The sequence below is a fragment of the Crotalus tigris genome, unplaced genomic scaffold (assembly GCF_016545835.1).
Source record: "Crotalus tigris isolate CLP2741 ecotype Arizona unplaced genomic scaffold, ASM1654583v1 scf7180000024280.1573445, whole genome shotgun sequence".
Lineage (NCBI taxonomy): Eukaryota > Metazoa > Chordata > Lepidosauria > Squamata > Viperidae > Crotalus > Crotalus tigris.
In genome coordinates this window covers 17,414-89,502 of record NW_024100452.1, presented here as the reverse complement: position 1 = coordinate 89,502, position 72,089 = coordinate 17,414, and the positions used below count along the sequence as shown (strand labels likewise).

At 37.0% G+C, this 72,089-nt stretch overlaps 1 protein-coding gene across 1 annotated transcript; it reads left to right on the top strand.

Moving 5' to 3' along the window:
- Positions 1 to 34,084: 34,084 nt before the first annotated feature.
- Positions 34,085 to 55,490, top strand: RFC3 (replication factor C subunit 3). Its single transcript, XM_039323612.1, has 9 exons — positions 34,085 to 34,352; positions 40,781 to 40,918; positions 43,820 to 43,887; positions 46,587 to 46,684; positions 48,944 to 49,125; positions 50,172 to 50,308; positions 50,391 to 50,489; positions 54,118 to 54,187; positions 55,192 to 55,490. The coding sequence occupies exons 1-9, from the start codon at positions 34,266 to 34,268 to the stop codon at positions 55,381 to 55,383; spliced, it is 1,071 nt and encodes a 356-aa protein (XP_039179546.1). The 5' UTR covers positions 34,085 to 34,265; the 3' UTR covers positions 55,384 to 55,490.
- The last annotated feature ends 16,599 nt before the right edge of the window (positions 55,491 to 72,089 follow it).

Here is a 72,089-nt window from a genome sequence, read left to right as displayed (position 1 = left end):
CTTGTGAGGAGGAGAAATTAGTGCAGCATGTGTAATAAGGATCTGTGTATATAGGAAGAAATCATAATTTACTCTGAACAAAAAGGCTGAAACCTGAGTTAAGTAAAAAAAAAAATGTCAGATTGGCTTCAAGGCTAAATGAGAGGAAAGATAAACAATACAAGAAGCACTTTAATTTATAGGAAAATAGTGTTGAAGGTTTAAGATGGGTGAGGTCAGATGCATCATAGCGAAACTGTGCCCACCCCATTGCAGGCAATGGCAAAAAAGTTGTGATAAGTCATGACACGTCACGTGACATTGCAAGTTTGACACTCCTGGTTTAAGAAGCTTTTCACTTTGACAACTAATAGGGGAACAGTTTGGTAATCTGGTACATTGTATAATAATTCAAAGTATTTTATATAGCTGCAAATTATTTTTTAAATATGTTAGGAGAAAAAACATTAAAGCTTTGCTTCCTATTAGAGAGTATATGGTGTCAAACAAGGTTAAGCAAGCTTTTATGCTAATTGACATATCTGAAACTTTGGGCAGATGTTGAGGGAATTCTCACAAATTATCAGGAAGTAATTCAATGTTGAGTTGTTTGATTTAACTAGAAAGTTAATATATGTATAATAAGAATTTCCTTTCCTCTGTTATTTTGATGGATTTTGTTAGGTTAAGTGCACTGAAACAAGTGTACTGTCACTTATACATAATTGAATTTAAACTGAACTCTACTTTATACTCCAGTACCTATAAGCTACCTATAAATCCTCTGCCTTTCAGGCCATATTCCCCTTGTTCCCGTACTGTACCCAGCCTTTATAATGTTAATCCTGTATTTTTCCTTTTGTAAGATATAGCCTATAGTCATATAACATGCTTAATATGCTCAGTCCTGTTTTCTAGTTTTAAATGTTTTATACTTTTACATTAAAAGTAACCATAAAGATATGCTGCTGGCATTCAAACAACGTTGGGGTGGATTAAAGTATCCTACTTGTAATCAAGTAATGCAAAGTTGGCCCTTTAAAATGGGGTTGTTGTTTTTAGTTAGAAGATAAAAATAGTTAAAGACAGTAGCCATCCTAGGCCATAGGAATCACAACAAATTTGGTTAAATCTATCTTTTTACCATTTTGTGATTAGAAAGATAAAGTAGTATTTCAGATCAAGTATTTTTTCACTTTAATATTCAGAATTTTCTGAAAGTAACAAGATATGAATCTTAACATAAAAACCTCATTTAAATGTAATATGATTCCTTGTTATAGTTTAATTTGATTTCATATTCTCCCCTACTCGTTGTGAGAAAACAACCTTCCTTATTTTTAAATAATAAAACATGATCATTTTTGTTCTTCTAAAACAGGGGTGTCAAACTGCCGGCTCATGGGCTGAATGCGTCATGGCAAAACCATGCTCACCCTATTGCTGGCAATGGAAAAAAAGTCACGATACGTCACAACATATCACGTGACATTGCGAATTTGACACCCCTGTTCTAAAAGTAGTAGATTATTCAACATATGAAAACAACTTTGGATTGCAAGCATAAACATATTTGGATAAGAGTCATGATAACCCATGAATAATGTGTGGCTATTCAGATCTTAAATGGAAAATGTGCTTTGGAAGTAGTAATACTTTTGCTATCCACACAAGCCCAGGAAAATACAAATTTAACTTTAACTACCCAAAGGAATCACTGAGCTCTGTCACCATTTCTTTAATGTTTACTTAAATCCAAAACTAAACATTTTCCTGGGACAGCATGGCTATTTTGTGAGATACATAGATCATATGGACGGACAGACAGACGCACATACATACATAATGGTTTTCTCTATATCTGGATGTTCTCTTCAGTATAATTCCAGATGCCATGAATCTGCCCACTAGGTTTCATATTTAGTGTGAATATCAAACTATTAACCTTCCTTAATACGGTTATATCACACAGCTATCTACTCTGGTACTACGTATTCTAACTGTAAAAACACTGAAATAGTTCTAGTTCTTTGATTTTTGAAATATTTTAACAGGTAACAAAAACTTGATTATTGGAGGACAATTTTGCTCCCCTCTGTACAATTTGATAGGGCTGATATGCTCCAGTTCCATCAGTTAAACAATGGCATGTTACGGGACCAGGAGGCATGCTTTTCCTGTCCCCTCCCAAATTTACTTGGCCTGTTCCTGTCAACCTTTAAAAAGGCCCTAAAGAAATGGGACTTTCAAACCTCTGCCAGGAACTGTGCCAGAAAGTCAGATAAGCCTGCCATATGATACAAGTCATGCATCTGTACTTTGGCAAGGTTTGGCTTATAGTATTATGTTTCATTATTTCATTATTTTGCTTTTTCAGAGGTTTCACATTTTAATCCTTATTAGCCAATCATTTGGGAAATGAGTGATCATCTACAGCATGGGTGTCAAGCTCAATTGCGTCACATGACATATTGTGACTTATCGTGACTTTTTTGCCTTTGTGGAGCCGGGGTGAGCGTGGCCTGTGTAGGATGCATCCGGCTCGCGGGCCACCAGTTTAACACCCCTGATTTACAGGTATTAAATAATACAGTACCAAGGGTTGACATCTGAGAGTTTTTTTAATATGCCAGGTGTGACCTCTAACAGTGACCTACAGTTCTTCCCCAGATGTTTCTTCATCTTTAAGGAATCTCTCTATAAACAGGTTTAGGTTTGTAGTTATATTAACTGGAACACTGAAGAAACTGCTTGGCATTTGAATCATTATCTTCATTTTGTGTCATTCTGATAAATCTGGGGTCTTCTTTTAGAGCAATTAGACAAACTGGTTCCACAGAATGCACAGTTGCTATCTTGTGGATGAGAAATAATATTGAAACATTTAACAGGAATACAATTTTGAATTTTAAATGGGCATTGCTTGGGACCATCTCACCTTCCTTTGTTTATATATTTATTTAACTAGCTATCACTGGTATTTCCAAATTGAAAGTGTGTGGGGTGAGAGTTGAGCAAGCAGTATTATAGATGGCTGGAGGCAGTGGGAAATGGATGATTTGCTTCTCTTTTGGATCAGTTGTTTGAAGTAGATAGTTTATGCTATTGACTAGGAATCCATTTCTGCCTATAATAGAATCTAATTCTTGCTATCTAGGACTATCAGGTTAGGATTCTGAATGAAGGAAAAGAATGAAACAACAAACTGATATATAGGTAGTCCTCACCTTACAACCATTCAGTGACTGTTCAAAGTGAACAGTACTGAAAAAAGTGGGTTATGACTGTTTTTCATACTTACAATTGTTGCAGCATTCCCCTGGTCACGTAATCAAAATTTGGATGCTTGGCAACTGACTCATATTTATGATATTTGTAGTATCCCAGGGTCATGTGATCACTTTTTGTGACCTTTTGACAAGCAAAGTCAATGGGAAAACCACCTTATTACTGACTTAACTGCAGTGATTCACTTAACAACTATGGCAAGAAAGGTTGTAAAATGGGGCAAAACTCACTTAACAAATGTCCTGCTTAGGAATAGAAATTTTGGGCTCAATTGTGGTCGTAAGTCGAGGACTACCTGTATTCATATGTGTACAATGTACAATTATCCTTTCAATATTCTTTGTTTGGCCCATCTTTTCTGTTGCAGATGGTCTTTTCACAAACTTGCAATTGAGCAAGAGGGTGTGTGGACTGTGCACAGTATAATATTGATATAATTTTATTTTGATATTTCTAGCAGAAATAAAATTTAACACTGCACTTGTATCTTTCTTATTGCTGTATCAATGATTGTATAGATTTAAAAATCTAAAACATGCATAGTAACTAAAATGAAATGGAATTGTGGCTCATTTCATCTTACCTGAAGATGCTTTTCTTTCAGTTTTTTCTTACTGGAATCTTTGTCACAAAAGCCTGAGAAGTTATCTGTACTAATGATGCAGCCATAATTAACCTGCTTTCTTTGAGAAATGTACATTTTATGCTGACTTTTTAAAACTGCCACATTCATTGGTGATTCTGGCTTATCATGATGATCTTCTGATGAAGAAATTTCTGGCCTTGTCATCTTATCAATTTGAAATTCAGAGTTAATCCTAGATCTTAAGTCTGAAGAGACAGTAGCCCCTTTTAATATAGTGATTTTACATATTCTGTCTTCTTGCTCATCTGATCTTGGATTTGGATTAATATGAGAAATGCTGGGTGCTGAGTTGTCTCTGTTCTTATACTTTGCAAAAAAAAATAATCCACCATCTTGTTGTTTTGCTTCAGGCTCTTCAGCATACAAGTGGTCAGTAACTGTTGTAAATGCCAAGGCCATCTCATCATGTGTGAAACTAGATATACATGAAGGACTTGAACACATTTTCAAAAAATAGCCATAAATTTCCACATATGTTTTGTCCTTTATCTTCTCAGAAGATTCAAGGAGTTTGTCAGTGTCAACGAGCAAAAAAAGGGCAGTATTTCTATCTGATTGAATTGTTGAGCTTCCATTCTTATAAGATTAACCATTAGGACCACGTTTTATTTCATTTTTAAACGTCCTAGGAATAATAAATTCTTATGTAGTAGAATCTTCTTTTATATATTTGGAATTATGAAAAGCATCCAACACTTGTTATTCCTGAAATTAAAAATAGTGTGTAAAAAAAAACTTTACTGTGTTTATACTTCTAGTGAAAATTTTTATTTTAGTTTATAAATTGGAAGCTTTTAGATAACACTTGGAATCTATTTTTACCAAAAAGATTAAATTCACCTAGATATTTTAAAGCTTTCTTCAGATCAGAACACAATTTGTAATATACATTTGGCTCCCTCAAATGTTGAATTTCTCAAAAAACTCTAAGACTGTTTTTCAGAGTGACTAGATTCATATTATTTTAACTATATTTTTAATTTTTAACATCGCTAGTGTGATTTATTTAAAATTAAACCACATTTTCATGCAGTGTGTAAATTGTGTGGGCCAGGAATAGAAAGCCTGGTACCCTCTGGATATTTTGGACTTCATTTCTTGGAATCACCATAGCTGTAGTGTAGCAGAAAAGTAGACTGACTTCCCTTTGTTCAGGCAATGCCTCATGAAGTATTTAAGTGCAGTAAGATTATTGAATGATAGTTCATATAGATTGAATTTTAATTTAATAATTCCTAAGCCAGTTAAATTGTCAAAGCCTAAGCTTGCATGCTTTTCCTCTTCCCTTCCTTAATTTATATGCATAATTGTAGGACCATGATTTGTTAAATCCTTCTCTCCCTGTGATATTACAACCAGGAAACTACTTTTTGATAGTTTCACTTAAATTATAGTAGTTTAGTTTGAACAAATGGACAGGCAACTTGTGGGGTACCTATTTGCATTTGTCATGGAAGAGAAGGAGGAATGGCTGAATTCATTTCTTTTTCTTATTGTATCAAGCTTTGGGAACAGCCCCCAAATTGGAAATACAATTATTATATATACCACATGCTACAGAATACATACGTCTTCAAAGCCGTTTATACAATTATCTGATTGTCCTGTGGAAAAGTACAGGAAGCCTGATGTTTTATTAGTTAAAACACTTTGGCCTGAGTTTTGAAATGTGAATGCTTCCAAAGCAATTGAAATAACTTATAGGACCGCAGAAAAGTTTGTAGTGCACCTCAATACAGATAAAAATTGCACTGGTTTACACTAGCTATATAAAAATAGTTCAAAATAAAAATAAAACAATTATCTTACTGTGTTAGTTAATTATTTAATTGTGAGATGGATACTGCAGAGAAAGTAGAGTATTACAAATGTAGATATAGTAGACATATTTATAGGTTTTAACTGTTTGCACAATTTACAAAATTCACACAAACAGCTGCAGGACTGCCTAATCATGTGAACATTATATTAATCCCTGATCCTAGCTTGTTACATTTCCCAAATTTCAGTTATAAACTATAAAATGCTGAATAATACCTGAAGATACTAAAACATTTTATCATAAAAATATATTTCAAAAAACTAGTACAGCTGTAATGTTTATTTTTCCACTTTTTCCAAAAATGGGCCAATTATTTTTTTCCCTATTTTTGTAAATGATGTAATTACACAGTAGTTACTATATTTTTTTAAAAAATTAATAATAGAATATTATTTTAATCTGAACTCATTGTTAAATGTATTAATCATATTTGAAACAAAAGACCTTAAAAACAATATATAGAAGAATCACTGTTGTTTTTTAATAAAAAGATTTGATGTGATTATGCTTTCATTCACATTTTCTATAATTACTTACAACATGTCATTGTAAACAAAATAAAATGTATAGCAAAAAATAAGAATATAGAAATGTATTTATTGTGCATAGTTTTTACCTGTTCTGTTCTGCAATTTTTCCTTGAATGCAAGAGCAGGAACTCAGCCAGTAGAATATTTTCTTAACGCTGGGACAGAACAGAATGGGGAGATGAGTAGATCTTTAACAAAAGATCTTGCTTTGTTCCATAGGAACTCTGTCAACAGAAGAGTGTGTGAGAATCCCTGAGGCTAGAACAGCCTTCTGCAGGTATTGGCCAAATTATTATTAGAAAAAAGACAGAAGGAAGGGAAAAGAACAAATATTCTTCAGAGGAAAAATGGCTTCTAAAATATAACTCTTCATACCACACGAGGCTCTTATATCCTCTCTGTTCACTTCTGAAGTCAAATATAACAACAGTTTTGTTTCTATCAGAATTTGAGCAAACTGAATTAAATGGCGTTTTCAGTAGAATTAAAAGGCATTTTGAGCAGACTGAATGAAAAGTCATGTTCAGACTTTCTTTAACATTTAGCAAGCTTTATAAATCATATCAGAAGACATAAATTAGGAGTTATGTAGCATCTGTACCAATATGGTCTTCTATTTCTATCTAGGTAATGGAAAAACTCTCCTAGAGAATTGACTATGCACATTCTGTTACATGGGCTTACAATTAGGAAGAGACATTACAACATACATTGCAAAAAATAGAATATATAACTCTTTAGACAGAGTGGTATTTCAAAACATTTAAATACAAACTGCATTAGGAGATGTTAGACCAGCACTAGCTCTCAGTTAAACCTACTTCACAAGGAGTTTGTTACAGGTAAAATTGAAAGGAGTGTTAGTGCAGTGGTTCTCAACCTTTCTAATGCCGTGACCCCATAATACAGTTCCCCATGTTGTGGTGACCCCCAACCACTTATACATCACCGGGTGCCAGGGGCGTGGCCAAAGGGGGAAAAATGGTGGACAGCCTTGTTTGGCGACCCCCGTGAAATGGTCGTTCGACCCCAAATGGGGTCCCGACCCACAGGTTGAGAACCACTGTGTTAGTGGGTAGCTCTTGGAGAAGATGTAGGACATACATCCAATGAATAAATAACCTAGAATTCTGTATCACATATATTTAATTCAATAGACTTGCTATTGAAAGTGCAGTATATATTTAGAAGGGTAGATAGCAAACATTCATTTATAGGATTTGTTCATTGATTTTAGAAGGAATAGGGTGGTTTGGTTTTTTTTTTTTTAACCAGAAAATTTGTCTTGTATAGCTTTCCATTTTGCTTCTGATATTGCAACATGTTGTTATATTTTTCCCCTACTATTTGCACAGTTTCTTAAAAAATCCTAGAGTTTATACCATAAAAGATCAGGAAACACAGTGGTTCTCAACCTTTTTAATGCCGCGACCCCCAACCGGTCGTAAATCGAGGACTACCGAACCGGTCGTAAGTCGAGGACTACCAAACCGGTCGTAAGTTGAGGACTTTCCCTGCCCGGGAGCGCTACGCATGCGTGGTGCCGCCCCCTGCGCTGGCCGAGGCGTAGCTGGCAAGGGGCAGTGACGGCACAGGGCGACCACCGGCTGGGCCACCAGCTGGCCCAGCCCAAGGGAGGTAAGGCACCCGCCGGGCCCCACACGCACCAGCAACCCTCCCTGCGCCCGCCGGCCTCTCACCTCCCACCCCTGGCCCTCTTTTACTTACATTTTTAGTAGTTGCTCAGCAGGGAGGGGTGGAAACGTCCAGACAGCTCGCCTTCGCTGCAGACAACTTGCAGCACCATTTGCAGAATGGGACTTTTGGCAGGCTCAGCAGGGCAGAGACAGCCTGGACAATTCCTATTGGCTTTTGAAAGCCAATAGAATTAGACTCTATTCAAGAGAGTCTATTGACTTTCAAAAGCCAATAGAATAAAAGGGAGTAGCACAGCTAAGGAAAATGGGAAAAAATGGCAGACTGCGTTGTTTGGCGACCCCTGTGAAATGGTTGTTCGACCCCAAATGGGGTTGCAACCCACAGGTTGAGAACTGCTGAGGAAACATCTAAGGCAGGGATGTCAAACTCGCAACGTCACGTGACATGTCGCAATGTATCATGATTTTTTTTTATTGCCGGCAATGGGGTGGGTGCGATTTTGGCATGACTCATCCAGCTTGTGGGCCGACAGTTTGACACCCCTGACCTAAGGGGTAGGCACTTTTAAAATTCTGATTTGCTTTTTAAATAAAATATTATCTGAACTGCATTTTATTGTTCGTTCTTTATTTGTGTCAGAAGCACCTTCAAATTATAGACATATAACATTAAGCACAGAGCAAGTAAAATATAGATAAAGTTGTATATGATAATGCCATCCAAGGGGTACAGTAAAATGATTTATTATTCTCTATGAAGATGTTCTCAATTTGCATTCAACTGATGCTGAGCTGATTCTTGTCAGAGGCTGCTTTCTTGGGCACCTGCCAAGACCCACAGTAATCTTGTTCATTATCCCTTGCCCTTTCCAAATCTGCAGAGAAAAGAATATATAGAAGAATAGTTGTCTTATCTTCTCGGAAAGCTGTTCACAAATTTACAGCACAGCCAGTGACCTAGCCTTCCTTTACCCAATAAAACTGGTGCAGGAATTAGATTCATTTTCATTGATAATTCTCATTAAGAAGGCAAGGCAAGGCAAGGCAAGATAAGATGATAAGCTTTATTGTCATATTTTATTATGAATACACTGTCCCACATTAAAAATGAAATTCTGTTGCCTGCTCTTAAAAGAAAGTATCTAGCTATACACATACATGACACATATATCATGCTACACACACACACACACACACATATACCTATACTCATACATACTTACATATATACATGCATACACTGTCCGTTTTGAATACATAGCGGAAAGAGGAAATTTGAGAGTTCACAAGGTTGATACTATATTGAACAAAACTAACTGAATCTGGATGTTCTGCTTCAGATACTTGTTATGCTGCTATGAAAGTATTTCCAATACATGTGCACATTTGGACATTCTTCTGCAATAATTAATGACTTTACATTGTCCTATATGATTACTGTATGTGGGGTATTGCTGGCACGGTTCCTTTCCTATCATATACAGGGTGGCCTAGTGAGCTACTTTGGCAATGAGAGGCAAGGAACATAATAATGCAAGACTGTAAGTAAATTCTATGCAGAGTAATACTTTTGCACCCCCTACGCTTCTATTTTTTTTCCCTTTGGATACTCTTAAATCTTGCCAAGCTAAATGTAAGCTGTTCAGGGTGAGGTTTCATACATTTCTTTGTATTTTTCTCCAAGTTTTCCCTTGTCCTGGTTGCAGATTGGTTCATTTTGAGGATAACTTGGTTAGTCTCTGTACATTGTTAGATATAAGAAATGAGGCCTTTTAAAGAGATATTTCAACATTTAAGTCCTTATTAAAGAAACTGTCCTGGATGGTACAGACCTGCCCAGAACCAAACAAAATGGGCTTGCATTAAGTATAGTTTGTAATATCAATAAATGTTTGGAAGAATAGTTCCAAAGGTTATTCCAAAGGTTCACCCTAAAACACGTTCAGTTTGAGTGGAATATTTTAAAGGTATTATACTATTAAGAAAAAAAATTCTTTCATCCTGTCTATATAATTTCTCTGTGTGCTTTATTCATCAGAATTATAGAGCTGCCTGAAATTAATCCAGCACTGATGGTGACATTCGACAGTTTTAATAATATTTTTCTCTGAAATTTGAGAATGATTAATTTCATGTTAATTGTCCATCCTGACAACTAATAAAAATTTAGATGCAGTTCCATTCTTTTAAATGAACAAAAAGCCAGACTTCTCAATTTGATATATATACATATTCAGCCTATTCTGGTGCCCTAGATAGCACGTAGCTCCTTTGGTGCATATACAAAGGTGTGCATTCCCATCTAGCCCAGATGTGATCTAAGCAAATACTAAAGACTCAACAATGTCCAATATCTGTCAAATTGTATATCTTTCTTAATTTCTATATATACAATATACTTCTTCTCTGCATCCCATCAATTTATCATTGGCCTCCAAATTAATATTAGAATTAAGTTATAAAAAAGCTAGCATTTCTGGGTTATAAAATCAGTTATCTGCCAGGGACACTATAGCCAGACTATATAGACTTCTTTTTATCTTTCAAACATGTTTATTGAATTGAGTGGTGGTGATGGTGGTAAAAACAGATTGGCAGAATCAGACCTGATGTATTCTTTAGAAAATATTTTTTTAAGATAGTGGGAATTGCTTTTTTTTAATTCTGTATAATTGTACATACTGTACATTCCATTTTTAGACCATAAACAGTATTTTAGACTTTATGTAGACTTTATTTTCATTGTCCATTCCGTTCATAGTGATCATATGGTAATTCAGTCTCACCTCTTATCTTTGTTCACACATTAAACATGTGTTAGCGGAATGGGACAGTTCGCAGCGGCCACTTGGATGCTTCCATCTGGGCGTGGGACACGTGCTGAAGGAGAGGTCTTCTCGCCAAGCCCAGGTGCATTTGGCAGCTTGCCAGCTGGGAAAAAACTCCCCAAGCTCAGAATGATATGTGTCTGTCTGTCTGTTTGTCTTGTGGCGAGTTGTCCCCCTGGCGAGTTACCCAGGGTGAGGTGTCCCATGTCCAGATGGCGGCACAGAGTTGTCATAGACCCCATGTTGAGCATACAACAAAACTATATATATCACTTATGAAGGCCAAAGAGTGTCCTAATCAGTTCTAATAGGTTCAGATTGGCATTTCTGTCTATGCAACAAAATAAGACTTACAAAAACAGTAAGATATCTTTCATGTTTTGGTTCAGTCTGTAGCTACAAAGCTCTTGTTCCTAGCCTAACATTTATGTTCTGAGAAAAAAAAATGTTCATTATATGCAGCTCAGGTTGTAATAAATATTGATGTTTCTGCTAATGATGATATTTACAAAATGGTTTGTGTTCTCTGAACATTAAGATGATTTCTTAAATATCCTTCCTGAAAATGTCAGGCTTGGAAAATTAATAAAGTGTTTTCTTTCAAATATATAACTTGTTATATATTGACACAGCATAAGCGAAAAGACTTTTGGGATGAATGCAACTGTCTTTTTCATGCTCAGTGAAAATAGCATATTTTTTAAAAAGTAGACTGTATCTATTTATTAGTATTAATTTTAGACTGACCTACATAAGAAATTGTCAATTACAACTCAGGAATAAAATCAATCATTTCAAAAACATAACGAGCAATAAAGTAGAATAAGGCTTACCACAGCTAAATAGACTGAACAAAGCATAAATAATCTTTAACATTTAAAAGTAAAGAAATGTTCTTTCATGTGGCGTGGTCTAGAAAATCTGGCAGTAATCTAATTCTTGAAGATAATATCTTCTTTATAAAAGTGGTGCCTGCCCTCTGGAATAACTTATCCTGAGATAAACTATTTGGATGAGATTTGGATGAGCCTGACCCTGTTGGCTTTATGCAAGGCCTTGAAAACCTGGCTTTTCCCTGGGCATTAATCCAGAACTGTAATGAAAGGATTTTATTGTGCTTATGATTTTAGTATGTTTAAGTTTGACATTAGCATTTATTTTATATATGGTAACCATTTTATATTGATACATATAGTGTTATTTTGTAATCATTATTTTGTAGTTAATTGCTTGATCAGATACTTTATATATATATATATACATACATACATACATACATACATACATATATATATATATGTAGGTCTTTGGTTGTTCGGGTTTTCTCCCGCGTAAAATTGGAAGTGTCTTGGCGACGTTTCGACGAAGTCCCATTCGTCATCTTCAGGCTGGTGCTTTCAGCTTCGTGCTTTGAGCAGCAAATTGCTGCTCAAAGCACGAAGCTGAAAGCACCAGCCTGAAGATGACGAATGGGACTTCGTTGAAATGTCGCCAAGACACTTCCAATTTTACGCGGGAGAAAACCTGAACAACCAAAGACCTACATACAAATACCCGCGAAAACCTCAGAAAACAAATATATATATATATATATATATATATATATATATATATATATATATATATATATATTGGAAAAGTAAGGGCTTCATGCTTTAGGTACAGATGATTGCTTATATGAAAAGAGCACAGTTAGGGGAGGGGGAAAAGGAGTTACGGATCGAGCCTGGGTTGCTGTGTATGAGTCATCATCTAGGAATTGTTTTTTTGTGCCATCTTATGCCTGGTACCAAGACCTGATCTTTTTCTTCTTGAAAGGTATAAAAGGTGGAAGACATCTTTTCTGCTTGCTTGCCTTCATTCCTCTACCAGCCACGAAGAGGAATCAGGCAGCCACTCTCTGTTTTGATCAAAATAAAGTTGTAATCTTTGTTGAAACCTCGGCTCAGGAGTTTCTTTGGCTCTTTTAAATTCCTGAATAATGCTGGGGCAATTGTGAGGTTAAAAGGAAAACCTTACAGTAAAACTTGTTTGTTTTAACAAATTTTAAACCATACAGTGTGTGCTATCTGAGCATGTGTGAAACACATATCTTTGAACATAGGAATGGAACAAGCTAAAGGAATTGTTTCCTTGCTCCTAAATTTGGTTCTTCCTTGTTTCCTTTGTTTAACCCAATGCTGAAAAACTAACAAAGCTCCTTCATATTACTTCTGATAGCTCATAGCAATTTCTGTTGGATTGCTGTACATTGACTGAAGAGGAGAAGGGAGAAATGTTTTATATAGCATCAAACATAGTATTTCCATAGTATTTCTTTTTTTTTTTTTACAAAAGAAAATTCTTGTTACGTATTCCTGGAATTTAAAATATTAGTACTTGGCAGAAGATTATTCTTTTATGTAGTGACATAAGCAGTAGCCTAAGATTAATATTTACTCTTCTACAGTCCACAAATTGTGTATTAGGGATTTTTAGATTTGCAAATGGCTTACACTGAAATATAGATTGTACTTTTCTGCACTTAACTGTTTATAAATAACACTGCATTCAGCATTCAACCCAGCAGCCTTCACAATACTTGCTCTGATTGGTAATTACAGGGAATGAGCAAGTTAAAATGTGCTGATGAAGACTATATCAAAGCATGATTTTCCTAATTTTTGTTTTGAAATCTAGTGAAAATTATCTTGAGTATAGCAATCATAGACCAGTAGATTAGCAAGACAATTAAATTTAAAATGCAAATTCAGGTTCCTAATCAGGATCAAACATTTTCTCTTGTAAGCATTTGTTTTTTGCCTATGTCATTAAAACTAATAGTTCTGAAATGACTAAGATTTATAAATGTTCACAAAAACAATTGCTCTGTATGGCATGTGTTTTGAGTAAATGTAGTCTCTTTCTGCCTCACTAGCTCTTTACATCCTTGGAGCAATATGTTGCTTCTTAAATGTTTGTGGTCTCCTAGTCTCCTTGCACATATAATTTGGGAGACTAAAATGTATATGTAATGCTACAGTCATAGTGACAGGTGCTGTAAGTACAGATGCAATGAGGAAGGGTGAACATATACAGACACACACTGCAGAAAAGTATGCATTGGTTGGCGAGACAGCTAAGCTCCTGGAAATGATCTCATTCTTCAACACTGCAATATTAAGAACCTAATAGCATTTTGGAAAGAGAAATCTGTGAAATAACACTAAAGAGGAATCTCTTTGTGATGAGTCAGAAAATAGTGTAGGCCCCCAAATTCTCAGAAATGTTCATTTCCAAAGCCATGTCGTAAGTCTGATAAAAAGTTACACCTGTATCTATGTCATTAGCTACTATTACTAATTAGCTACCATTACCAATGACTATACAAAGAGTTTAGTTACATATATTCAGGGCCTTTTTTTGTCACAGAATACCCAGAACAGAGTTCCGGCACCTTTTTTGGATGGAACCTTGTAGGGTAGGCAAGGCGGGTTGTATGACATGTCTGAGTTCCGGCATCTATCTATCTATCTATCTATCTATCTATCTATCTATCTATCTATCTATCTATCTATCTATCTATCTATCTATCTATCTTTCTTTCTTTCTTTCTTTCTTTCTTTCTTTTTTACAAAAAAAAACCACTGCATATATTGTTTCCTGCTTGAGCAGGGAGTTGGGCTTAGAAGATCTCTAACATCACTTCCAACTCTGCTATTCTGTTACTCCAAAAGCATTTTCAGAAAGTCATCTAAACATGGCCACCTAATATTCCTATATGTGGGCTTCCAATATGTTTCCAGGCTCATTTGACCAGATTTACTTAGAATTTTCTACTTGAGTGGAAAATAACTTAGCAGGATTCCTAATTCTATCAATATTTAAAAGCATATCAGTCAAAGAAATTAATAAATCTTCTGCAGCACAACAAGGTCCTTCTGCATGGATTTACTAAAGGCACCATGTAACGTATGGTTACATGTAACATTCATACCTCTACAAAAAATTAACTCTCACAATTTCAGGCAGTTGCCTGAAAATTTTTTAGAGCTGCTCTCTGTTTGGTTTGCTGATGAGGGAAATCATTCAGTCCTTCTACTATTGCTAGCCACTGGCCTGCTTGTTTCCAAATGGTGTCCATTTTTAAGACTGAGTAGTTAAATGTCTTAGGCTTGTAAGTTGTTCTTGTTTCATATACTTCTTGGTGTTTATATAGCAATGGTTATCAATGCTTACTCTCTTCTTGCACTTTTAACATGAAGCCCAAAGTATTATACATATTGCAGTAGCTTTGTGGATTGCATCCTGCAATAGGTTTATGGAATTTGTTTTCTATATTTTATTTCAAATTTTATTGAGTTGGGTCACTTATCACCAGAAAGCCATAATTTGGTGATTTTTTTGGCTTAGTTTGTTGGATCAAAACACTGGTATTTTTCAATAATCACAATTTAAAAAAACTTTGGCATATAATTATGTATGAATATAGGCACTGGCCAATATGATAAAGAATATGCAAAGAGTATGTGGATTCACAAAAGAAACATGTTATAATTGCTTCAGAAATAATATTCAACATGTCTACTTCAGCTCCTATTTATGAGAAATGATGATGTATTTCATCGGTAGCCATTCTGAATTTAAGACATGGAAAGGTGGAAAATATTAATAAAATAGGAAGTACAAAAAGAAAATTTATTGTAATTCTGTACTAAGTAATATCAGCAATTCGGTTTGGTGGTGTAGCCTCTACCCCCGTGGTGGCGAACCTATGGCACGTGTGCCACAGGTGGTACATAAAGCCTTCTCTGTGGGCACATGCGCCGTCACCCCAGTCCTATGCCTTCAACTGGGTTTTATAAAAACTTTTTGCTTTAGGCCTCCACCGCTGTATGCAAAAAAAAAAAGTTTAATCAATCAATCAATTTCAACTTCTCGCAGGAAAAAAAAAGATCTCGCAAAGTTGGAATTGATTGATTGAACTTTTTAATCGCACCCAGTCTGCCATTACCACCGCAGCCACTCCCACCTAATGGGCCATGCCCAGCCAATTGGCCACACCCACCTAATGGGCCACGCCCACCCGGCATCTGACAATACGTAAGTAAGTTTTGGGTTGCAGTTTGGGCACTTGGTCTCTAAAAGGTTCGCCATCACTGTCCTACCCCATTCAAAATAGAGAAAAAACATATCCAATGTCTGAAAAAGTACTTTTAAAATAGTACTATATGAGCCACAAAATACAGTAACTGCTCACATTAAAATAGTTAATGTAAAAAAAAATACAAAAAACAGGTCTCTGGTAGAAAAGATCAGTCATACATCTGTATTTTTTCTTTGCATATCAATCCAGCTTTGTTCAAATAGTCACTCCTGCTAAATAGTCCACAATTGCTACAATATGGAAGATCAAACTTAATTGGGTATAAAATTGCACAATAATTAAATTGTCTGTAAATGTGGCACAGTCAAATTAAACCTAACCAAATAATGTTTCAGATGCAAAATGTTAACATAATATTGGCGCCATATGGTTGTCATTTTGTCTTTCACATAACTGTCATTTTTCATCCTTATCTACTGCCCATGTTGACTTGGCAGATCATACTTGCACCACAGCCAAAAATTTCTAACAGCTGTCATAGTGTTCCTATTGATGCAAGGGTGGTTAAGTACCTGGTAAGACTCAAAATTTACTATGCCCCTTATCAAATTAGGAAATAAATAATCAGAGCAGCTGTTAAGAGTTTGTACTTTGTAAATTAACTTCTGAACCACATTCTAATAAGTTTTAAAATTTTCTTACCCTTAGGTACCTCTAAATCAAGAGTTTTTTAAATTTGGCAACTTTAAGATGTGTGGACTTCAACTCTCATGTTGGTTGGGGAATTCTGGGAGTTAAAGGCCACATATTTTTGAAGTTGCCAAGTTTAAAAAACATTTAAGTGGATTAAATGCACTTTAGATACATTCCAAGGTTGTTATATAGAATATCTGTTGTTGACTGAAGTAACAAAGTATATTGTATGTTAAACCAGACAATCCAAAAGTCCCTTTCTTTCTTTAGCCATCTCTTCTGAACAGCTCTCTGTGCCAGAACTAAACATATTTATAGGTAGTCCTAGATTTACTACTGTATTTGAATCCAGAGTTATGGTTGCAAGTTGTTGTAGTGGTTAAGTGGATCACCATGGGATTGGACCTGATTTTACCTAACGGGCAGGATTTTTATGGCATTTCCTTTCGTTAAAAAAATGCAGTGGTTCTTAAGCAAATCCATTTTACCTGATGGACAGTTTTTTGGCAGAAACTGGAAGTGAACACTGGAAACTGGCAAAAAAACTTCACAAATCATGATCACATGGCTGTGGGACACTGCAAAGGGCCATAAAGGTGAGCTGGTTGCCAGGTGCCCAAAATGCAGTCATGTGACTTTGTGTGTGGGTGCTGCTGTTGTTATTTTGAAATTGGATTGTAAGTAGCTTTTGGGGGAATTTGTCATAACTTCGAATGCTCACTAAGTGACCAGTTGAAATTCGACGACTACCTGTATTTGACAGAAACTATTATGTCTAAAAAGTCAGTTAGAATAATCACATTATATATTTTACAATAAAAGTATCTTGGGCTAAGATAGAACTGTAATCTTGAGCACATTTGGTGGGTGATAGTTTGGGTATAAAAGCAAGTAGATAGAGGGTGCTAGAAAGAAATCCTTCCAAAAATGCACTCCCCCCAACTACCTGTGGCTCCATAAAAACAAAATACACATCAAATTTTCATAACAGGGATCTATTTGATGAATTTTGTGGGGACTGATAGTATTTGAGGAATTTCTCTGTCTCTTTTTCCTTTTTTCCTTTTCCATTCCTTTATCAATCTTTTGGGAAGACGGTATTTAAAAAAATAAAAATACGCTAAGACCACGATACAGATTCCATATTATTTCTGTCTCAAAGTGACAGGAAACTAAAATTCAATAGCAAAATTAAAGGCTCCAGATGCTGTGTGGGGAGAAGTGTGTTTGTGTGTGTGGGGGAAATCTGGGGCTACATAATTATTCTTAATGTCATCCATAACCTCCTTCTTGCTGAGGCTAAACAGATAATTCTGAGATTCCTGCAAGCAGTACATGAATTTGTAGCAATATGTTTCCTTGATTGCCCTCAGGCTTTCTATATAACAAATAGATATAACTGATGGCAAGGTAAAAGGCTGGGAGCCTGTTTGCATGCGTCAACACTGGAAGCCCTTCACAAGGAAAACAAGTCACTTTTATGCAGCACATTTTCTACTCCGTGAAAGTATTACTTTATACGCAGAACAGGTAATTTATATTTATGCATGTAATGGAAAAATAGTTTTCTCATTGATATGGAACATCTTTCTAAAGAGATTAATTTATATCAGTTATATAATAAGTAATTTAGAATAATATATGTAACCTGAAACACTTGTTCTGGTAGTTCTGCTTCATGAATAAAAATTGGAAAATGAAAAATAGAGTGGCAGCTATTTATATTCAGTAAATAATGTGTTTTGTTTTGACTGACACCTGCTGTCCTTGCATTCATCTTGGAGCACTTTTAGAAGACATAGAAAGGATAGCTACTGGGACATTGTGTATTTACTTAGCATTTCCAATTACTTGATTCTTAATACAGGTTTTTATACTGGAGTCATTAATGTTGTATCAGCAGTGAATTTATGGGGCAATTTGTAGTATGGAGGAGACATTTGACGGTTTTGGGCAAATACTTTCAGATAATATAGACTAAAGCCATTTAGAATTTTAGTTTAGAATTATAACTTGGTTCTATATTTCATACAAATTTATATGTAATTGTTGGTGAAATAAAAAAAAGATCCAACAAACAGATGAAGTAAGTTGTCTACACACAAATAATAGGAATTGTTTAATAGCTCTGGATTTCAAACATCAAAGCTTTGTAAAAATATATCCTCTTCTGTCCACTTTAGGAAAGATAAGACAATATTAAAATATGAACACATTCTTCCTCTTTACAGTAAGATAAATCCCTGTTATGTTTTTCAAAATCCTCAATGCAGTAATGAAATACTTCTGAAACATGGAGGTTAACAGCAAAGCCATCGGATCTAAATAAAATGGTATGTCTGTAGTAAGAAATGTCTTTCAGTAGTCCATGAAAACTAACATACTATAGTGCTTAAGGTTTCACACTGGGACAGGAGACACCCAAGTTCAAGTTCATACACAATCCAAAAACTCTGTGAATGACTCCGGGCTAGTCAGTATCAATATCAGTATCAGTCAACTTACGTCACAGGGTGGTGGCTACGGAATAAAATCAGGGAGGTTTCTTGTACAGTATATACCATTTTGAGATTTCATAGAAAAGGTAGCATATAAATACAATAATACATGCATTTATTCACCCCTTTTCCCCTGCCAATACGTCATGGGCCAGATAGAGACAGCCTGTGAGCTGGCTGTGGCCCGTAGATCCTTAGAGGCTCAAACTTGCCTTTTACCTAATTTATTTCCAACATTCTTTTGGATTAGAATGAATCAAAAGTGTAACATTGGATTACATTGTTTTTTTTCAATCAACCAAACATAAAAGATGAACCCAAATGCCCACTCAAATTCTGAATGTGACCTATTTGCAATTGCAGACACCCAGTGTAACTGAAGAGAAGCTATAGAATTATCTAGACAAAAACTAGAAAGATGAGTCTGCTTGTAGTGACCAGCCTTCTCCTGCAGGATGATGGCAAAATTAACATCAGTAGATCTCTGCTAATACCTGACTTTGCAGGCCAAAAAACCCTATGAGTTTTGGTTAAATTCTTCTCTAGAAAAGTCTGAAAAGCTTGAAAAATCTTCCGATCAGCAGCAAAGATCAAATTTAATGACGCCTTTAGCTTGATGGTGTGTGTGTGTGTGATCTAAACCTTCCCCCTTCTTTGCATGTATAAGTGTATTTCATGCTATTTATCATATAGCCATGTTTTTGTATGCCATGTTTAGCCTACAGATATTTAAACATACAATTCCATTAAAGGCATATCAATAAAAATAACAGTTTCTACTAGTTGAATTGACCTTCTAAGCTTATATATAATGACTAAACTAATGACAACAGATACACCACTATACCAAATATAATCTCCCTTAAAATAAAGTTTCATTTTTAAAATAAACACTGTAGAAATTGATTGCCTCGATTTCACTCTCTCCCAACATTACTTAACATTAATTTTGCAGTCATCTTCTATTTAGTATACTGTTAGTGAATTTACATATACTATATTCAAATAATTATCCTATCCACTTGTTTTTAGAGATATTAAAGGTCATGAATACTGGTAATTCACTTTTGGATCTATTTTTACCTTGAAAAGTAGGTTAATGTTTTAATATAAAAATAAAAGCCCTTGATTACAATATGACTCATTCACTCAGCCTGCAATTTTGCTTTATTGAACTTTGTAACATCATTGCATTCTGACCATTCCTATTGTAAGTCTGTTTGGTTTTTGTGATAACACTAATCTTTATTTCCATCCATTCTTGCAATGTATTCACAGTCTGGAGATCTGTTGTGATTAAAGAGAGATTAAGGTTAAGGTGAAAGAGTGACAAACTGCACTCTGCTTTACTGCTTTTTGCTCTTTGACCTAAAAAAGTCTAACTAGATCTAATCGATCCATGGAGTGGGGTAGTTGAAAATGACAATGAAATATAGTGTCATTACATGGTGAAATGGGATTAAGAAAAATTTAATATAATACAGTGGAATCATCACGCTTGGAAAATATATTTGCAAAACTAGAAAAGCTTCAACACAGAAGTAGAAGTCCATGTACTTTGATAACATCTTACTTTTTAGAATATTTATAGGGTAAATATATATTTACCCAAAGCTCTATTGGTAAGCTTTAGAAAAGGAACTGGAAGGAAATATAATTTCTGAATGAGGTTATATTTCTAATCTTCTATTTCTTCTCTGTATTTACAATAAACTGCTCTAAAGAGAAATATAGTTAAGTGAAGAAATATTTATATGATTAAATCTCTTTTATCTCCAGGTTGAGAAAGACTGAAATTGAAAATAGTACCAAATTGCTGCCTCTGTATATAAACTATATCGGTGGAGGTGGAACAAGAGCTTTTTCTTACTTGTACTTATCCATGGCACAATCATGAGCTGTGTCCTCATGAAGTTGCCTTCATCCCATCCTCAAAATAGCCTTATGTTGACATGAAAGTTTTGTAGTAGTGTTTGCCATTTAAGCAAATAATGAGCAACTGCAGTAGAGTCTGACATATTTCATTAGTTAGGTGATAACTGCAGAAAAACATCAGCCCAGTTCCTATTGGCCACTTTAGGACATACCATGATACTTCCACGGTCATTCTGCTTTGGTTAGCAAAAAAAATTGAAACTTCAGTTTCTTCTCCTATATCCATCACTTCTCTGAGGGATTCCCTAACTCAGAACATACTTTCTGCCTCAGCCCCAGTCTGTGTTGAGAATTATTAGTGGTTGTTTCCCTGCTGGCTGCTGAAGACAGTTGCTGTCCTTAAAGTGCATGACAGCACCTTTTGGTAGCATTGTGCCTAGTGGTAGAATAGGGTTCACCACTGGGGACAACAATTTTTTATACTGGAATATTTCTTCCTAGCTCAAGGATTAATGGATAGTACTTTAATTCAGCTTTGAAAAAGATGCTGCAATGTAAGGCAGCTTTGTGTTAAAATATTATTTTTCTTGATTAGATATCATATTGTCGCTATATCCAATCTAAGGCACAGGTGAATCCCAATTCATCCAGAGATGGTTGGCAGTCTTTTCTAATAAGCTCTAAGAGATGTTATTTAAGAAAGTGTTGGCCCCTTTTATTAACAATAGCCTAACAATAGATTAAAAGATGCTATATATATCTGCATAATCTGAGATCAGGAATTCCTTTTCAAGCTCTTAAGTTAAAGGCTAACCATGCATTTCTGTTAGTTTCTTGTAGAGATAATTCATAGGCATGCAAACTCGGGGGCCAAAGGTTAAGTTCTTAAAAGTCTTTAGAAGTGGCAGCTGCACATTCTCCAACCATTTAACATCCAAGCATAAGAATATAAGAGGTTTATGTAAAGTACCAAAGCTATTTTTCCTCTCTCTTTCTTCAGAACGAAATTATTCCCATAAGGGTTGCAACCTCAGTGTTTATTAAAATGCTAGGAATATAGCTATTGTTACTAATGAGGCAAGACATAACTGTGACTAGGTTTACAAACTGGCAAACCTGACTTGTTAAAACATTGCTAAACCACAACCATTATTGGGTAAACCAATTATCTGTGTTTGCACAATACAGTTAATTGTAAACCAAGATTTGCAAATGTGGTCAGGTTTACATTTCATCCTAAAGCAAAACTAAACCAAGCACATTATGGCTTAGTGCAATATGTGATCCCACCTACTGAGATAAGTCAATAGATATTTGAATGACGTTTTCCCCCTGTATTGAATCCAGACCTTTCAGCCAACCGTCTTGTCAAGCAGCTTCATCAGTTTTGCCAACTAAAATTTTTACTGAGTGTTAACGTGGAAACAAAATGGTCTTCCATTGAGCTAAGACATTTCTTAATTAGTTCATGGTATTGATATTTAGTTACCTGAATACATAGGATTAGTTTTATCAGGCTCAGTCTGAAAGTTTAGGAATATTTTATAACCAGGGAAGAGGTTAGACATGGATAACACTATGGCTGAGTATAGTAGATTTATATATTTGGTAATATCTTGTGCCAAAGGCAGCCAGGCCGAAGTACGGAGATGAGGGAAAATTCATTTATTTGGATTTTAATTTTAACCAACCCAATTAATCTTGGAGAACCAGTCTAGTGTAGAGGTTAAAGCACCAGACTAAAAAAATGGGATTTCTACCTTATGCATTAAGTCAGCTGGGAATCTGGGACCAATCACATTCTCTCAGTCCTAAGAAGGAGCCAATGGCAAATCACTTCTGAGAAGCTTGCTGAGAAAATTGCAGAGAATAGTCCAGACAGTTGCCAGGAGAAAAAAATCAACTTAAAAACCATCTTCACAAACTAATATACTAGCTGGAATACAAGTACGCTGGTTATCAGATGTAGTTCCTTAAAAATTCCAGTATTTGAGAGGCTGCCACAAAGAAGAGGGGTCAAATTATTCTCCAAAGCACCAGAAGGCAGGACAAGAAACAGTGGTTGGAAACTGATCAAAGAGAGAAGGAACCTGGCATTAAGGAGAAAGTTCCTAACAGTGAGGACAATTAACCAGTGGAACAGCTTGCCTTCAGAAATTGTGGGCGCTCCATCACTGGAGGTTTTTAAGAAGAGACTGGACAGTCACTTATCTGAGATGGTATAGGTTCCCCTGCTTGAGCGGAGGGCTGAACTAGCAGACCTCCAAGGTCCCTTCCCTTCTATTCTAAAAAAATATCTACATCTATTATAGAAAGCATATTATAGACCAAATACATATAGAGAACTATAGGCTAGATGAGTGAATAGCCTGCTGCCTACTGCTATTGCAGAGGTCCCCAATCTTTTGGGCACCAGGGACCGGTTTTGTGGAGAGAGATTTTTCCACAGACCGGAGTGCATGGTTTTGTGTGCTGCCTGCATCTCACAGATGGGCTTTGCTTGTTTGTGCAGACTGGTTGCTGGCATGTTGCGGCCCGGTACTGGTCCACGGACCAGGGGTTGGAGACCCCTGCGCTATTGTCTTCCCTGGCCTAGTGAGAGGCCAGGGGAAAGAAAAGATCGGGGTTTGGATTTCTTTGTGTCTCCACTGTGTCTGGCAGGCTAGGAAATCCTGAATGCATCTCAGGGCTGTAGAATAACACAACTAGTCAGGAAAATGTGACAGGCTGATATGGAAATGCTCCTCAAAAGGTACCCAGATGGGAAAATATGTCCCCCAAACCCTGAAGAATGGTAACCAGTAAGATAAAGTTGGCAAGGAAAATATAAAAAATCTTTTAGTTCTCTTCAGTGCTGCTTTGTTCACTTTGCATAGTTTTAAATGAAGGACAGCCTCTTCTGCTCTGGCCCTCTGGAATATCATCGCTCTGGAGATCAGATTGGCCCCAACTCTGATGGCCTTTTTAAAGATCTTGCAGACCCGTTTCTCTGTTTCTGCCTGGGGTCCCAAGTATGTGTGCTGTTTGTTTTTAATTTCTCCTTGTCGCTATGTGTTATTTTTGTATATACAAATGTATGTCTGTATGAATATATATCTGCATTTTTTACCTATTCTGAACACTGTTAGCTACCCAAAGTCATGCATTGAGATAGGCAGCCATATAAACCTAATCAATAAAATTGAAAAGTGGAGAAATTTATTTTTAGATGTATTCTTGGAAAAAGGGAATTGCCAATTCCTTTTTCTAATTGCCTGTGCGTCCCAATCCATGTGAGAGGAGCATTTCCCTAATGAAGAACAAATATTATGTATCTTTGGCTAAGTAGAACCTTTTCATCTGGGAAAATTACCAGAACTGCTGGAATTCTGATAAAAAGTGTAGGACAGTAGAGATCTCAAGAAAGTAACTGGTATGTATTTATAAGTCTTCACCCTGCTAGTTTTTCCCCTTAGTTCTGAAATGTGCAAAGTGGAGCAGAAACAGAACATTTGAAAGAAATATGCAGCTTTGTTTGTATTAAAGCAGTGTTTCCCAAACTTGACAATTTTAAGGCATGAGGACTTCAACTCCCAGAATTCCACAGCCAGCAACGCTGGCTGTGGAATTCTGGGAGTTGAAGTCCACATGCCTTAAAATTGTCAAGTTTGGGAAACACTGTATTAAAGGAATATCCCTAAAAGCGTCAATAAAATATCAGGAATGTACACACAGAAACGAAAGAAGCCAAATCTTATATTTTTCTTCACACTACTGTTTATTTATTTTTTATTTTTTATTTATTCTGACAGGATCCTGGCACAAGGCAGACAAAATGATTAGTTGTGTCAAAATGTAAATTCTATCAAAGAAAACAACATATAAAAGTATGCTTCCACATACTTGTGTTGATAAATGTTACTTATTTCAAAACTAACGTTTCTGTCATTTTAAATTACAACTTTTGCAGGCTTTATTCTACATCATTTAACATTCATGAATTACTTTCTTGCACCATTTTCTTCAATAAACCTGCTTCCTTAGCATAAAAGTAAGGAATGTCAACAATTAAAAAATGTTTCACGTTTCTCATTTACAGCAGATTTGTAATCAGATCTGTAAGTCATCACCCCACAAGGACTATAAAGATGATAAAGAAAGGTAAATGATCAAGCCCAAACACTGTTATCTGGTTTTGCAACAGCCAAATAAAAGAGGTTTTATCTACGCTAGATGCTTTTGATTAGAAAGAGAAAAAATATAGTGATATATGTATGTGACACAATGTACAGAATACAGTTACATTCATTTTCTTGATGTACAGCTTTTGGAGATGGGACTCCAGCAGTGTTGATTTTTTTGCACCCTTTATCTTATTGGCTATTAACAGTTTTAGGAGCAAGGGGTACTCTTCACTCCTCTTTTTGTCTCTGCTTTGATTTTCTCCGACTGGAGGACTGATAGTCAATTCTATACGGACCATGGCAAGTTGGCTGTGGCAAGTTGTCCCATTCCATTCTATACAGTTTGCTTTATTTTAGGAAGAACAGAGTATTTATTTCCTTCCTTCCTTCCTTCTCCTTCCCTCCCTCCCTCCCTCCCTCCCTCCCAAATACAGGATATAAAACTAATAATAATTCAGAAACCATAGAATTAGGAAAAATCAAGATTTGAAGTACTGCTGATAAAAAAACAACAACTGGAATTCTTTAACCTGGTGATAAGCAATTACATTTTTTGTTCATTTAAAATATAAAAGAAATGCGAAGAATATATGAGAAAAGATGAAGGGAGTACATGAGAAAAGTACAACATATTACTTTAAAAATGCGACATCAGGTTTTGAATTTGTATCAGAAAAGGTTAGCTCATAGATTAAAAATCTCATCCAAGATCTGAAATGAATGCAGAAGGTGTGCATTTTTAGCAGATTAGGTATAAAGGCCTTTTACTGCAACAAGCATTTGTTTCTCAGCCCACACTCCATCATGCAGATCTCACTCCTTTGTTGTCTAGGATAATGTACAGAAGTGGAACTTATTTTGGATTACCAATGCAGGAATGGCAGGTTAGAATATTTGATTTATGACAAGGGCTACTCAAGCACATACTATCATAGGAATCATTAGATACTGTACATACTTCTCACCTCAGTAATTTAATTTACATAAGCATGTAGCTAGCAAAACTAGGGAAGCTGGCAATATGGATTTAGGTTAGATATCTTTACTGCTAATAATGTGGGGTTAATGCAGAATTTTGAAAACTGCAAGCGTTTCAGTCTCGGTGAGTTCATTACCGTACAATGAAGTCTCTGAGGAGCATTATCTCTCCATAGTTGGACTGAGTTGCTTATTCTAAGATAAGCATTTTAATTTTCCCATGATTTCCCATACCAAATTGCCTGACAAACTACGATTTCCCATACCAAATTGCCTGCGAATACTAGCTTTGAGGGAGTGTGGGGTGTAGCTTGGAGAAGGGGTGGACATATGTAAAACTAATGAGAACAGAGCTCTGCCTGAAGCTGTCTAGAATTTGGTAATGGGACAAACTTCTGGAAAAGTAGAAGAGATGAAACCTGCTGAAGAGATGAAATCATGCTCTTTCAGTACATATCCCATACTTAACATACTGAAGTTGATTTATTGGGGATAATAATGATCAGTAGGGAACAAGTGGGGGAATTTTACTGGCGCAGGCATACACAGAATCTATTGTAAAACAAGAATAAGAAATATGCATGGTGGCACAGTATAGTGTAGGAGTCTGCTCACTGCAGTCAGTAATATTTGTTCTAGGTCTTACATAGTCATTGCCTATTTATTAATGCACAGTATATTTTATACATCTTTAAAAACATGTACACTTTTAATAATATTGCTTATTGAAAATTACATGTAGAGATTCTTGATGGATACAAATGTGAGGAACACTCTGTGTTTATGTCCCTCTCAAGTTTTTAATTAGTGGTTGTTTTCCTTAAGTCACTGGCAATTTTTGCCTAAATTTTGTGCAGCATGCAAGTATACAGTATGAGAAATACATAATCAACTTAAAATGCTGCAGAACTAATTTCCTGTTCAGTTAGGACAATTAGAGCACGATGCCTGGATATATTATTTAGTCTTTTAAACAAAATGTAATCATAATAATAAAAACAATCTACATAACGTGAAAACAACTGGATTGTGTATATTTAATGAAGATCAGACAATGTTGTTTACTGCTATTATATTACAATAGTTGGAATCAGGCACTGAAGCAGAACAAGGAGAACTATGCCATCTTGTGGCTAGATCATTTCTATCAATTATTGAAAAGAATTGGGAAGAAAAACAATTGTACATTTATAATATACCAAACAATATAATCTCATGTGTTCAATCTCATAGCATTAGCAGCACTTATCCCCAGGACAATTTGCATAGTATTTACATTCCTGTGGAGTCCTTGGTGCTCTCTAAGTTTCTTTGTAGATGTTTCATTATCCAACTAGGTAATACCATCAGTGTTAGTGAATGTAGGGCTTGCTCCCTGTTTATATATGGTAGTTTGCATCCCCGTGTTGGTAGTGCTGTAGTTTTCTTCTTGGTAGTTCCTTGAATAGGGTATTGTTTTCTGCTTGTTTGTTTGCCTGGTATTAATATCTGCTTATTGGGTGTTGGGTTTTGAAATAGATGCGTTCTAGTCTTTTTGTTTCCTTCTTAGCTTATTTTTATTTGGTTTGTTTTATTTTTATGTGTCCATTAATGGCTATTTTGGCAGAATACCAAGCTTCCAACAATTCCCTAGCAGTTTGGAATTTAGCTTGGCCTAGAATACTCAATTTCCCAGTTGAAACTATAGTTGAGTCTGGCCGTGTTTTAAGATTAATGGACTTTCATCATGTCTTCTGACTGCTACTTGGTGTTCATGGATGTGTTCTGTTAGTTTTCTGCCTGTCTGTTCTACATAGTGGAGGTTACATTCCTCACTGTATATTGTACATGATTCCTTCCTAGGCTACTGGGTCTTTTGGTTTACTTAAGGATGTTTTGGAGGCTTGCGTGCTACATGATGCCTTATGGTTGCAATAATCTCTTGGTTGCTTCTGAGATGTTTCTGATGAATAGCAGCACTATCCTTTTCATAGCTTGTATTGGTTGTGCTGTAGTAGGTTGAGTGGGTTAGGCACTTTTTAAGAAAATTGTGATGCTATCCATTTTGTTGGAGGATGGTTTTCTTTCTTTTTTCTTTTGGTATTTTGGGTTGCTGCAGTGCTCATCTGAACATTGTTCTTAAACAATTCCTTTTGTGGGAAGTTTGGTAACTTGGTTAGTGCAATTTGTTTTTCAATAGGCTTGCATTTGTAATTTGCCATAGTTTTTTCAGTTTATGAGAATATTCAGGAAGGGTAGTGTGTTATTGGGTAAACTGTACAATTTTGCCAGGGACAGGTGTTCCAGAGAAGTAGTATTTTCTATATTTTGTTCTCTTTGGCAAAATAGTTCAGTAGAGAATTATGGCATTTTTATTATATGAGTTTATTTACAAATATAAGTTAAGCAAAGCTTTTTCCATTAGGTAAAATAAACCATTAGTTCATTATTAATGTTTGTTATTCAAGTCTACATTTATTTAATTGGTATTAGTAGCTGTTTGTAATTTGTTTTTCCTTTTAACTTCAATATGCTTTTACAATGAATTTTGACAACCACTCTGAAATTGTAAATGAATTCAATTCAGTGCAGTTCTCTATTTTTTTCTAACATAAATGCATACCCTTATGTGCAAAGTCCTGACATGTCAGCAAATCTAAGGTTCAGAATGTATGTTACTATTCCTTCTCTTATATTCCTTTTATGCAACTCCTCCACATGCAAAATAAATGTTGAACTATTCTTATTATTGCAACATCTGACAAATCTGAAAGGAACATTTGGCATAGAATCATTTTTCTCTTACACAAATCTGTAGGCGTGAATTCATGTTTTCAATACTATTCACAGCACTTTAGTGGATACTATGATTATTAATATGGCCATTATGATCCCACTTTTGAGTTTGAAATTGATCCTGGAATCTTTGAAGCAGAGTCACCTATGTCTAAGTCCAGTCTTATTTAGGTACTGAGTAAGCATATGAGATAGTTTCAAATGTTTTCAGTAACCAACAGGATATTTCTTATGATTTCTATTAAATAAGACAGTGAAAAAGTTCAGCTTTATAGTAATTGAAATGTCACAAAGGAGTTGGGTAGCCTTATAATATATAATATAATTAATTAATTTAGTTAATTAAATTTATAAAGAGTTGCTTCTTCCTAATCAAAGCCAAGTTTTTCTGAGTCTTCTCAATTTTTTCCCAGTAGGTAGATAGGAAACATCTGGTATTATGTCTCCAGAAAATGAAATCCTAAAAGATTTCAGATAACCACTCCGTTTATTCTGATGTTTTTATTATTTTTTTGAGCAGCATACTTAAGGCAGTAAGCTGACCACAGGACCTCTTTGGAGTTTTTGTTATAATTCCACTGCACTGCCAACGTTTTTTTCAGCATCACTGTAACTTTGAACAGTTATGAATGGGCACAAGAATTACCTGTAATTATATTGAGTAACGTAATCTAAAGTGAATCTATTGAAAATTCTACTGATATTTTTGATATTGATATTAATTCTGCTTCTCATTGTCTAGGCAAATATACAGTACTTTTCATAGTATAACCTTTCTAGCTAATCAAATTCATACCCCATGGAAGAGTTCTTTACCCTACAGTTTAAGCCTCCATCTTCATTTCATTAGCAAACAAGAATAAAAGTTTGGCTCATGGCTGTTAAGGAGCAGCTGCTGCTTTCCTTGGTCAGAAGTTGGAAACTTGACATATTAAAACATAGACCTGTCTCATGTAGTCAGCGTCACTCTTTTTCACTGTGTCCCCTCATTGAGATGACATCAGTCCGACAGCAGTGTAACCATATGTCAATTATAATTATATATTTTTTCTTTTGTAATTAGGAACCTTGAAGCCATGCAACCGTCATATGAGGAAAAAGGCACTCCGAACTGAAGTGACAGCTGACTGAGACCAAACTATCAAGGAAGACCAATATTACTGTACCATGATATGCTCATACATTTTTCACAAAAATATCTTTTACATGAAATGTATTAAGACACAAGTGCTGAGAACTGAGAATTAAACATGTTATGAATATATAGTTGATTCCAGTGACATAAATATAGTCTAGGCAAGAGTAGCAGTCCCGATACCACAATTTTGGCTTGTGGTCTGCTGGGCCAATGTGCACTCACAAAATTATTTGGCAGTTGCTTATTTCAGTGTGATAAATAGAAATAGATGGAAAGTGGAAACAGATTGCAGGAAAGAACAGCAGCTAGCCTTGGGGTATACTGATTAGGTCAGCTGTTAGATGGCAGCAGAGATACAAAATTATATCCTTTACCTCCAACTAGTGGTTATCCAATTTTTTTCAACTCAGATCTTGTAGCTCCATACAGTTATCACCTACCAGTACTAGGGAAGTGCCCTGAGCTGCCAGTGTGTGAACAAAAGGTCTACTTTGAACATGGCCAATTAACTCTCCAATCAAGCTGGGAGACCTATCTCAGAGGTCTGTCTTGGCTTCCAGAGAGCATTACTTATGCCTCTTACTGACTCATGCATTAATTTTGCATACCCCCCTTCTCTATAGTTCAAGAGAACATTGTTATACTTGGAATTAACATGGCTTTTCAAAATGCAAATTGTATACTTTAATCTTTTCACCATATTCCCCAGGTCTTAGTCTGCTCATCCACATAGCTACAGTATGTGTTAAAACTGCTGTATATCATTCTGATTCTCTCCCCCCCCCCCGGAAATATCTTTGGCTTTATCCTCTGCTCCAGTAAATAAAATGCACTATTTGGCAATGTGGAGAAAGAGCTTATTACAGAGGTTATGTTGGACCAAAAAAATCCAGAAAATAATTGGAAAACAGCAAATATTTCATTTTCTATACTTGTTTTGCTGTCATATGGATTTTTGTATTTTATATCTAGTAGGGTAAAAAACCCTTTCATGGGACATTAATTGGTTAGCTGAAAGTTGACCACCCAAGGGACTGAAGGAAAGTGATCAACATATGGACCAACTGCTTCTGCAGATGGACCACAGATTTGCATTTTGGCAATGACCCACTGCAGAAGCTGGGTTGGGTTTGATTATGCCTTGGTCAAGAGCTTGGATTTTTGATGTAATGTTGGAGGCAAAAATTTCAGTTTCACATTTGTAAGATGATTTACTTGGGGATGGCTAGGTCAATTGTCCACTGCAAGGAGAATGGACCGTTTCTTCTTCTTCATTTCTCAGTCAATACCTCTTATCCACTCCTCAAATGGGACACCAGTCATCCATCCAGATTTGTTATGATATTTAGGTGATAGGAAGGTCTTTGGGCTGCAGGTTCTTGAACGAGCATAGCTTTGCCAATTTACCAATCACCAAAGGTTTTTAGCTTCTCTCCAGTTAAGCTAGTGCACAGCAGAACTGTGAAATGTTCTTTAGAAAGTTTTCTACTCTTACATTTGTCACCTCTTATAATGAGGCTCCTGTCAAGCATCACCTTGAAAAAGAGTCAACACCTGTCAGCTACCAGTTCTGCATTTCACTTTGCTTGACCATGGTGCAGACTGGACTTAACTAGTCAAGTTATAGAGCAGCGGTTCTCAACCTTTCTAATGCCGTGACCCCATAATACAGTTCCCCATGTTGTGGTGACCCCCAAGTGGGTGTGGCCACCAATAAGAGGGAGTAGGACAACTAGGGAAAAGGGAAAAAAATGGCGGACAATGTGGTTTGGCGACCCCCGTGAAATGGTCATTCGACCCCAAATGGGGTCCCGACCCACAGGTTGAGAACCCCTGTTATAGAGAGTAAATTAATACTGTGTGTCAAGGTCCAGGTGGTCAAGATACAACTTACAGAAGTCATCAATATAGAGAGATTGGCTTTCTATTGTGTATATATAATATATGTCCGGTTTGTGAAATTAGGTCAACTTAGGGAGGTAGTCAATGTAGGAAGGTGGTCAACTATGTAGGCTTTACTGTATTTACATCTCAACAGCACCCCCAAGTATTTTTAAAGCTACTGAAGAATAATTGTACAGTTATTTAAGATGCAGTAGCTATATCTCTTTTCTATCTGCTATGTAACTAAAAGAAATCAACTGTGCTGTGCAACTTGATAATAATGTCCCTTATTGATTTTAACCATTCATTTTCACGTCCTTTTTAGACTTGCAATAATTAAATCAGCCAAAAAATTATGCCCTAATGAAAGCTGACCCTGCTAATTAAGCAAATATTAAACATTATATACTTTTCTGGAGTAACTTTCATTGAGGAATACTTTTAAATAGATAGGGATGGGAAGCTTATGGATCTTTGTATAGGAAGAAAAAAGATAAAAGATAAAGGTTTCCCCTATCTAGTCATGTCTAACTCTAGGACAGTGGTTCTCAACCTGTGGGTTGGCACCCCATTTGGGGTCGAACAACCATTTCACGGGGGTCGCCAAACAAGTCTGTCCGCCATTTTTTCCCCTTTTCTTTGGCCACGCCCCTGGCACCCGGTGATGTATAAGTGATTGGGGGTCACCACAACATGGGGAACTGTATTATGGGGTCACAGCATTAGAAAGGTTGAGAACCACTGCTCTAGGAGATGGTGATTTCCATTTCTTAGAGGGTTGTCCAAAGACATTTTGGTGACTATGTGGCTACATAACTATACCGAGGAACACAGAACACTGTTACCTTGACACTGAAATGTTACCCATATCTACTTGTAATTGCATGTTTTTGAACTGCTAAGTGGGTTTACTAAATAAATATGCCTAAAAATAGTTGCTAATAATACATCTCCTAAGTAATATGCTTTGTTAGGCTAAGTGGTTCTTCCTCCCTGAGAAGAAAATATCAAATAGCAACTGGTTTCATTTTAAAGTCATTTAACAACCTACATCAATGATTCAGGGCAATTCACAAAAGCAAACTAAAAATAAAATAAAATAATGAAACTGATTTAAAGTCTGCAGTTATCTTCTAAATATATTAATAATTGCCTAAGAGATTTCAGCATTGTCTTAGGAGCCATAGGTGATGAAGATGCACTGAAGTAAAAGAAAGTGAGTTATCCCAACTCTTGGTAGAAAATATATATTTGACTTGATGCACTTTCAAAAACGTATTTGGAATATGTTCTTCCCTCTCCCCTTTATGTGGCCATAGGTGCCAAGAATTTCAATGCAGTCTAATTGCTTCATCCTTTCTTTGCCGTTTCAACTGATTTCCATGCTAGCTGTGAAAGTGAGGAAGCAGCATACCACATATAGGCTGTGTTTTCAGGGCATACATACAGTATATCCATGGTTAATTTACCCATGGTTTACTCAGCCTAATTTGCTGGATTCACATGACACACCAAACAAAGCAACAGCATATAAGCAACTGCACACAATTGGATTGTCAGTAGTAGTAATAAAGTACAACCAGTTAGTTCACACAAACTTATGATTTACAAATTATATTCACCAGCGCAAAGGGCACGCAAAATCCAAATCAAATAAAAGAATACTATATCCTAGAATGGCTGGATTTGCAGTTTGCATGCAAAAAGGTAAAATCCAGACCTCGGTTTAGGGGATTTCGTGGAAGCATTTCTGTATTTTTTTTTCCCAATACTCAAGTTGCTCTGAACTGCTTTCTGCCGGAATCTCCCCCTCCCTCCCGATTTCCCAGTCTAGCTCATACCACAATACTGTCTTGTGTTTCTTCTCCAAGTGGTAACAATTTATGTGAATCCAGCCCGGGAGGTTGACGTATTGCTCAACAAATCATGAGATCTATGAAAATTGGGATGAATAAAGCACGATACAGTTCATCGCGGATAAATGGGTTATGCGACACACATTATAAGCTCGAGTCTAGCTCACAAGCTTATTAAATAAAATTTAGTCCAATCGCTTATATTGATGGGGAAATTCCTTAAATCGCAGAAATGTCCCCATCATCACGCTTTTTCTGTGCTCTGCACATGCAATGCGGTTATTCGCTAACCTTCGATTCCAATAACGGTAGTTCGCGTCGTTTTCTTTTCTCCCATCCCAGCCACCGTACCAAAACAACAACCATAGCCGAAGCAGACATAAGGCCGGAAGACAATGCGCGCCGGCGAATTTAAGAGAAAGCTCAAAAGGAACGCATGCGCCAAAACGCCATTCCGGTGCTGGGGTCCCTGCACTGGGCGGGAATTCTGGAGATTCTGCGGCGGTAGCGCGCGCTTTTTCAATCCGGTTCTTTTACTTCTTTAAGTTTTGGTCGGCGGATCGCAGCCATGAGCCTCTGGGTGGACAAATACCGGCCGACCTCGCTCTGCAAAGTAGATTATCACCGAGAGCAGGCGGCGCAGCTTCGCAATCTGGTGAGAGGCGGAGGTGTTTGGGCTCTTTCCTATTTGGGGAGCAAGGAAGAGGAGAAATTACATCTCGTTGCATTTTATGCATCCCCGAGTGCTTTTCTTTTTGCTCCTTCTCCCTCTTTAAACTTGCTTTAGTGACCATTGTACTCTGCGGCTTTTGCTGCCTATTTCTTATCCATTAGAAAATCTTTTATTCCCTGGGACCACTTTTTAGTGGAAAACAGGGTTTTCGAAGCCACGAAGTGCTAATTAAAAGGGCTACATCTAATAAGATTATATATAACAATATGTTTGTACGTGTATCTCCTGAGATCATCTGTGCTGAGAAAAAGTCAAACGGAATGCAACCCATTTGGGCCTCCTGGATCTGAAAGTGGCTTTGGATAGTCAGCATGATTGTCCTTCTGGAGAGGCTGTCAGAATTGGCATATGGGGTCACTAGACTGCAATGCTCCATTTCTACTTGGATGGCCATTTACATTCTATTGGATTAGTCAGCTTTGGGCCAATTCAGTTAAGGAGCTCTTTGGGGCTCTATTTTAGATTTTATCTCTTTTAACACTGACACAGAGCCTCTGAGAAAGATAATCTGGGGATGTGGGCTGAAGTGCCATTATTATGCAGATGATACACAGCTCTGCTTCTCATGTTCTCTAACACCAATGAGATGGTTGGTGTTTGGAAACAGTACTTGGGCAGACTAATGGACCAGATGAGGTACAATCAGCCAAGCCTCAATCTGGGCACTATTGGATGTACTGTTTGTAGGTAGTGCATCTGCCCAGCTGAGTGGTGCCTGTATTTGTTCTAAAGCAGGGGTGAGGAACTATGGCCCTTTTATGATTTGTGCACTTCAACTCCCAGAATTCCTGAGCCAGCCATTCCTGCTGGCTCAGGAATTCTGGGAGTTGAAGTGCACAAGTCATAAAAGAGCCATAGTTCCCCACCTCTGTTCTAAAGGAACAAGTTCATAATTGGAGAATGCTTCTAGTTCCATTGCTGTCACTGGTAAAACACACTCTATACCACCGAGACTACCTGTATCTATAGTGATTTGACCTAATGAGAAGCAACCTTTCAACAATCATGTTCTGGTAATTTCCTGGATTATTGCAGTACACGGGGCTACCTTTGGAATAAAAAATCTGGGACGTAACAATAACAGAGTTGGAAGGGACCTTGGAGGTTTTATAGTCCAACCCATTGCCCAAGCAGGAGACCTTAAACCATTCTGGACAAATGGCTGTCCAATCTCGAAAACCTCCAGTGATGAAGTACTCACTTTCAGGAAATTTCTCCTTCATTCTGGATGGGATGTCTCTTTGATAAGTTTCCATCCATTACTTCTTGTCTTGTCCTTCGATGCCTTGGCGAATAGGTTGTTCCCTTTTTCTTTGTGGCAGCCTCTCAAATATTGGAGATATGCTCCAATACTATCATGTCAGCTCTAGTCCTTCTCTTTGTTAGACTAGACATACCAGTCCCTGCAACTGTTCATCATATGTTTTAGCCTCTAGACTAGGGGTGTCAAACTGCTGGCCCACGGGCCGGAATGCATCATGCTAAAACCGCGCCCACCCCATTGCCGGCAATGGAAAAAAAGTCATGATACATCGCGACACATCACATGAAGTTGCGAGTTTGACACCCTTGCTCTAGACCCTTCATCTAAATTGTTTATGGTGTTTTTGAAGAGTACTGGGCCTAAGACAGAACCTTGGGGTACCGCACTGCTTACTTCCCTCCATGTAGACATAGTTCCATTGAGGGTTACAAGCTGAGTGTCGTTTGTCATCCTGTTATGAATATCTGATAGCGATGCTGACTATCCCACATTTTTTTGTGTTACCAAGAAAAAGTAGGTTGTGGTCTATAGAGATCCCCAACCTTTTGGGCACCAGGGACCGGTTCCATGCAGAAAGGATTTTCCGTGGACTGAAGGGTGCATGGTTTTGTTTGCTGCCTGCATCCCGCAGATGGGGCTTTGCTTGTTTGTGCGGACCAGTTGCTGGCATGCTATGGCCCGGCCCTGGTCCATGGACTGGGGGTTGGGGACTCCTGGTCTACAGTACCTTGTCAAATGCCTTAGTTCAAAATAGTGCAGCTAGACTGTTCTCTGGGACTAACTGATATAAGAATATTATGTCAGTATTTTACCATCTATACTAGCTGCCGGTCCATTTTGAGATACAGTTCAAAGGGCTGGTTTTGAGCTTTAAAGCGTAAACAAGACTAAGGTCCCTAAAGGAGAGCTTTCTCCCATAACTCCCTATCCAACATTAAGACCACTAATGAGACCATCCTCCAGCTTCCTTAACAAAAGGAGGAAAGTTTTTTCTGTGGTGTCAGATGACTGTGATAGATCTATATGATACACAATCTGCCTCTTTTAATTGTTCTACTATATGTGTATATATGGGTATAGGCAATTATAAATGCTCAGAAGACAATGAAACAACCTGCAGAGCCTCAACCACCGCTCTGCTCCAAGGCTTGAGAGAATAGCTACATTTTCAGTAGCTTTCTGAATGTCCTGGTGGTAGCTGTACAAGTGGTGGGAGATGCTGAGAAGGTGACACTTTTATCAAAGGGACCCGATTTTACTTCCCCAGCAGAAATAGTTGAATGTGGGTGATTCCGCAACATTCTTGAAATTTAAACTTACTGATCCTTGTTTCCAGGATCAACTCTAAATAGTTACAGATCAGCATTTCAGGTTCTTGAAGACATCAGGTCTTTCTGCAGTCTTTTCTGCTCCAGGCTAAACATATTCAGTGTCTCCAATCTTCCCTTAAAAGTTTTTCCTTCGGTTCCCCTTGTCATCTTGGTTGTTATCCTTTGGATACTCTCCAGTTTGTCTCCACTTTCTTAAAATGCAGTATATGAAACCGGATGCAATAATGTAAACATCTGGTCAAATCTACATAATGCAGAATAAAAACAAAGAATTTCATCATTTAATCTTGATGTAATCCTTCTGTTTGAGACAATCTAAAATTGTATTTTATTTTTATGTAATTGCATCGTACAGTTTATGTTTTGATTCACTAAGATTCTAAGATACTTTCTACATTTATCGCTATTCTGTATGGTCCCTCCATAGTACACTTATGTTCTTGATTTTTCTAATCTGTTACTATCTTTTTCATAAACAATGGGATTAACCTTTTCCCCTTCCTTTTACTTTTGTCACTGCCAAAATTCTTTTTGATGTTTTTAGTTTGCCTTTGTAAGCATAATTTCCTCTATGCCTTGAGGCTTTCTGGCTTGCTTTCCACAGAAAGTAAGGAAATATACTTGTAATATATTTCCTTGATAATTATAACCAACTACTATTTTTTTTCATGTCTATATCCTGCTTAACTTTTAGATGAATTGAATGCTCTGCATTTGTCCCCAACTATTTCTTAACTACCTCCCATTTTTTTCTTATTGAAATGGTGTGCAACTGTATTTCCAGAACCTTGTTTTTGTCAAATTCCTAACCTGCTTTGCCCTAGTTAGGAATAAATATTTATTTATTGAAAAGGCTTTCTTAAAATGTTAAGTTTGTATATGACTGTGCTCAATTTCTCTTTCTGCAAGAGCTTGATTTTCTGCAATGATCTTGGTCATTGAGATGTTGTTCAGGTGTTCATGGACTAGGTGGGATGGGGTTGTTCAGGAGTTTTACAAGATAAATAGTTATCAAAACCATCTGCATGCACATCTTAAATATTTATCTTAAAATCCTCAAGCTTGCCAAAATTTCAGTGCCTGTTTGTTTGTTTTTTTGCTTCACCCAGTTTGGGGTCACGTAGAGATGTTGAGGGTCCCAGGGCTATGCTTAGTAGTACTGATGTATGGACCAGCATTTATATTCTTAAGTATCCCAGCCATATTCAGCATCTAGCGATGATTCATAACATTACCGTTCTAATGCAGAGAGCATGACTTGTGGATATATTTAGATCCAAGTCTTTGCCCATTAGAAATAAAATGTTAGATCAATGCAGTATTAATGTTTTAATTCCCATATGCTTATTTTCCATTGGAATGTAAAAACTGAACTTTTATTTTGAACTATGGCCAATATGGTTAAATGATGGAACTATTTGAAGATGGGGATTTGCTTTACTTTATAGTTCAGATTTCGAACGTTCTGTAACATAAATCTCACAGTTTGGATTTTGAAAGTGCTCTTTATGTTTTAAGCTCGGCAAGACATAAAATATTTTCTTAAAAGGTTTCTTTATGAATATTTGTACTATACTTAAGTTCTCGTTTACATTAGAAAGTATAGGGTTTTTGGATTGGAAGATATACGTTTTTGGCAGGCTTAAGTTATAGCATTACTCTTTGTAGCAGTTATTCATTACAGTTTGCCATTTGTTCCTGTCAGACGTGATTCTTTTGATCCTAGATGGTATTTCAAATCTTATTTATGGAGATGTGATACATCCCAGGATAACTGTTTATGCCTGACTTGATGCCTCTACACAAGATTGTATTGTGCCAAAGATGAAATAGGAACATATTGTATATTTCCAGAATAAAATTTGAAAGTGCTTTGTTGCAAAGCTAGAGATGAATTGAAACTGCTTTGGAATGAAAATAATTCATTTTAAACAAAACTCATTCTTAGCCTTTTCCGATCTAAGACAGATTGGAATGTAAGATCTGATGAATCTAGTTTTAATTGAGTTTGATACAGCAGTCTGAAAATAAAAAGGCACAGTCCAGATCAAATAGTTTCAAAGTGTATCTTGTAGGGAGCTTATGATATCTGAAGTTCCTATTTTAAACCTAGATTTCAGCTTACATTAAATTAAGGCTTGGTTAGCCGTGAATTGTTGGATAAATGGCAAATAGCTGGGCTATAAAACATGCTAAAACAGAAACCTTGTTTTACAGTTCGTAGTGGCTGGGTTCACAGAATTTATTAATCTAAGACCAGTAGTTCTCAACCTTTTTAATGCCGCGACCCCCAACCGGTCGTAAGTTGAGGACTACTCAACAGGTCGTAAGTCGAGGACTACTCAACTGGTGCAGCACCGTTTGCAGAATGGGACTTTTGGCGGGCTCAGCAGGGCAGAGACAGCCTGGACAATTCCTATTGGCTTTTGAAAGCCAATAGAATTAGACTCTATTCAAGAGAGTCTATACCAGCGGTTCTCAACCGGTCACACGGACGCTCCGCGCATGCGCCGCCCCCATGCGCGGCGCCGCCCCCTGAGGGGGAAAAATGGCGGATCGCGTTGTTTGGCGACCCCCGTAAAATGGTCGTTCGACCCCAAATGGGGTCGCAACCCATAGGTTGAGAACTGCTGGTCTATACTATTGGCTTTCAAAAGCCAATAGAATAAAAGGGAGTAGCACAGCTAAGGAAAAGGGGGAAAAATGGCGGACTGCATTGTTTGGCGACCCCCGTGAAATGGTCGTTCGACCCCAATTGGGGTTCCGACCCACAGATTGAGAACCACTGATCTAAGACAAAAAAAAAACCAGAAAAAAACCAACGCCATGTTTAATTTAGTTCTGAAGCCCAACATAATTTTGTCCTATAAATAAATTACCATGGGAATATAAGAGCCAGCATTATGCTAAAGTAGGCTATTGGTTCATTTAGGTTATCGTCAACTAAATTATCTAGAATTTACCTTAGTGTGTTAGATATGATTCTGGCTAATTTGGTTTAAAATGTAAATTCTGCTAATGAATTCTGGTTTCTCAGTTTTGCTATGTTCCAAATAATTTTGTGAGGTTCAGCTATTCTTTATATTGCATCTTGAAAATGGATTTCATGCTGCAACTTAATATTACTTCAAACATCTGTTTAGGTTTGCATTCCATAAAAGTCTAAGAATATACTCATCCTGACAGGCCAGGAATCTCTTGGGCCTCACATTATATACTGACAACTCTCAATAATGGTATATCCTCTTGAACTCTATACGGATAGTCCTCAACTTATAACCATTTGTTTAATTAACATTCAAAGTTACAATAGCACCGAAAAAATGACTTATGACCAGTTCTTACACTTATGATTATCGCAGTGTCCTCACAGTTACATGATCAAACTTGGATGCTTGGCAACAGGCATGTATTTACAATGGTTGCAACATCTCAAGGTCCTGGAGTTGTCCTAGGGAGCTTCTGACAAGGAAAATCAATGGGAGAAGCCACTTAGCAACTGTAGTGATTTGCTTAACAACCATGGCAAAAAAAAAAGAGATCATAAAATGGGGCATGACTAACATAACATCTACCTTGGTTAGCAATGTAAACTTTGGGCTCAAAATTTGGGCGACCTACATCAGTAATCTTCAAGATATAATTGAAGCAATCTAAAGGCTTGGTGGAAATTATATCTAGAATGCAACCACATTTTCTTTATCTTTGAAATCTAAACATAAAAGTAATATCTTCATGTATGCTCTGTTTGACAGGTTCAGTGTGGTGACTTTCCTCATCTGTTAGTTTATGGACCTTCGGGAGCTGGAAAGAAGACAAGAATAATGTGTTTACTAAAAGAGCTGTATGGTTCTGGAGTAGAAAAACTGAGGATTGAACATCAAACTGTAACAGTAGGAAATCTCTTAAAATAAATCTTTTAAGTGTTTAAGAAAATTATACATAGAAGTCAAGCTTAGACATGGACTATTTTTAAAGTATTCTCTGCAGAGATAAATGAATTCATTTATCTACCCTTTTAGTGCTTGATGTTGGGAGTTGCAGTTCAGCAAAATTTGGATAACAATGGTCTTGTCAGGCCCAAAACCAAGAATGACACATAGCAATTATTCCAAGCTGAGGTCTTTGTTTCATGCCTGTAGACAAAATGTTGCCAGACTAAACACTCTGCTATCTACATCTACTATAAACTCTGTGAACTAGTAGAGAGGGACTGTCTTCTCTCTTTCTCTCAAACATGATCACTGGCTAAGTTGTCTCTTACTCTTCTGGAATCCACTCCCTTCCTTCTGAGAATCCACCTCCTCACTGTATTCTATCACAGTGGTCTCCAACCTTTCCAGCTTTGTGGACCAGTGGGGGGGGGGAAGGTGATGGTTTCATGTGAGCAATGGATGAGCATCCATGTGTGCAGTTCCATTAATGCAAGTAGAAGCATGCACGCCTGCCGCTCGCACAAATGGAGCTATGCACGTGCACTCGCCCACCCTTTACGTGCACAAGTGGAGCTGCATGCGCTCCTCGCAAGCCACTTCTGCGACCCAGTTCTGAACAGGCAGTCCAGGCATTGGGGACCCCTGTTCTGTCACATCTCTTCCTAATGCCATATTGTTGAACTTGATGTTTTTCAGAATATGTGTGGTTTTAATTCCCATAACTGCTGATTGTAATTACAGAAGTTGAAATCCAACACCCTGGAATATACTGCATTGGTCAATGCTGCCCTAAAGTCATCTATATAAGAGACTAATATAGATGGAGAGAGAGTAGTTTTGATATTATCACTCTAAATATATTTGTTCAGCCGTAAGGCTATTTATTTTGCTGTTAGATTTAAATCTCTGCTTTACTCTTTATGACACTCTGATTGTTTTATCTCTTGTATATAATATTTGCTTCTTCTTTTTGGTTTTGCATTGAGAATTTTTTTCAAATAAATTTCTGATTTTATATTGTTAGGTTTTATGGCAGCTTTTGTTTTTGAAATGTCCAAAGCCTAGGAAATTTACTTGACAGACATCAAGTAATAAAAAATAACTCAAGTGTTATGTAATACAAAGCAAATATGCAGTTTCTAAATGTGCAGTCAGTTCCAAATGTGCACTTTCTAGTTTGCATTGGCAGTTAGGGCACATTTCGTAGAAGTCATCGACCATGGAGTTGAATGGGATTTTGGAATCAGCAAAGCTATTTCCCTACTCCAGAATGTCAAATTCGCAACATCACATGACGTCGCACAACATATTGGGACGGTTTTGCCATTGCCAGCAATGGGGTGGGTGCAGCTTCCGGATGACGCGTCTGGCCTGCAGGCTGGCAGTTTGACACCCCTGCCCTACTCAGTACAAAATGCAACTGTAACATTCTTGAGAAATGACCATTTAACTTTCGCATGAGTTTTTCAAGAGAGTTCACTACATTTTATTCTCTTGTGAAACAGCTGTTTCCTATAGGAAAATTTTTCTCTTGTTGATTTGAAATCTGTTTCTCCATAATTTAGCCCCTCTGTGCTCATGCTGTGTTGACCACTCACACCTTCCTTGAGTCTTGCCTTGCCTCCTGTGCACACCTTCCTTAGGCCTCACCATGCTTCTCATGAACCTTCCCCGGGTCTTGCTGTACCTCTCCCACATCCTCATTCACCCCTTCATGCCTTTTCATTTAGCAGCAGCTACTTATCTGCTTGTTGGCCTGCTTGTGATCTGCTTGCAGCTTGCAACTTCCTGCTGGTTTCCCCACTGATTTTGTGGGGAAGCCGGTGGGCAGTGGCCTTGTCTAACGACCATGAGTTTTGGTTAACTGCAGGAATTGCTGTTGTTAAATGATGTGGTTGCACTTTATGGCACATCACTTAGTGATGGCAATTCCTGTCCCATTTGCCATAATAAGTTGAGGGCTTCATATGCCTCACTTTGTAAAAGCTGTTTTTAAAATGCAGTGCCCTAAAGAAAATTGTGCTTCTATTAGTATCTGACAAATGCTGAAAGTAGTGGGGTTGTTATTGTCTGAAAACTACCATTATAATGTAGCCTGTATTTGTCCTGCTAAACATGTTGCCTCTGCTACTGTAGGCTTTTGCTTTTACAGAAAATTTAGTTTGGGAATATTGATTTATGATATTAATCTTTTTCAGTTGTATGATACTGGAAATAATTTGGCCCAGCATAGTCTAAATTATACTTTGTGCTGTTTCACTCTGAATCAGCAGTTATGATCAAGAGATCCGCTAGCTTTATTCTGCATTTGTTTATCAGTGGTTTCTCATAGTGATAATTTGATAAAAATATTTTTTTTAAATGATGCCTCAGCAGTCAGAATGAATTCTTTTGCTTAGTTAGTAGCTTGGGGAGTAAAGCAACCATCAGTAAATACATTATTAAAGGGATTCCTTCTGTCATTTGGAATGATTTTCATTTTAACTAGGAAAATCAAAAGTGTCAATATTTAATAATTGGTGTGATTTGGAACCAAGTATTTCAGTGTCTAAATCAAGGGTCCCCAACCTAACCGCTCCCTTTCCCTCTGGGCCACTAGCATGAAAACGTTGGTACCCTCTGGTCTAAACCATTGCACAAAGTGAAAAAAGGTCTTCATTATAATTCGTTGTTTAGTTTAGCTTTTGCCATTTAACTACATTTTTTCAGTATTAAGTAATATACTATTATGGCAGCCTCCCCCATATGCATTCTGATGGCTTTGGTCATTCAGTCCCAAGGGTGCCATTGGGGAGAAAACTGCAATCATTAGTATTGATCTCCTAAAGTTCATCTTGCTTAGTATCATTTTTTTTTCAGGCACCTTCTAAAAAGAAAATTGAAATCAGCACTATTGCAAGCAACTATCATCTTGAAGTTAATCCAAGGTATGTTTGTAATCAGCTCTGAATATCTAATTTTTGGTGCAGGAAAATGCAGTGTTTAAAGAAAATGAAATTTTAATTGTGGCTTTTATATATGTTGTATGTCATGGTTCCGACAAATGAAACTCTTCAAAAGAACTTCAAGGCATTGTTTATCTTAAAGAATCTTTTATTCGAGAAACAAAGTATCGGCAGTACATAGTTAAAGCCAAAAACTGAATTCCCTCCCCTGGGCACAAAGTAACAAAGCAGAATTCCCTCCTCCAATTGACAATCATAAATCACAAGCTCGGGCTTTCTCCCCAGCTCTCCAGCCCTCCAAATCTTTATCAACTCTGAGCGCAATAACCTTGGATTCCCATGGCTGAGTTATTATTGTTATAACTAACTGGACTCTCATCCACATTCCGCCTCCCAGCATCAACTAACTCTAAAAGCAAAAGAGTAAAATGGCTGCATTTCCATCTGTTGTCAAAGCAAGAGCATCCAATGTTAGCAGCATTGACATTGTGGCTTTTATAAATGGTGCAGTTGATTAATATTGTATTACTTGATACTTATTTCATATTAAAAAGTTAACAATTCTAATATAGAAGGTAGTAAATTTTATAGATTAAAATTCTCAGTAATGTTGAAGTAACATAGGAAAAAATATTTGGAAGCATGGAAAACAAAGATATACTGTACACTGTATGAAATAAATTATTGTAACTTAATTTGCACATAAGAATATGTTGTATGAACAGCATAAATAAATAAAAATAAATAATATAAATAAAATGTATTTAGACAAAAAATATTTAATTTACTTACAGTTATACATTTTTATTGCAAATGGAGCTACAGCCTATTGAAATTTAAAGAATATACCGTATATGCCGGCGTACAAGGCGACCCGGCGTATAAGACAACCCCCGTCTTTATCGCCGGGCCGCATTCCTAGAACGTCGTCTTATACACCGGAAACTACCAGTATTTCCGGTGTATAAGACGACTCAGCGTATAAGACGACCCCCGTCTTTGGCGCCGATTTCAGCGCTCACGGAAGTCGCCTTATACGCCGGCATTTACGGTAGTCTATTTAGGAAAATTATGCAGGAAAAACTAACTGCAATCATCACTGTAGTGAAGCAAAAAAAGTTATCTGACATTTTTGAAAGTAAGTAGTTTTCAGGAGAAGAAATGAGAAAATGGGAAAAATAATGCATATTAAAATGTCCAATCTGACAGTTTCTTTGAAACTAAAGAGATCTACTGTATAGCTGTAAGTCTCTGGGATATTCCATCTGCTAAGTTATTAGTGACAGCCGTGTCATTGGTCTATACCACTGGTTGGCAACCTGCGGCTCCGGAGCCGCATGCGGCTCTTTGAGCCTTCCCCGGTGGCTCCCAGCCTCCTCTGCCTTTGCAGAGAGAGACAGAGACAGAGAGAGGCAATTGCGCTTCCCTGCTTCCTTCTCTCTCTCTCTCTCTCTCTCTCTCTCTGTGTTGTGTGTGTGTGTGTGTGTGTGTGTGTGTGTGTGTGTGTGTGTGTAAAAGATTGCACTCACAGTGTTCTCCGAGGAGCTGAAAAGCTTTCTGGACGGAGCTCCTCCCTTTGCTGCGTCTCTGCAGGAAGCAGGAAGCAGGAAGGGCAGGAGAGAGCTAGCTAGCCCAGCTAGGCTGACTCAGGAATTCTGGGAGTTGAAGTCCATGAGTCATAAAAGAGACGAGGTTGCCTACCCCGCAGGTTGTTGGACAACAGCTTGAAGCTTGCCAGGTGAGCAGCAGATAGGAGAGAGAGAGAGAAAGAGAGAGAGAGAGGGAGGGAGAGAGAGAGAGAGGAAAGAGAGAGAGAGAAAGAGTGGGGGAAGTGGAGTGGCAGGCAGACCAAGGGCAGATAGAGAGGGAGGGAGAGAGAGAGACAGACAGAGAGAGACCCTTTTGACATCTAAAATGAAGATAACAGTGCATATATCCTTTTTTTTACCTGTATGTGTATTTGTATGTATGTGTATATATATATATATGTGTGTGTGTATACATACATATATATATACACACACACACACATATATACACACACACAAACACACACACACCTATAATAAAGGTAAAAAAGGATATATGCAGTGTTATCTTCATTTTAGATATCAAAAGGATTTTGCGGCTCCCGGTGTTTTGTTTTTGGTGGGAAACGGGTCCAAGTGGCTCTTTGAGTGTTTTGGGTTGCCTACCCCTGGTCTATACATTTACAGTCCCTGATTATGTAAGAACTTCATAACAGAAAGAGTTCTATGTGCATTTTCTTGGGAGTAAGCACCACTGAGAGAGTCAGTTTTGTGTTCTCTTTTAGGCCCCAGGCTAAAAACAGGAGATCATGAGTCTAGTCCTGCCTTAGCACAAGGCCAACTGGGTGACTTTGGCCAACTCACTGCCTCTCAGTCCTAGGAAGAAGGCAGTGGCACTTGCAAAATCTTGTCAAGAAAACTGCAAGAATTTGCTCTGACAGTTGCTAGAAATCAATATTGACTAAAGGCACCCGTCCTCACCAAAACCTTATTGAACTCCTTACAATTTTATTTTGCATAAATGTGAATATGAGGAAAAGGTATGTTGCTGAATTTCGACTATGAGCATTCTATTAGTCATACTTATTGGGGATTATGGAAGTTGTAGAAAAATCTTTTTTAAAAAAGATATTGTTTTGTATTAACTTTTAGTGATGCAGGGAACAACGACCGAGTTGTAATACAGGAGTTGCTGAAGACAGTTGCACAGTCACAGCAACTTGAGACAAATACTCAACGTGAATTTAAAGGTCTGTACATAATTGTGCAATGGTGTGCAAGTTATTTTTTACAAACCTATTCAGTGTTGTATTTCCTAAGAAGAATTATTTGGAGAAATTGATTATGTGTAATAGTTATACAGTAGTGTGTAAAATATCACTCACATTCATTGAACATTATTCACACATCCAATCACGTTTCAGCCATAAAAAGGATAATTCTCCATACATAAAAATAAATTTAAAAGACCAATAAGTTATTACAGTTCCTTCGTTTCGTAGCTTATAAACCAAAGGAAAACCTTCCAAAGATGACAAAACAGGGATCATGAACAACATCTAGTATAAGAATTTCAAAAACTACAGTATAGGAGAAATAGGTAGCACATTTGCAGAATGCATCCTCAAATATCATTTGGCAGTCAGAAGACATGAAAGATGTCTGGATAAAGAAAATGGTGAACTACACATCACCAAAACAGTGGAAACCATGCTGTCCTAACAATCAATGGATTGGCAGTAAGCTTATCCGAGTATGAGAGTTCACCTACTTGTGTTTTGGACAGTTCCTCTTGAGTACGAGGAGATGAAGGAAACCATAAAATTCTCAACTATAATAGAACCTCTAAGGCTTGATCACCTCATTTTTTATTCATCGTTGAAATTACAATTATTTTACAGTCAAAAGGTCTGCTAAACCACAAATTTGAAAAACTATCTGATAAGTAAAAGTTCACTCCAAATAGAAGAAAAGTTGGATACCAGTTTAAAAAACTGAAGGAATATAAAACAAATGTCAAAAAGCTGAATAAAAATTTAAGAAAGTTTTAAATGGATTAAGGAACCAGACAAATTTGAAATATTAGGACTTTTGAAAGATTGAGTAAATTCTGACAGCAATAATCTTTGCACCAGTAGATGAATTTTTTGAAAATGGTTATAAAGAAGAAGCAGAAGATATGACAGACAAAAATGTGGAAGAATTTATGGATAATGTGAGGAAGAGATACAAATCCTAACTCATGGGAAAATATTGGAAAATAAAGAAATTGATTAATAGACAGAGTGGAAATAAAAATGACAAATCAAGAGATGAAAAATTCCTGGGAAAACCTGTTTTTTATTTACAAATGAGAGTTTCTAAAATCTTTGAAAAAAATTGAGAAGGAAGAAAGTGCATGGAAATTTAATCCTCTGACAGCAATTTGATGAACTAAAGATTAAAATTGTTGGGAGCAAAAGAAAGGAATATAAAATTGGCTAAAATATGGAGTATTTTATAAAATGCTGGAACATTGGTGAGTTTTGCCAACATTGGTGAGTTCTGGGTTTCTGAATAGATGGAGGGGCTATGAGAATTCATGAACCGCGTATGTAATCTCATAGGGGATAGGGAACTGTTAATTTGCCTATAGTTGAAGGACGATCAGGAGCTGCTTCTTTTTTTTCTATCTCTTTTTCATTTTTCTATCTCTTTTTTGCACTTGTTTTTCTTATTTGTATTCTTCCTATCTTATTTGTACTATCTTTTAAAATTATAAAACATTTTAATAAAAATTATTTTTTAAAAAATGACATAATGAAACACTAGTAATTTCAAAGCACCCAAATAGGTTCAGTCACAATTTAACTGGGAAGCTATCAAGATTTTAGATCAAACCAAACTTAAGAATACAAGAGAATTCCTAGAAGCTTGGCAGTCTGCCTAATTAACAGTCAACTGACATATAGAGATAAACTCATTTATGAAGCAACAACCTAAGGTCAAAAGAAAGGGTGGGGACAAATAGACCAGAATACATCCTTTCTTCCAGCACTTAATCACTACGGTAAAGACTAAAAGACAGTTAAGGAAAAAACAATACTACCTATCAACACATCCTGCCCAAATCCGAGCAAGGCTGATTCCACTATCTGCTATATATGTATAGGCAGCCAATAAACTTCACTTCCGCCATGTCAGAGCCCTGATGACCTTCCTCAAGAGTCTGTAGCTACTTACTTGGTGTTGTAATTTTGTATCTTTAGCAATAAATATAATGCAGATTCTTTTGGGAGGATGTCATTCTCATTGGGAAGATAAATATGATGGACTACCATGTGTTCAGAATATTTACAGAAACAGATGAAAAACAAATTCTCAGTCTCCATAAATGTATGTGGGAGAAAGATGATAGTTTTCTGAATAGGAAGGCTTAATCCTGGCTACTGAATTCAGATATACTAAAAGTAAATTAAGATAATATGCTATGAGAGTATAACTAAAAGTTATTGCTCATTTATTTTTAGTGGTGCTGTTGACAGAAATGGACAAGCTTACAAAGGATGCCCAGCATGCATTGAGAAGAACAATGGAAAAGTATATGGCTACCTGTAGATTAATTCTTTGTTGCAATTCTACATCAAAAGTCATTGCACCCATCAGGAGTAGATGCCTTGCAGTACGAGTCCCTGCTCCAAGTATTGAAGATGTAAGTTCATGATGAAGATGAATTGCTTTCCAGATTTTTTCCTAGTGTTATTTGATGCAAATTTGGCAATCTTTGTTTACTGTCTTTCTCTGAACTATTTATGCTTATCCAATTAGCCTATATTTAACATTGTTGCTAAATGTGAATGTAATTTTTACAACTTAGATCCATGCTTAATTTGCTTTTTTCAAAGTCATGGAGATGAATGTAATATTTTTTGGAAAGTCTTGGAATGGAAGGATTCAGTCTGTGAAGAAGGAATGTGGTGAGGTCCTAGAGGCAGAACAGTAGTTCAAAGTGGCAGGGAATACACTTCTCATTTGTTAACACCATTCTTATAAGTCTTCACGAGAGCATCTTCAACCAATTTTATCTCTAAAATAGAGGGATCTAAACTGTCAGATAGCATATGCTGGTAGAATCTTGTTGCTATAAGTTGTGTCTAGAGCGGTCCGTTTGTTATCTCAAGGACCTTGTGGGAGATGTCTATGGGCAGATGCCCATGGACATATTTGTGCAATTAATCCCACAGAATCTACCTGACCCTCCCAACCCATTTCTCTGATGTTAAATTTTGTCCCAGATTGAAATGTTCCTTGATTAAATTCTATCTGGCATTTGCCAGTTTTGAATCTGTTGGTTGGTGATCTTTAGCTTATGATAAATAGGACTGATTGATTCAGAAATTTACAGCACTGCCAACTGGAGTGCTTAAAATATTTCTGTATCTCTTGTATTATAAAAAGTCCAGGATATAATTAATTTCTGTAAAGCAGAACCACTGAAAACAGGTATAGCAGAAGAGATCACCCATAGAGCTTCTGATTTAAGGTATATGTGAGAGAAGGCAAAAAAGAAATACTTGACTGGATCCAGTAGATGTAGTTTAGATAATCGGTACTTCATTGCAAATTTCTCCAAACTGATATCCTTCTTAAATAGGGACTTTCCTCTTTGTTTACTCCTGCATCAACTAATGCAGTGATATGCAAGCTTTTATAAAACAAATGTTTGCAAAACTAATGTTTGTCTTATCAAATATTTAGATCTGTACCATTTTGTCAAATGTTTGCAAGAAGGAAGGCCTGACTCGTCCTCAAGATTTGGCTCAGAGAATTGCTGAAAAATCTGGGAGGAATCTCAGAAAGGCTCTTCTGATGTGTGAGGCATGCAGAGTGCAGCAGTAAGTTTTTTTAAAAAATAGATATGATGGAGACGAATAAACAGTACCAAGTTAATCTTAGCCTTTACTACTTGTCTCGCAGGCTTCCTTTCACAGCTGATCAAGACATTTCTGAGGCTGATTGGGAAGTATATCTGAGAGAGACAGCCAATGCTATTGTCAGTCAGCAGACACCCCAGAGGTAAGTGAGGGCAGCAAATAATATATGACATTGATATATGTGAGGTTGAAAAATACAACACATATGTTTTCTGACACTGAAGGTTTACATTGATGATTTTAATACTGTGATCTTTTAAAAGATGACTGTAACTAGATTTAAAACTTATAAGGGGTTTTGTGTGCATGTGTATTTGTGCTACATAATCATAAAACAGTTTATAATAGATGCATTCAAAATAAGACATGCCCTGGCAGTCTCCAAGAACTGGATATGATTGAATTTAAGAAAAAAAAAAACTAGATTTTGGGCCCATGTTTCAAGAAAGCTTCAGAAAAAGTGGGACAATTTCAGAGAAGAGCAAAAAGAATGGTTGGAAGCATGAAATTATGTCCTATAAAGCAGCCGCTCCCAACCTTTTCTATACTCCGCACCCCTAGAATGCTTCTGATATATTCTTGCACCCTTCACAAATGTTTCAAATAATGAATTATGCATATATGCTATAATTTTGAAACTTCTAAACCCATGTTTTTGCACCCCCTGGAATATCGTCTCGTACCCCCGGTTGGGAACCCCTGCTATAAAGGAATTGAAAGAACAGGATATTTTGACCTGAGAAAATACAGTTGGAGAAATATAGGAATATAAAAGCACACATCAAATATCTGTCAAACAGAAGACTGAGACCTGTTCTCTCATTCACAGTGCAGGATGGGTGATAATTTGTTTAAGATACAGAAAAGCAGATTGATGTAGAATATAAATCCTAATGGTCAAAGCAGTTGAACAGTGAGAAGTTGTGGGCTCTCTTTTGTTGGAAGAGCACAAGCAGGATTAGCTAGCCATCTGTTGAGGATGCTTTACCTCCTATTCCTCAACTGAGCAAAGACTTGGACTTGGTGGCCTGAAGCACTTTTTAATACTATCATTATATGAAAATACAATGGTGCATTAGCCTAGTCAGCATACTAATTATACACTCCCTGTTTTTATAGTCAACTTACATTTTTCAAATCTGGAGCATACATAAACAAATGATTAAAATTTATTTTTTACTCTTCTTTGACTTGTTTGATAAAACCTGTTCAAATTCTGGATACCAGCCTACACTGTGCTCCCGCAACTCTGGTGCAGTTGCTTTTAACAATATGTACAAGGACTTTTTTTGTATATAAGTTCAATATATAGCAAATAGTTTCCCCAAGAAAATGTAAAATAAATAAATAAATCAGAAGTGGAACAGGCTTCACAGTAAGGCTACCAGGGTGCTGGTGGGTTCCCTTTTGTTGGGTGTGCTCAAAAGAATCATCCACCAGGGATGCTTTAACTGAGATGGACAGTCTGAATTGCTGCCCTAATTATAAGATTGTGCTGTTGTAATAGTGTGTCAGTGAGCAATGTCAATCCTGGTGACTTAATGGCCTTTGCTCATTTCAAATATAACCATTTTAAAAATGAATTGCTTACAGAGTATGCTTTTTAATTTTCTAATACTGCTTTCATGCAGACTTTAGGGACTCTTTTTGGAAAGAATGAACAATAAACAGTGGGCTCCACTGATATAAAGGCTAATCTTATATTATACATTTTCTTATGTTTTAAGTAGCTAAAAGACTGTGGATAACAATATCTAGTAATTTCTCTTAGCAACAGTAGTTGCTTTAATGCTACTAGTTCTGTATATTTTCTTACTCAAATATATCAATACATGTTTCTGCTAGGTTACTTCATTAGATCTTTTGTCTTGAGCTGAGGAGTATTTAATTTCTTTTCTAGTTTGTTAGAACCCTTTTTGCTTCTGGCAGGTTCAACAGATGGATTCATAGTAGTGGCCAATCTCAGAACTGCTATATTGAATTAAGCTATTGTAAAACAAGCTTGCTTGTTTGGAGCAGTGAAGAACCTCTATCTAGAAATGACAAAAATGACAAGGGCAGGGTTTTTTTTTTTCCGCTGCTGATCCCCTTTCATATAACAAAAGAAGTGTTGCCTGTTTGTCATATGTTTGTGTGGTGGTATATATATTGTATTTTCAGAAAAGACTGACAGCATTTATAATTAATTTGGAGAATTCTTTTTGATGTAAATGGGAGATACTGTAAGTTACATCTTCTGCCTTTTTCTATTAAAACTTTATAATAGTCCCCATTATTTTAATGTTGATGTCATGCTTTAGTAGAAAAAGAAAACATGTGAATCGATTATAGCTAGATTTTCTTCCATGTGAACTTTATTTTGAGCTTTTATGTATGTGACTTTAGGCAGTCGATTAAATGACTGTTTAGTACTTTTGTGTGTGTTTTTAATGCTTAAAAACAGACTTTTCCTGTTCAGCAATCACTCTGGTCTAAGAACATCTACTTCAGATACCTATTTGCCTATTTAAAAAAGATTCAGCAACAAAAAGTAGATTCTCTGATTCAGTTTTTATGGTATATATCAGTTTTCCCCCACCCTGGTTTTCTCTAAAACTGTTTGCTTTCAGAACTGTAGCTAGCATATCAGGCTGAGAAAAGATTTAATAGGTGGTCCTTGAGTTACAATCATTTGTTCAGCAACTGTTTGAAGTTAATGACAGTGCTGAAAAAAGTGACTTTATGGCTGGTCTTCACATTTATGACTGTCATAGTGTCCCCATAGTCGTGTGATCAGAATTCGGGTGCTTGGCAACTCACATGTTGCAGTGTCCCAGGGTCATGTGATTACCATTTGTGACCTTCTCAGGGGGCTTCCGATAATCTAAGTCAGTGCAGGAAACCAGATTCACAATAATCATGGCAAAAAAGATAGTAAAATTGGATACAATTCAAATAATATAGGGATCCATTGTTTGGTACTGACTTAGGAAGCATTTGTATTGGAGAAATCATGAAAAGTGATTATATTGAGCTCCAAAAACAAGTCTCATTTTGACACCCTCGTGCAGTTTTCTTACAGTGTATTAGAGTAGAGATTCTTAAGGTATGATCCCAGAGGCCTTTGCAGAAATTCCTTAAAACTGCCAAGATCATTGTTGTTGTTGCTAAAAGAGACTGAAGCCATCTTGACTGGAGGATGAATTTTTGAGCCTGTGATAGGGAACTACTTGAAGTGTTTATTTTTTCCTCTAAATGATTATATGGGCACTGTGATTTTCATCATGCAGTGTAAGATTCAGTTGTGGTAATGCTGAAAATTTTTAAAAACATTAAAGTCACTGTAATTTTCATTCTAGTTTTACCACTTAAATATTGCATTCAGTTCACTATGATTGTATTTTATTCTTTCCTCACCAGTAGGAAAAAAATAAAATGATCCCTTCAGAAATGAAAGACCAAAAAGAAGCATTGGAGTTGTGAGCAAATACATTTATTAGGCATAAAAATGTATTTCAAGAAATATAAGGATGCAGAACATTGTAATCTAGGGGAAGTTTAATTTCTTATATGCTTTTAAAAGAAGGGGGGAACAAATGCAATCCCTGAGTAGAATTTTATTTCTTAATAATTGAATTATTATAGCTATTATCTTTTAAAATTAGATTTTGAGATAGAGTGTGAAGGCTAGACAATAAAGGTTATTACATAAAAATTGGTTGAATAAGTTAAAACTTTTTGGAAACTTGAAAGTTAAATTGCAGCTTGGTAATTTAATTTTATTCCAATAGACTACTTGAAGTCCGTGGGCGACTTTACGAACTTTTAACTCATTGTATTCCTGCAGAGATTATAATAAAGGTAACTACTTTATTGATTCCTATTTGGTTTACTAATTGAAGGTAACGTTAATTAGAGCTGAGAAGCAAGAAGGTTTAGAATAAACATTGAGCATTTTTTATATCTTGAAAGAATTATTGATATTCTTCTTGTGTCAAATCAGATTTTGCTATTAAAGTTGAAAAAATATGGATAATTGTAAAAACTATTAATTATTTCTTAGCTTTCTTCAACCAAGAATCCATATGTTGGAGTACACATTCCATAGTCCACTCTAGGAATATACAGATTGTGGACTATGAAAATTGTAATTCAGCAGACTTGAAGAAAGCTAAACTGTGCAAAGTTGCTTTAAGTTATGGAAATTTCAGAACATGCAGTACATACGCATTTACTGTGCCTTTTCTTTTTGAGCTAAGCAACATTGTTCAAATAATAAAAATTAAGTAATAAATAAAATAAATGTATAAGAGGAAAGAAAACTAAATCAAATTTATATTAATGTCATTCATAAAATCTTTCCATACCATTCTATTACTTCAAACCATCCTTGCTTCTAACAATTCCATAAACTAATTTATAAATTGCTCTTATTCCTACCTCTTGCTTTCTGACAATTTCATTCATTAAATATGCATAACTTTTTCTGCTTTCATCTCCATACATTCAAACATCCTGCATATGTTTGTTTTACAATTTAGTATTCATTCATTATTTCTATGTGATCAAGTTATCTTAGGGTTCTTTAACACTATTCTCTCAACTTTTGTTATTTAATTCTTTTCATCATCATCCATTCATCCTTGGGACCAATGAATGTTGACTTTTACTGATCATTATAGCTTTGATCAACTTTTATAGAACTCTTTTTAATAAGATAAAATAATGTCAATTTTGAAACATTTTGGCCAATGTACCACAATTTAATCAAAGTCAGTTTTATTCCAAGCATTCCATTTGTTTCATACATTCAGAAGAATATAATTATCCACCTCTGAACTACTACTGTTTCTCATCTATTTTAGGGCCTTCTGTCTGAACTTCTGAACAACTGTGATGGGCAACTAAAAGGAGAGGTTGCACAAATGGCAGCTTTCTATGAGCACCGATTACAACTGGGCAACAAAGCTATTTATCACTTGGAAGCATTTGTAGCCAAATTCATGGCCCTTTATAAAAAATTTATGGAAGATGGGCTTGAAGCTATGATGTTCTAATGCATAGCTTTGAGAATACTCATCATTTGTGATTCTGAACTGCATGAACTGCAGACCACAAGAGTTTTACTGTATCCAGGCAATAAAATCAAAATAGTTGAATTTCAGTGATTCTGTCATTAGTAACTTTTCAAAGCAGTTCAATTATTATGTGAAAAATAACTTTTATCTTGGAAGCAGAGCAGCATCCAGAATGCTTTTTTGAGAAGTAACCCATGTGGCCTTTTTCATTGTTCCGTTTAATGTCTTAATTTAGCCCCTGGGGAGGGAACTGCATTATTTAACAGAAGTATCAATTTTCTTTCTTAAGTATTATATTGCTACTTTAATTTTGTTAAGGATCAAAAAGATATGTGAAATCTGATAAGCTTGTAAACACCTTATGGACCAGATAGGTTCAGCCATTCACAAAACATATCACCAGAAGAGACCATGCTAGACTGCCAATATAATCTCCAGAAAGAAGAAATGTGTGCTTTGCCCTTATCCCAGGTTTTTCTATGTAGGAGATAGAAAAAAATGTCATTTTAAAACTAAGGCACAACTTAGGAGAAAATAGAAAAAATAATAGACCATATACAATAAAATAAAGTACAAGGCAGAACTAAAAGAAAATACAGGTCATATTCTGTATCATCCCTATTATTTATTTTAACTATACCCTCACAGGCAGTTCTCAGCTGAAAGGCCATGTTATATATAACATTTGGATTCTGACCACACATGAAATATGTTGTTCTAATTAATAGATCTCGTTAGCTGCTCATGTAATGTGTGATCCAAGATATTACAGCTTTCTTTACTATACACTTGGAATTCAAATAATATAAGGTATTTCCTCCATCTTTGGAGCTCCACAAATACATTCATGATAAGGAATTTCGGTTAAATCTTCCATATTTAATTATCGTGTTTAGCTCAAATCTCACATAAGTAAATATACTCATAAGATGCTTGGACATTTTTGAACTTAAAAACTTTTCAATTTGGAGGGTGTGTTTCTGGTGTCTCATTCATTTCGACATACTGGCCTTCCTGAAGTTAACTATATCTCTTTGAACTTCTGTATGCAAAATTATTTGTGCAGCAGACAGTTGAATAAGAAACAGAGACCACAATTCTTGATACAGTTTGTGTGTTTTACTGTCTAAGAGTAAAACACACAAACTGTCTGTAACTGAGATTTAGTCTGTTCTGTCCGACACAGTTTTGGAAGTCTGTCAGTTCCCATAGAATTGATTCTGTAACAATAATTATAAGCCTTAATTTTTAACAAAGAAGAAAGTACATAAATTCCTAACTCAGCTCTAAACGCAGCAGTTGAAGTACTTTTATCCACACCCAAAATACTCAGATGCTGTGATTGTGTTTGCTCTGATAATGTTACATGTTTTAAGTCCCAAACCTCAGCTTCATTAAAGAGAATAGGAGCCAATAATAATATTTTTGTTATTTTTTTCTGTTATATTGTAATGTTATAATAGTTTGAAAAGCTTTCCAGCATCTCTTTATGGTGATCTGTACTTTGACATTAGAGTTTCAGTGTCTGCTTCTCCCATTACCCCCCTCCTACCCAAAAATCAATTAGACATTTATACTGGGCAGGTAGCCTACTGGGAATTCGTTATTGCAGCTTGGAAGGTTGGTCAGAGAGAGATGTCTCAGGGAGGACCCATTCTTCCATCAGGTAAGGTTCAGGTCCTGTTCCATGCTAGAGGTCTATTTCCAAATTCTGTATGGACCACAACACTCCAAAGAACACAGCTGGTTCAAGCTAGATGTATATGGGGCTCAAGAATTAATGTCAAGCATAGCTTAGGCAGCAACAGACTAAATGTTTTTCTCTTGCAAAGAAGAAATATCTCCCTCTAAAGTTAAGAAATATAGCACTTGTCTTTCTTGTCACGGAATGCAGCGAGAAAGACAGACCACAATGGCTTGAAGGCAGAGTACTGTAAACTTTTGTAGGAACCATCTGTCTTTATAAAGCTATAAATAGATGTTTGCCTCTTCAGACAGAAACCTTGGGCCACAAAGTGCTTTAAATTGTTATACTGGGAGACTTACAAGTCTTTTGACTCCATCTCATGTGATTGAGAATGGTAATTGGAGGTATCTTTCTGGAAACCTGAAAATCTCGTAATATTTAGAGGGGCAGAAGATTAAGACAGTATCTTATTGAGCTGTGCTTTTTTTTTTTTTTGAATGAGGAATTTGTTAAATTACATTTTCTTCATTGTAAATGTTCAAGAAAAATGGCTCGCCTACAGATCCTCCCTATTCATAAAATAGTTACCACAGTAGCTGTGGTTAATTAGAAAAGATCAATTGACAAGAAGACTAAAATGTATAAGGTTGTTTCCTGTCACATTATCTAGCCCCCAGGGATAGGTGATCAGCCCCTAGCTTTTGATTGTCTTATCTTACCTTAAAATAGAGGTATAAGTAAACATGATTATAAACAACACAGTGAGCTGTAGCTACTCATAATTTTTCATTTCTAAAAAGCTTAAAGGGGCTATGCCAAATGATTCTGTAGGCTGCTTTTCTGCATGGCAGATTCCTTTTTATATTTTGTTTAAAATCTTTTTAAAACTATTTTAAAAAAATAGAATGGGGGGGAAGGGGTTGGTATGTGATAGGTACCAAGAGAAATGTCCATAGGACACATGAGTACTGATGGGCCAAATTGGGGACACCAGGTGTCAAGTGTGAAAGCTATGGTAATAGGATATAATTATATTTTTAGAACTCATTGAGAGGTGTTGTATCTGATTTGTTTCTATGTGATTTGTATGTGATTTATTCATAGGACTTAATATCACCAAAGCAATTTACAACTTTTTGATTCTTGATTACAGTTTAAGGTTAAACAATGTTTGCATTCTGATTTATATCCTGGCATCAAGGAAGAAATTACTACTGAAGGCAAGAAAAGTCACTTTGTATTGTGCAACCTGTTCTGCTTGAAACAGATTTACTCCAAATAAAATGCTGCTGAATTCAATAGGGCTCCCAAGTGTATAGGATTCCAATTATAATTTCATGGGGCAGTTCTGAAATATTCAATTAATAGATGGTGGATAGGAAGAAAATACAGAGGTAATTGCGAGGTGTTCTTGATGCCCCCTGAACAAGGTTTTATTTTAATACTTGTTAAATAGTTTCATTTCTCTTAGGATAAATAGAATAGACCCTGCAAACTATCATTTTATTAGTTCTGCCAAGTCTGAAAGACATTAATTCACCAGGGTAGATAGATGGAAAATGAATGTTTTGAACAATTTTTACTTTAGGGAGGTATAGGCTAGCAGTGAAAACAAGACAAGATAATTAAAGTTGGGACTGTTTCTCTTTTTAGAGGTAAATCATTTTAAGTGCAGCCTGGAAAAAAACCCTGTATATTTAACATTGGATAACACTGAAAAGAGCTTGCAGTGTTCCACAGTCTATTCAGAATCTTTATCATGTTTCTCAAACCTCTGAAAGATTTGAGCAACTATTTTGCTCCTTAAAAGCCCCACAGTCCCAAAAAAAGTCAATATTGACTATTGACTTTAAAAGGATTTTGTTGGACCTGAAAGATGTGCTCATTAAGTACAGTTAGTGGGTGATCAGTTAAAAGGTGATGGGCATTAAACAAGAGCTTTAGACCGAAAAGCTCACAGCTGAGAAATTTTCCTCAGTTTGCTGCTCTGTAGAAAAGTTGGATTGTATCATGTTGATTAGAGAATTATGGGACCTCAAATCTAACATAGAAAACTTCTAATGTACTGTCTTTCAGACTTGGTTTCTGAGATCCAGGACTCTGATACTTCCATAAAATGTTATTTGTAATTGACTATGGGAGGAGTCTAAAATTCCTTTAGCTTTTCTGATCATTTCTAATCCTGTGTGCAGCCTCTCCAAAATCTAGTGTAGTACTTGGCCCAAAAATGATGTACCTTTAATATTTTGCCAGCTCAGCCTTGCTAGATTTGTTAGTTGGAAGTGATTGAAATTGGATTTGGGATCTCTTTTATGTTAGTTTATTAGCTGCTTCATTGTAAATTAGAAAACATCCCAATTATTTTTTTTCCAAACAGGACAGGTTCAGAGTAATAGCCATAATTTATCTTGTTGAAGAAAGATTTCTTAATGCTTTGTTTTGAAATGTTTTTTTTAGCCACATTACTAATAAGTGGTACACAAAATGATCAGAATTTTCAATCAAGACCTATAAAATAAAACCCAAGGTTGTAGTTCATGAAATAAAATGTCTGTGAGATGACAGTGGAGCATCTGACGGTTCCAGAAAGTCTAAATATTTTACCCTTGGTCTTTTAATGTTTTCAATGAGCCTGTGGAAATACGTGAACACAGAACAGAAAGAGTCATATGGAATAATGCCAAATAGGCAAAGGCTCTCCGTTCTAAATATTAAACATTTACTCAGTCACAGTTTAAGATTAGTCGTGCATTTCTAACAGTAATCAGGACACACTTTTCCTCACTGTCAGTTTAATTGAAATGATTCTGTCTCCAAATTATCCAGGTCACTTGGGGCCAATGTACTCTAGCATTCAGGCTTCATTCCATGATGAAAAGATTGCTTATGTTAATAATAATGCTGGATGTTGCTGCGTACGGGGAAAGGGGTGTGTGGCAGGGAGGGGGCAACTGGTACGTACTCAAGTAATGGCAATTTTATAAAATTGTGACCTCTAGAGTGTAATACTCATCTTTTTCCTATTGCATGGGCCATGAGCTACTCTTATTCCTCATAATGGCCATGGTGGTTGAAGCTGATGAAAGTTGAACTCCCAACAACCTTTCTAGAGGACTGTTGTTTTCCTTCCTCCATTCTGATGTTTGGAATAACAAGGTTGAGCATTTTATATATTTTATATACATTTGTAATCCCAGTTTTCTTCACAAAAGCTATGACAAAATATTTCCATTGCAAGGCATTGCATCTCAATTATGTCCTTTGTTCCAAAAATGTTCATGAATGTAGTGTACCTTCTTTCCAATAATAATGCCCCTTTGGCATAAATACATTCCCAGTGCAAATTTGTATACAGGCATAAAGTTTTATCTTTCTGCACATAGTTGCTTATTCCAGGATTTTAAAACCAAAAGACTTCTACTTAGTAGTTACTTGACTGTAATCCATTCCTCCTTATTTACAAAGTCCCTATAGCCCTGATTCAAGCATAACTGGAACTGACAGCAGCTTAAGCAACATGGAAAATGCCTGCAAAAACAGGTGCCCATTCCTCAATAATGTCATTGTTTCACTTTCCATTGTAGCTGTGCAATTTCAGTAGTGTTTCTATGTATATTAGCCTTCAAATCAATTTTAAATCCTGGTGGCTATATGGCCAAGTCAGTGCAGTTTTCTTGGTAGCTTCTTACAGAATTATTTGCCGCTGTTGTCTTATTGGAAGACATTGACTCCCCAAAGTTGCCCAACTGGCTTTTGTGACTAAGGCAAAACGTGCATTCAGTCTTCCCCACTTCTTAGTTGAGGTTCTTAACTCCTACCCCAGACTAGCTCTTTTAGTAGAACAGGAATATAGTATTTCACTACTGAAATTATTGAAATATTATATTCCTTTTCTGCTAAAAGAGCCAGTCTTTTAGAAATTAGTGTTTCTCTTGATGTAAAGGCTTTGCAGTAAGAAGCACTGGCTTTATGGTAAAGGGAATATAATGGAGTAGGTCTACCTACTAAGATATAAGTGTGGCATTGAAAATCTATTTTGTTAGACTGGCCTGGCCTGGCCTGTTTGTATAGAAGACTCATCTTGGCAGCAGTAAAAAGTCAACTGAGATCGGCTATTATGTAGCATTATGTACATGCCAATAAATGATACTTTTTTGCACCTTGGTCCTTATTTAATTGGCTCTTTTCCTCGCAACAGTCCCCATAAACCTGGAATTTCTATTTCCAATAGTGTTATGGACAAGCAGCAATTCTATTTTACTTAATTCTCCTCATTAGACTCTAATAGCTTTCCAGCATCTTTGGCAGTACTTATCTTGAACCAACCAGTTACAGTAGCCCATCCCCCCAAATTTTACATACGCATTAAATAAAATGGGAAAGAGGACCCAGACCCATGGCATCCCACAATGGAATAATCACAGGTTGATGGTTCTTTCTTCGTGAATACTAATTGGAATTAGTAGAAGCCCATTCAGGATAGGAGAAAGTCACAATAGCAGAAGGATGCTTCCAAGCTCCAATTCTCACAAGTGGTCCAGAAGAATGGTCTGAGTTATCCCATGGGACTACTAGCAGTCTGAGTGTAAGGCACCAAATTCAAAATATATCTCCTGTTTTTCAGGAGTTAATGGCAGTTTATGCCAGATTCCCTCTTCCGTTTTCCTCCAGTACAGCAGGAGGCAGTGAATTCTCCAAACCTCACTGGCTGATGAGGGTGAAATTGGCTTTTCCCAATTTGAATCCAACACTTTAACTCATATACTTCTAACTACAAGAATGAAAAGCTAATTGAAAACTACTGATCAGTTTGTAAACAAACTGGAAGACTTCCTGTAATGCCAACCATTAGTTGTTATTATTGAAAGCTAAAATTTGCAATCAGAATACATTTTATAGATTAACACCAGCTGAGCACTATATGTAGAGAGGAAAGGTTCTGAATATTTCTTTCCTTGAGAGGAAGCAAAGAACATGGAAATTAAATGGAGAAAATAAAATGTTTTAAGGTTCTGATGAGAGTCCATTTTAGGGCATGCAGAGTGTAGTTATAAGTTCTATTTACAGTTCAAAGATGACTCAATTCCAAATAAGCTGTCTGAATTGGATTCTCTGCTACAGGCTATGAATAATGCACACACAGAAATAATCTATACTATTTCCTCTATAATCTAAACATATTACACATAATGGCAGATAAAAAATTTGGGAAGTCAAGCTTCTACTGAATTAGCTGTCGAGAATCTAGTAAATCTACTGTCACCCAGCAGGCAATTTTTCAGAAGCTCATTAATGTAACATGCAGAGTTATTGGCACTCAAAGCTATTTTCTAGAATACTTTTGACTGGCAAATGAGAGGTGATATAAAAATTTTTGAAATGAAATTATCTAACTGTTGCTTCCAGGGAGAAATGAAGTCTAGTTAACCTAATAAGCTTATTTATCTGCATAGTTACTTGTATCATTCTCCAAGAATCTCATTCTGTTACGCAATTCTTCATCTATAAAGTAATATATTAAAATGTCCTGTTGTACTAACAATTTTGGCCAAATATTATGAACCAATAACCTCTGCTGCAGGTAAACTCCTTTTTTTAAAAGCAATTATTTGTCAGGCATGTTAGAAGTTACACATGGTGCCTAGAATGAGAGTAGATAAGTAGATAAGTGGTGTGGCTCTCATAGAAAATTGATTTGACAGTCTTTTGAATCTGATTCTATTCATCTATGGTGCAGTCTATTGCTAGGATCAACAAGTCAACAATTGAGTAATTATAGTGCTTGGACCTAAAAGTAGAGGACTACATTTTAGAAAAAAAAAAAGGAAAGAAAAAGAATGAGATGACATTGTATCTACCTACTTCCCAAAATGGATTACCCTGTAGCTTTCCTTATTATCCATTCTTTGCTTTTGCATTGGCAAATTGTAGGCTATATTTTCCAAGGAGGAGATTTGTAGAGCTTCCAATTACCAATCTCTGTTGTATGAGTATTGTATTTCATGTCCCTTAAAGCTTCAGAAACAAGCTACTGCGATTTGCCGACTGCAGTTGTTTATATATATTCTAAGCTATCTTTGTCTTTAGCAAAATTATTTCTCCTCATAGTGAGCCTATTTTTGGTTTGACCTTTAAGAAAAGAAAAAAAAAATCTATACCAGTATAATTACCTATTTAATCAATTTATATACTAGATTACTAGAATGCTTACTATATCAAAATGATCTCTCAGAGCAGCATCTAGCTGAATTAATTTGCCTGACTCAGCAGTAGTATAGCTCTTCTGAAAGTCAATCTGTCCCTAACATTTTATCACATAAATACTGTAGTACCCACAGCAGCTTCCTTGATTGTTTGACTAACATAAAGAGCAACTGGGATGGATATATTTAAACTATCTTCCAGCAACACATATGTATGATCTAGTTCTTTAGGGAAATAGTTTGCCTCTTCCCTAAATAAATTGTTTTTCTTCCTAATGTCTCATTAAGATATGTAAACTAGCGTATTTGTCTTCCCAACAATTTGGAAACATGAATGGAGGAAGCTTATCTAGCAGGAACCGGAACAGCCATTCCAGGCCTTTCACAGAGAGGCTCCTAATAAAATTTGCAAATTTGCATTTTTGCAGGTGACTCCAATGTAATGTATATGCAATAGGATTTCATATATGACTTCTTAGAATTTCTGGAGATTTTCAAAAGCCATTTTGCAACAAAGAAAGTAGTCAATAGAGAGTTATTTAAATTCTTAATTAATGATAATAAATATATTAGATAGGTCATCAAGGCAAAATAACAGGTGACAGCTGTCTACTATTTTCTGAATAGTATTGTCAGTAATGTACAAACAGATGCTGAGATTCACAAAATTGTGCTTCTCAATATGATCAATTAGATACCCAGCAATTATATCTTTTAAAAGTTATTGTGAAATGTGTATTCATTGGATTTCTGGCTGCACAAGTACACTATTATAATAACAGGAACAGCTAAAATAAGAATTAGATCAATTTAAATCCATCAGACATATTACTAGAAAGTAATGTGGACCATTACTATTTGTAAAATTATTATTGCAGGTCCAGTGTGGGATTAATTGCACAAATATGTCCATGGACATGCTCCCACAAAGGCCTTGAGATAACAAACGGACTGCTCCAGACACAGAATACATTCATCAACCATCTGGACAGGCTCTGATAAGAACACCTGCATAGCCTTGCATATGGAAAGTGTCTGTTATTTGATACATTGTAACCACCCCTATATACATCTTTTGATTACGCTGTGTGATGTAAAAACTATAGTAACAATAAAAGAGGATGTTGGAGTCAGCTCTGGGCTCCCATCCCGAGATACCTGCATGTGTGTCTCATTCTCCATGGGAGACCACCACATCTGGTGACCCCGACGTGATCCACTGAGGGATACGTCTCTGCCGACCCTTTACTTATCTCCTGGAATAGGCTTGGTGCACCCGACGAAGTTGCTGGCAACTGACTCCTCTTCGTAAGTATGGGGGGTGGAATGTCTCACGCTCAAAAGCAGCATGTGGAAGAGTTGAGGCTACTTGGCAGGAAAAAATATCTTACTGATCAGGAACAGAAATTAACCCGTCACCTTTCTAAATCTGAGGCTGTTAAATTGCTTGCTTACGTATGGGCTAACTGCTCATCCTATCCGGAGTCTGGATCTTTAAAAGTAGATACAGGGAGGAAAATCAGCGCGGTCCTCCATCAGTCTCCGAGAGCCCCCCCAGAGATTTTGTGCCTTTGGAAAATTGCCTATACCCTGATTCAAACCCATGCTGACTCGCCTCATCAGCCTTTATTAGACCCTCCACTGTACAAAAGTCCGTCTGTTATGTTGGCCACTCCCTTACCCCCTGGAGCAGGTTTTAACCCTCCTTCGGCCCCTGCAAATTCTATGGATCCTGATAAACAACAAACAGCCTCTCCTATTCCTGCCACTTTGCCGCCTGTCTCCCGGCCCGGAATCATCCGTGGTGCTTTTCAAAAGGCTTTGAACAATGGTGATTTAAGCGTTTCTGAACTATCCGAGACAGAGTTGTTCCCTGTTACTTACCAACAGACTGCAGCAGGCATAGTGGTTGATTGGGAAGCACTTCCCCTGGCTATGATCCGAGAATTGAAAAAGGCTACAAAAGATTATGGCATAACCAGTCCCTATACTAGAGGACTGATACACTCAGTTGCTAGTGCATATCGAATGTTGCCTCAAGATTGGAAAGATCTGTTCCGCATGCTTCTTAACGGAACGCAATACGTAGTTTTTGAATCTGAATATAAAAGAGAGGCACAAAACAGAGCTAATCACCCAGGTTCACAATGGACAGCAGAACAACTCTTCGGAGAAGGCAATTTTGCTACCCTTAATGCTCAGGTTCAAACTTTTACCCCCTTTGCATTTCCAATCATTAATACTTGTGTTCTTTCTGCCATGGCTCGTGTTGATGAGTCTGGCACCCCGATTCAATCTTTTTCTGCCATTCGCCAAACTGCAACTGAATCCTATGCAGACTTTGTGAATCGCCTGCAAGTTGCCATTGAGCGTCAAATTTCAAACAGAGATGCAGCAAATGAAATCCTCATAAAATTGGCTTATGAACATGCAAATGCAGACTGCCAGTCCATTCTTAAACCACTTGTTTCCAGTCCCACGGCCACCCTAGCAGACTTTCTTAAAGCCTGCCGCATTGTGGGAACCAATGCTTTTCAAATGGACACTCTTGCAGCTGCAATCCAAAAGGGGAATCAACCCCAAGGCACTTGCTTCAATTGTGGAAAACCTGGTCATTTTAAAAAGCAATGCAGAGCCCCAGGAGGCGGCGCGGCTCGACCCGCTGCCATCCCCGGAGCCAAGCCCAAAACTGTGTGCCCAAAATGTAAAAAGAGTTTTCATTGGGCCAATCAGTGCCGTTCCTCTCAGTCCAATCGGGGAAACTAACAGAGGGGTCTGCAGCTAACCCCTCTCCAAAGGCTGCATCCTTTTCAGACTTTACTCCTCCTTCTGCTTCGCAATATTTTTCTGGCATTGATTTAAAATTGGCTTCTGATCTTTCTGTTACTTTTCCTAACCTACTCACGGTTGCTGAAACCCTTTATTCTGGACCCTTACCTCTGGAAACGGAGGGAATAATTCTTCCCACACCTGTTGCTCGGGAACAAGGAGTGTTTGTGCTTCCAGGTATGATAGATCCCACGTATAAAGACACCCTAAAAGTCCAATTTTATACCAATCTCCCTGTCACAATGAACCGGGGGGATACGGTGGCACGCTTGGTTTTATTACCACGTGCAGCACCATCCATTCCAGAAGCTGCATATACACCTCACTCTGGGAATTCTTCCTCTGATTTATTGGCACTAACAAAGCAAATTACTCCCCAAAAACTGGTGATGCCTTTTTTAATCAATGGCATTCTCCTCTCTGTTCTTGTAGACTCTGGTGCGGATGTCTCAGTCATAAGAACAGCTGAATGGCCCTCTAACTGGCCCCTAGAATCCTCATCGGCAGTCAGGGGAGTGGGAGGACTTCAACAAGCAAGCTCCAGTAAAAATTGGCTTACTGCACAACGAATCACAAAAGGCATTTCTGCTAAATTTAAACCTGTCATCCTCCCTCTTCACACAAATTTATGGGGCAGAGACTTACTCTCTCAATTTAATGCGAAGTTAACTCTGGAAGACTAATAATGCCTCCTTCACCTATTAATCTTGTACTTTTTACCTTAAACTTTTTGACTGTTTCTGGCACCCCTGGCTCAACTGCCGCAAGCAGGCATTTTTCTGCTTCTCCCACAGATTCTTCACGCCCCCAGGTATATTATCGATGTTTGCCTGATCCCACCTGGAAAGGGCCTGCCTCCCTCATTACCTGGGGTCGAGGTTACGCTGCAATAGACGACCATGGCGAGATCATTTAGACTCCAGCTCATTGTGTTCGTCCTTATATGGCTCAACATACACCACCTCAGCCAGGCATATGAGGATCAGGGACTGTGGGCCTTTAATGCTTTTGTACGGGATGCCAGGCGCACTGCTCTTACACTTAACGTCACGAACTGTTGGATTTGCATGCAAATTCCTGGTGACAGTCGTGGTGGCCTTATTTTCCATGCCATCCCGTTCAATGAAACAGGATGGAAGCAGCTGTGGAACATAACTACAGAGACGTTGAATATGACATATGCTGTGGGCGCTCGTATAATGGAACCTGCCAGATTTTGTTTTTATAGCACAGGACTATTCCGTACTGCCATTTATTTGGGAACTTATAGTAATTGTCAACAAGTTATTATATGGAATTCAGCAAAGAAATGCAAATCCATCAAAAGCAACCTTACTAAGATAAATGACACTTATCGAAGCAATCAATGAACAAACATCAGTACCTACATGGCTTGCCTTGACATGGAATCCATAATAACATTTGCTAATGAGTCTCACCAGGGTTATTATGAGTTACCCGATATGTGGCTACTATGTGGCCGTAGAGCCTATCGCCAGGTGCCTAAGGATTGGAAAGGCACCTGTACACTGGGCCTTTTGACCCCTGCTGTATATGCTTTGCCTCATCTCCCTGATGGACGCCTGCGGAACAAACGTGATACTGGTTCCTCGGATCCACCCCTAACATTGGGTGGTAATTTAGAGACTCAAATCAGCAGAGAGATTCTACTCAATCTAGGAGTTGCCATGTACTATAGGGACCTTCATTTGCTTAACAATTGGACTGTTCATATGTTTAATGAAACAATCAACAGCATTAAAATGATTAATCAAGAAATGGGGGAAATAAGGGAAGTAGTTTTGCAAAATCGGTATGCTTTAGATATTATTTTAGCAGCAAAAGGCGGTGTATGTGCTTTAATTCATTCTCATTGTTGTATGTATATACATGATTTTCAACCTAATATTTCTGCTACAGCCAGGAAAATGGAATTTATGATACAAAATAATCCCTTACGCAGTGATGGATCAGGCACCATGGATATTTGGGGTGCCCTTTGGTCCTGGCTACCGGATGGATCCTGGCTACGATCTTTGATTTCTATTATAGTAACCATTTTGATATTAATTGTATTGCTATGTTGTTGCATTCAATGTATTCCGTCCCTCCTGCAAATGTGCAAAAATGTTACGCCCTCCACTAGGAAGGACGCCTTAATTAGTGAATCAAGATCCCTTCTGGAACTGGAAGTGAGTAACATTAAAAAAACACAAAAGCAGGAGATGTGGGATTAATTGCACAAATATGTCCATGGACATGCTCCCACAAAGGCCTTGAGATAACAAACGGACTGCTCCAGACACAGAATACATTCATCAACCATTTGGACAGGCTCTGATAAGAACACCTGCATAGCCTTGCATATGGAAAGTGTCTGTTATTTGATACATTGTAACCACCCCTATATACATCTTTTGATTACGCTGTGTGATGTAAAAACTATAGTAACAATAAAAGAGGGTGTTGGAGTCAGCTCTGGGCTCCCATCCTGAGATACCTGCGTGCGTGTTTCATTCTCCATGGGAGACCACCACAGTCCAGTTTTTCTTTTACATATGAACCAGATGTAATTCCAACAGGAGAATCCTACAAAACAATTGGGATACAGTCTATGTAGAATTAATCACCCCCTTAGCTAATCAATTCTTTTAAAGTGTAACTAGGGCCAGCTGTATACTTGTTCAGTAATAAGCACTAATTTGGTCTAATTCTGTCCTATATAAATACATTCACACACTTTTGCTCCCTCACCATAGTAAAAATAGTATCTATCAGTCTGAAAAAAGTCATTTCTAAAGCTCTGAAGTGCCACAAATACACAGTCAGACATACAGAAAATCACAAAAAGCCCCAGAGTTCTTCTAGTCCAGGGGTGCTCAACCTTGGCAACTTTAAGACTTTGCTGGCTGAGGAATTCTGGGAGTTGAAGTCCACAAGTCTTAAAGTTGCCAAGGTTGAGAACCCCTGTTCTAGTCCAACCCCTTGCTCAAGTAGAAAACCCTATACCATTTCAGATAAATGGTTGTCCAATCTCTTAAAAACTTCAAGTGTTGGATCACCGGCCACTTCTGTAGGCAAGTTGTTCCACTGATTAATTCTTCTAACTGTCAGGAAATTTCCTTAGTTCTAGATTGGTTCTCTCCTTGATTAGTTTCCATCCATGGCTTCTTGTACTGCCTTCAGGTGCTTTGGACTAGTAAAAAAAAAAAAATGGAGTTAACAATAAATTTGGAGTTCTTTTATATTTTATATTTCAGCTAGTCCCACATGGAGCCTTGATAACATTCAGTGATAAAGATATCTCATGAGATATACATAATTATGGAAATCGAAAAGGGGTTCAATACTTTTTTTGGGAAAAGTACAACTGCATTTCTTCAGTCACTATGCATTCTCCTCCATTCCATACTTGAGCCAAAATGCTGGTTGGAGAAACATATCACTTCTAAGACTCATAATAGCATATGAAATTCAGCAAAGTCTTTATATTTAGTTGTGAGTTCTTAAGCACTTTATTTCCATTTTGTTGCTTTTTGAAATATGAGTGGATTTGGAACAAACTTAAGTTTATCAATTAAGTGGAAGATTTTTTTTATTATGGAATTTGCTTGCCTTTTTATAACTATTTCTAATATTTCTAATATTTTATAAATTAAATATAGAAGAGCTCCCACATGTTAATAAAGAGTGATGTCTCATCTTTCATGGTTTGCAGACATAATTGCCTTCCCTAATGACTTGTTCTGCAGTTCCTTAGGGGTATTAAGTATGATAATAATTTACTTTCTTACTGCCTTCAATAATCTTCCCCCAAAAAACTGCTTTTTCCTTAGAAGTATTCATGGATTCCGTTCTCATCCACCCATGTAGTCCATATTTATACAACAACCCTCCTCCCTAATTATTCCTATTTAGGGCTTTTTCTGGAGACCATGGAACAATTTTGGAAAGAGTGAATTGCAAGTAGGCAAGTGGACATCCAAGACATCCAGAAAACGTTGGAGACTGTAAGCAGAATTTCTCATCAGCAGTCATCATGGCTTGGCTTGACTTGGCACAAGTAATTGCTGGCTGGCTTGGCAAATTATTAGCGGTCATTGCAAATTGGGTTACACGCTCTTCCTCAGTTCATCCATTTAATCCTCCAGAGCTGCCACATTCTGCATTGGGTTGCAGTTCTGATGCAGTAGGTTGGGACTTGCCCTGACTATGAGAATAGAGTGGCCAGAGCAGACAGGGATTACTATTGTCTTTCTTGCTTTGAAGCAAGTGGCTATAATATTGACAGTGATAGTCTGGGTGGTCTCTGTAGCAAGCCCCAATGATAGCATGGCCACAGAAGGTAGGAAGTGATATAATTGAAGTTAGCAGTCAGGTACTGCCATTTTCCAATTTGCTTGCAAGGAAAATATACTCCCTTCGGAGCGGGTTCGCAACTTGGGTGTCTTCCTTGATCCACAGCTGAAATTGGAACATCATTTGACGGCTGTGGCTGGGAGGACCTTTGCACACGTTCGTCTGTTGCACCAGTTGCGACCCTACCTGGACCGGGAGGCTCTCCTTACAGTCACTCATGCCCTTGTCACCTCATGTCTGCACTACTGCAACGTGCTCTACATGGGGCTACCATTGAAAAGTATTCGGAGACTATAGTTGGTCCAGAATGCAGCCATGCGAGTGATAGTGGGTGCTCCCCGGTATACCCACGTTACACCTATCCTCCATGAGCTGCACTGGTTGCCTATTGGTCTCCGGGTCCAATTCAAGGTGTTGGTTATTACCTTTAAAGCTCTATATGGCTCAGGGCCAGGCTATTTGCGAGACCACCTACTACCTCATAGTTCCCTTCGTCCAGTTAGATCCCACAGGCTGGGCCTCCTTCAGGTCCCGTTGGCCAAGCAGTGCTATTTGGCGGGGCCACGGGGGAGGGCTTTCTCTGTGATGGTGCCCATGTCTTGGAATCAGCTCCCCCAGGATTAAGACCGCTCCTACCCTGTTGGTTTTCTGCAAGCTGCTTAAGACCTGGCTTTTCCGGCAGGCCTGGGGTTTATAAAATCTGACCCCTGGATGAATGTTATTGTATTGTTTTGTTTTGTTAAGTTATGTTGTGTTTTTATTGTTAACCGCCCGGAGACCTGCGGGAGTGGGGTGGTCTATAAATTTTAATAAATAAATAAATAAATAAATAAACTTGATTTGAAACTGGAATCATTTTCACATGGCACCAATTTTACTCTCCAATTTCTCCAAAGTATTTTGAAGTTGGACATAAAATGTCTTTACTTCTGCTGTCCTTATATTCTGAGAATAGGAAGGGAACAGATGATGGGGGTAAATGGATGAGTTTGGGGGGGCACAAGGGCTCTCTAGTGAATTGACACCCGAAATCTGGTTTAAATGTTAAATAAATGTTTAACCATGAAAATGTCTGTTCCTTTTTTCTTTAATCTAACTGCCCTTCAGAATTACTGCCCTGTCGGAGTTTCTAAAACAGGGGTGTCAAACTGCCAGCCCCCGGGCCGGACACATCATCTGGAAACTATGCCCAACCCATTGCTGGCAATGGCAAAACTGTCCCCATACATTGCGCGACGTCACATGACGTTGCAAGTTTGACATGTCTATTCTAAAATATCATTGTTTGGCCAAAGTTCAACCAATCTTCACCAAACCTTACACTCTTTTAGAGATGACACAGGATTTTGTGGCTCCTCATTCTTAAGTTCCTAAATTTATCTCTATTTTATGAGCAGGGCAATGTAATAGGATGCTAAATGTTTTTTTTACAAAAGTAAGCATAACTTTATTTCATATAGTTCAGATTTAACATACTGAATCACGGAGAAAGTATCATAAAACAGATAGAATCACAGCCTCTTCTTTCTGCAGCTTGCAAAGTGTTTCTGAACTGGTAAGGATAGTTGGCAGATGCTCCCTCCCCCCTGCCCCAAGCACACAAGCTT

Coding starts and splice junctions, on each gene's coding strand:
- RFC3 (XM_039323612.1), top strand. CDS start 34,266: ATGAGCCTCTGGGTGGACAAATACCGGCCGACCTCGCTCTGCAAAGTA. Junction 34,353..40,780: donor CGGCGCAGCTTCGCAATCTG/GTGAGAGGCGGA, acceptor TCTGTTTGACAG/GTTCAGTGTGGTGACTTTCC. Junction 43,888..46,586: donor CATCTTGAAGTTAATCCAAG/GTATGTTTGTAA, acceptor ATTAACTTTTAG/TGATGCAGGGAACAACGACC.